Below are 72,089 nucleotides of genomic sequence, written 5' to 3'. Positions count from 1 at the left end.
AATTAGAGTTAATTATGATATATATGTTAGGTGGAGGATAGAATGGTGGTTCGAGTATGAGACATACTCGCTTTACTTACGAGGTGAGTCTTCTCACTATACTTACATGGGTGGTAATTCTGTATGACCGAAGGTTCTTATATGCTTTTATTGAGTTACGTGATATTATGCATTTGTCTTTGTGATTTATACGATATATTATTCTGTGCTTTATTGGATAGGACCAGAGGGTCCAACCCGAGTTGTGAGACCAGAGGGTCCTCACTGAGATACATGGACTGGGTTTGAGGAACTCACTAAGCTTTGTTTTGAAAGTGTTGTGTGATATGTGTTTTAGGTACTTCTCAGGATCACGGGAAGGCGTCGGCTTGATTGTACACACCTGTTCGAGATTATGTTGAGGATTCTGGGATATTATCAGTTGTTTTGTTGATTTGTGTTTTTGATATTTGGATACATTGTGGTTTTTGAGAAAACGTGATATTGAGTTTTATGTGAGTTAGAAATGATTTTTTTTTTGAAATTTTATGGTGTTACGAGTTGGTATCAGTGCCTTCATTTGAGGGATTCGAATGTACTTTGGGGTATGTCTGGACTCAAACTGAGGATTTGAGAAAATTTTCCTAAAACGAAATGATTTTTTTAAAATGAGTAAGAGTTTTAAAGAGAAAACAGGACGGAGCAGTGTGTACAATCAGCCAGAGCCCGAACGGTGATTTCCCAAAATACCATAACTTGTTTATATTATGAGATACTTATGAGATATTAGAACTTCATGCTAGAGGATAGGCTAGGTATTTTAGAAATTAGGGCTAGAGTTGCCTGATTTAGGATGCCTTTGCCTAGAGTATGCTATCGATTCATCTTATTTGTTATATGCTATGTGTGTGTACTGGGTAGGGAGAATCATAACAAGAATCTTTTAGAGAGAGTTCAGGAGTAATCTAGGAGAGATGCCTGGATGATCAGTGAGGAGTCTACCGAGAGAGTAGTTTGATATCCATGAGGGATAGAGTACTGTGAATTAGGATCCTAGGAGGAGGATTTGGGACGACTACAGGTTGGTGTGGAAGGTAGCATTAGGCCCGTACTACTGAAAGCATCGGATCTGTATGTAACCCAAGTAAGAACCTTAGGATGCTAAGGAGCATGTAGGGGTGGGTAATAGAGTGTGTAAGTGTTTGAGCTAGTCTCTGATGATTTTGTGTTTACATTTCAGAGACACTATTGTGATTACTCGCAACAACCCTAGGAGCAGTGATACCAATAACGAGGAGATTCGCAGGATCATTTATGAAGAGGTGGCTGCAGCTATCAGAGAGGCCATACCAGAGATGTTCGGGTCTATTAAGACCACACTTATTGCGACTTCTGATGACTGATACACTGCTCTCACCGAGGTTGCTGCTGCTGCAGCCACCGTAGATCTAGTTGCTGCGAGGCCACATAGAGGTGACTCGTTGTTGTTCCGTGATTTTCAGCAACACGAAGCAACAAGATTTTGATGGGATGCAGGATCCGATCGCCTCCATGAGATGGATCTCCGACATTGAGGGATGTTTCTATACTTCTTCATGTCCAGAGCATTTGAGAGTTCGATTCGCAATGAACCAGCTTCGCTTGGGAGCGAAGGACTGGTAGAAGATTGTGACGACTGATTTTACCCCTACAGAGCATGCTAAAGTGACTTGGAAGAGGTTCACCAACTTATTCAGGGATAATTATGTTCCCCAGCTGGAATAGGAACGTTTGGTACAAGAGTTTCTATCTCTCAAGCAGAAGACATAGTTAGTGACATAGATTATGAGGATGTTTCATGATAGTGCATTGTTCTACTCTAAGCACGTGTCTACTGACCAGGCACATGTGAGCCGATACTTGAGCATACTGAGACGGGATATATGGGAGTTTGTGGAGTACTCTTTGTATCAGACATTGGCTGAGCTGCAGACCAATGCTAGGAGGAGGGAGATTGAGCTAGAGTTTCAGACTAGAGAGGAGGAGGAGTGTCAAGGTAAATACAGGAGACCAGTATAGTCACAGCCGGCGACCAAGTGGGCTAAGCCCGCGGATAGGAGAGTTAGGAGCCAGAAGGGCCGCAATTGTGGCAAGTGCGGAAAAGAGTCACGAGGGATCTTGCCGATCAGGGATTTGCTTCAAATGTGGCATGTAGGGGCACATAGAGAAGGACTGCCCAAAGGGACTTGCAGTTTGCTTTCATTGCAACCAGACCGGCCATCAGAAGGTCGAATGTCCTTAGCTCACTCAGGGATTATTCCAAACTTCTACTCCTGCTGCTTTGCGTGTTACTGATGGTCGGTCGGTGAAGCTGTGGCTCCAAGGGCTCATGGGAGAGCTTTCCTGTTGACTGCGAAGGAAGTCCGCACAACACTTGATGTCGTTGTTGGTACTTTTCTTGCAAGTTCTGTGCCTGCTTTGGTGTTATTTGACTCGGGTGCGAGTAGATCTTTCATGTCCTTATCCTTTAATCGTCATATTAGCGGTAGACGCGAGGCGTTGAGTCAACCAATGAGGGTTTCTATAGCCGATGAGCATGCGGTTTTTGCCACTGTGTATTAGTGATTTTTGGTGTTGAGTTCCTGATAGATTTGGTGCTGATAGCGATGGGTGATGTCTGTATTATAGTGGGCATGGACTGGTTGAGCCAATTTGGAGTTGTGATTGACTATGAGCATCAGATGTTGACCATACCAGACCCTAGTGGGGGAATGCTTACTGTGTATGGAGAAAGGACCAGATCTGGATCAGCCTTCTACTCTGCTGCCTGGGCGAGGTAGAGTTTACAACATTGATGCATGGGCTTTTTAGCATATGTGATGGATACGAGGGTTCCCACTGAGAGGACGAATTCCATCTCTGATGTTCCGGTTGTGTGTGAGTTCCTAGATGTTTTCCCTAAGGAGTTACCGGGTGTGCCTCCTGAGAGGCAGGTGGAGTTCCGGATCGATATGATTTCGTGCGCGGCACCTATTCCAAGGTACTTTATCGCCTTGTGCCGCCCGAGATGCATGAGTTATCCTCACAGCTCCATGAGCTGCTAGGGAAGGGTTTTATTAGACTAGATGGTTCACATCAGATATGTATCGACTGTCGGGAGTTGAACAAGCTGACCGTCAAGAACCGTTATCCACTACCAAGGATCGACAATTTATTCGATCAGTTGCAGGAGGTGTCTTGGTTTTCCACGTTTGATTTGAGATCTGGGTATCATAAGATGAGATTCTGTGAGGAGGATATTTAGAAGACAACTTTCCACACTCGTTATGGGCACTACGAGTTTGTGGTGATGCCTTTCAGGCTCACCAACACACTGGTAGCGTTCATGGACCTCATGAACCGGGTGTGCCGACCCATGTTAGATAGGTCGATGATTGTGTTCATCGACGACATTTTGGTATACTCAAGGTCTAGGGAGCAGCATGAGGAGCACCTATGGGATACCTTGTCTCGTGAAGCTGAAACAAGGTCTAGATACATTGGTCCTTTCAGAGTGATCGCCAGCGTGGGTAGGGTAGCTTATCGGTAAGAGTTGCCTGCAGAGTTAAGCCAGATTCATAACACCTTCTATGTTTCCGAGCTAAGGAAATGTGTAGCCGATGAGACGGAAGTGGTCCCTTTAGAGGACATTCAGATTGACAATCGCATGAACTACATTGAGAAGCCGATAGTGATCTTGGATAGGAACGTAAAGGTCTTGAGAAACAAAGAGGTACCCGTGGTTTAGGTTCGTTGGCAGCATCATATATGGTCATAATGTTCTTGGGAGTCGGAGTTCGAGATGTGCGAGTAGTACCCTAAGTTATTTCTAGAAGATGTCTTCGAAAGCAAAGTTTGATTCTAGTGGGGGAGAATTGTAACATCTTGAGACCAGGTATATCTAAATAGCCCTTACTTTATTGTAGTTGTCAAGTTTGGCCTTTAATTGAGAAAAGGTGGTAGGTGAGTACGCGGGGCGTACATATGTGCACGCTCAGTGTACTCATGTGCGTGATTTGGACGCATAGTCCACCTAGTATGATGGGCATACCAGAGGGTATGCTGGCATAATAGGCTCATAATGAAAACCCTAAGTGTGTGGTGTCTCCCTATTTAAGGAACATGATGGCCTCATTTCTGGCCACCATTTCTAGTCATCAACTTCCCTTAAAACCATAATTTCCGTTTTCCTAGCTTGAGTGGCCATTTGAAGCTTTTGGGGTGTTCTTTGTGGGATTCTTTGAGTGAAGAAGGAGCTTTGAAGAGAATAGAGTTCGAGCCAAGCTTTGGATCAGAGTTTCTGTGTAGTTGGTGCATCATTTGGAGGTATCAAGCTCAAAGCTTTCTCATTGTTTTGATTTGTACATATTGTGGTTCATTTTATGGTTTATGTCCCAAAGCTTGAATCTTTATGAGTTTGTTGAACTCCAGAGCCTAATACATGTCCCTTTAAGTGTGTCTAGTGGAGTGGATTCTTAAAAGTTGGATCTTGGATCTCAAGATCTCCCCATGCATGATATATGAGAAATTTTGTGAGTAAGGAGTGACAGTTTATGGATTTTAGTCTTTCTCGGCCATGCAAAGGCTTAAAGTCACAAACTTTAAGGAGTATTAGCCTTTAGTGAGTCTAGATCTGAGATTATAGCGATAGTCTTAATGGATTAAGACCAAGAGAGTGGGAAAAGTGAGTCTCGGACGTACGTTGAGCTTACTCCCAGATACGCACAGCATAGCGTCAAAGTTTCCCGATGCCTGCATGGCGAAGTAGTATGCCAACATAAAAGGGTTGTATGCACAGCGTACTTGGTTTCTGTCGAATTTTGTTGACTTCGAAGGTTTTGTCAAACTATGGACTTGAGAGGGCATAGGAGGGTAAAATGGTCTTTTATCCTTCTGAGAATTAGTAGTGGGTTTAGCCTAACATGTTTGAGGGTCATTTATAAATTAAAGTTAATTTCGATATATATGTTATGCGGAGGCTAGACCAGTGGTACGAGTACGAGACATACTTGCTTTACTTATGAGTTGAGTCTTCTCACTATACTTAGCTGAGTGATAATTCTGTGTGACCGGAGGGTCTAATATGCTTATGCTAAGTTACGTGATATTATGCTATTGTCTATATGATTTATGTGGTATATTATTATGTGTTTTATTGGTTAGGACCGAAGGTTCCAACCCAAGTTGTGAGACTGGAGGTTCCTCACTGAGACACATGGACCGGAGGGTCTTTATGAGATATAGCCAGTCGAGGCTAATTATTTGCGTGTGGTATTTTGGGGAAGTCACTAAGCTTCGTGCTTACCGTGTTGTGTGATATGTGTTTCAGGTACTTCTCAGGATCATGGGATGGCACTGACTTGATTGTACACACCTGTTCGACATTATGTTGAGGATTCTGGGATATTATTAGTTGTTTTGTTGATATGTGTTTTTGATATTGGATACATTATGGTATTTGAGAAAACGTGATATTGAGTTTTATGTGATTTAAAAATGAAAAAATTGTTTGAAAATTTACGGTGTTATATGCTTCATGTCTGACCACCGTCTATACATAGTGGTTGAAAAGTATTGTTTAACACTTATAAAACAATATCGCTCGAAAATAGTCGCAATAAATATTTGACTAAAATCTAGTGGTAATGATACTTTGTTTCGTCAAAGGAAAATAGAATTGTTAATCATCACTTTAACAAGTGAGTGCATAGTCCCTTTCATGAACATGATTTTAATACAAGTATTGATTAAAGTATTAAATATATGTTTGTGTGTGAAATATTTTTTATTGCCTGAAATACGTGTTAAGAGCATATCTGATAATATTTGATAATTTAGGGTACAGAATAAACCTAAATTAATTGAAATGAATATCTAGTAGTATCTCCTTATGATTACAAGTGAGATACGGAGGATCGAACTTTAAATTTTTCATTGATTATGAGAGCATGGATTAGACATAGTCATTTGTCCTTAGTCTGAGAGTATGGAGAGGACATAGTTATTTGTCATTAATTCGGGAGCATGGATTCGACATAGTTAATTGTCCCTAGTCCGAGAGTATAGAATGGGCATAGCTATTTATCCGAGAGCATGGATTAGACATACTTGATCCGTGTCACACCCCGAAACCCAGGGCGGAAATGTTCTGGGGCGGAGGTGACTTCATGTTAAGTATCACAACCAATGTACATAGTAAGCGAAGTAAACAAACATTACATTACATATTAGAATTTACATTTGTTTGAACGTAAAAAGTTACAAGTGTTATACATATGTATATATATTCAAAAGTAAAGACGTGTCTTCTACGCACTCCGTCTTCGCCAAAAAGAATCGTTGGGTACCTATCTAATGCGGACCTGAGAATACAAGCAGTTTGAAAATCAACATAAAGCTGGTGAGCTCATAAGTAGTTTTGTTTTCTGAAAATGTACAAGTTTCCTTTCGGTTTTTCAAAAAAGTTACGAATCCAAGAAAATCCCATATTTTCTTATATGTAAAGCTTGGTTAAATGTTTTGTTACACAAATCTGCTTATGAACAACTGTTATCCCAGGAAAATCTCATATTTTCCTAAAAGTTGGTTACCGAACTGAAATGTAATGTAAAAGATGTAATCTGAAAACCTGGTTATCCTTATGAAGTGTATTACTTTTATCATGTATATAAAACTAATAAGTATAAAGTAAACTAGTTACTAACCCATTATTACTAACAAGTAAATCTATGTTATCCAAATTGCGAGTTCCATAACCATACGATAGACTAGATATGGCAATAAGTAGTCCACATCACTTTATGACTTTCGTCACCCTTGAACCTTTCGGTTCGGCTGTAGCTAGCAGCCAGGTGTGGGGTAGTCAGCCCCGTATAGATCTATACACTCAAGTCACGCTCCCTATATAAGAGATTCTGGTTTCAGAAGCGGTCCTCCACTCGCGTATCACTGTGGAGTGTTCCCGAGGACGTGTCTCCAATTTATAGGAATAACAAATTTACTAGTAATAATACAGAAAGATCCTGTTACAAACGATGATCCTCTACTCGCGTATCTCTGTGGAGTGTTACTGAGGACAAAACAATGTACTAAGTTCATGTTCAAAGATCAAAGGTTATGCTTTTAACTGTTCTAATGCAGAAAACCATTTGTAAAATATAAAACATAACATTTTATAATGTTTTTCACAAATGATACGATAAAGTGTTCTACAAACTCAAACGGTTGTTTGTTACGATTGTCAGTGTTGAAAGCGTATGAAATATGAAATATAACAGACATAAAACAAGTTTTGAGTACAATTATTCCTTGTACTTTCCTTATATTCCCCCCCCCCTGAAAACATTGAAAAACACTGAAAAAGGGTAGGGGTATGAACTCACCAGGCGAGAAAACGTGATAGTTTGGATGCTAAGTGTCGGCTCGGGGCTTGATAACGTGCGAGGTTCCTATGTAATATGAAATGCAATAGAAATGCACCTAATTATCCTTTAAATCACTAATTAGATATGATTTTACACTCCAAGACGCGAAAACACTTCAAATCAAGTGTTTGGAGTGACCCGGGTGACATCTACGGATGTATAGGGCTTAGATAATGAGTTTGCTCTTCGAGAGTAAACTCCTTAGGGGATTTACGGCCTTAGGAACATGTCCATATGAGTTCACGACCGTGAACTCATGGATGATAGTTTTAAGGTGCTAAATGGTCAAATATCACTTGGGGAATGTTCGTATGATTTAATCTAAGGCATAAGAATGAATTAAACTGCCAAAGGTATTACCAAATGGAGTTTATGGCTATAAACTAGGATTTTACGGATGTAAGATCCTATATATCCATTCCTTTCATGATTTGGTGGCCCTAGATCAATTACATGTGATTCAAACTAATTTTACAAGCCTTAGATTGGATTTAGGGCATCATTTGACTTTTGTATGTGAGCTTACGGCCCAGGAACCCATTCTTGGGGGGTTTACGGCCGTGAACTCCTTAAAGGAAGGTTTTCATCATGTTTAAGGCCCCTAATTCGATTGTGGTTGATTCTAGACTTTAATCCAAGGCTATTGATGTGTTTAAGTGGCATTTAAACACTTGAAATTGAGTTTACTAACCATGATAATGAGTTTACGGCCCAATCATGTTCTTGGGCAGTAAACTCATGTTTACTCCCCAAAAGTTAAGTTCGAGGTGTTCTAAGTCCGTTCCATTAAGCCATTTAGCCATATCTAAGCTCCAAATGTGGTTTGGAAGTGTTTTAAGGCTCAAAAACCCCATCTATGTGTGTTCATGGCCCAAGAGTGTTCCAGGGCCGTAAACACATGAATATGGTCCTTTTTCATAGATAAAACACGAATTTGAAGGCTAAGTATGTTAATCTATGAGTTAGGGTAGTTACCTTGATGATTTGGAGCCTTAATTTGATGATTTTGGACCCAATGCTTGGATTTGAGGAGAGAGGTTAGAGAGAGAGTAGTGAGAGAGTACAAAAGCTTCTAAATGATGTCTTTTGGGCTATAAATATGCTCTATGTTCGGGACATGGTGGAATTCTACCCGATATCGACGTTAGACGTGGCTTTTGGTCGCACCCGATTAAGTTGCCGGAACCCAATATTGTCGATTCTAAAATTTTTCCGATTACTAAAATGGGGTGTTATTATGAGTTCTAAACGCGTTAGGACACCCATTAAGTCATAATTGCAATCTCAAATTTATGACTTAATTTAATAATGTAAACAAAAACGAATTTGAAAACGACGAATTTATTAACGAAAAGGGTTACAAATGATGAAACAAACTTCGGGTTGTCACATTATACCCCCGTTAAAGGGAATTTCGTCCTGAAATTCAGAATTAAGATACAAATCATGGATCTGGAAAGAGATGTGGATACTTCTGTTTCATCGAGTCTTCACGCTCCCAAGTGAATTCTGGTCCCCGCTTGGCATTCCAGCGAACCTTCACTATTGGGATGCGGCTTTGCTTTGTACGTTTGATCTGTCGATCCATGATTTCGATCGGTTCCTCCACGAAGTTCAAGTGTTCGTTGATATCGATTTCGTCCAAAGGAATCACAAGGGTATCATCGGATAAACACTTTTTAAGGTTCGAGACGTGAATGACGGGGTGGATGTTACTAAGCTCTTGAGGTAATTGGAGTTTATAGGCTACAGGACCAATCCTGGCGAGGATCTCAAAAGGTCCAATGTACTTTGGGTTAAGTTTCCCACGCTTTCCGAAGCGTACCATGCCTTTCCAAGGCGAGACCTTCAACAAAACATGGTCTCCAACTTCGAACTCCAGAGGTTTCCGTCGTACATTGGCATAACTCTTCTGTCGATCTCGTGAGGCTTTCAGTCATTCTTGAATCTAGATGACTTTCTCTGTGGTTTCGCGGATGATTTCAAGACCAGTGAGAGTACTGTCGGGGAATCGACTCTTAGCTAGTTGTGTGTCTCCTACCTCGGCCCTACACAGAGGGGATTTGCACTTGCGACCGTAAAGGGCCTCGAATGGGACAACCTTGATACTGGTTTGGTAACTGTTGTTATACGAGAACTCTATCAAAGGCAAATGTGTGTCCCACGACTTTCCGAAATCGATGACACATGCTCTCAGCATGTCTTCCAGGGTTTGAATAGTTCTCTCACTCTGTCTGTCGGTCTGAGGATGATAAGCTGTACTCATATCCAGCTTAGTTGCAAGAGCTTTCTGAAGGGACTGCCAAAACCTTGAGGTAAACCTGCTATCTCGATCAGAGATAATGGACGTAGGTACACCGTGCAGTCGGACTACCTCTTGGATATAGATTCACGTGAGTCTTCCCATCTTGAATGATTCTTTGATCGGAATGAAGTGAGCGGATTTTGTCAAACGATCGACAAATACCCAAATGGTATCGTACCCACTCAGAGATTTGGGTAACTTGGTGATGAAATCCATGGTAATCATCTCCCATTTCCACTCGGGTATTTCGGGCTGCTGGAGCAGACCCGAGGGTTTCTGATACTCAAATTTTACCTTGGCGCAAGTCAGACACTTGCCCACAAAAGTAGCAATCTCGGCTTTCATGTTTGGCCACCAATATTGCCTCTTGAGATCTAGGTACATCTTATCCGAACCCGGGTGAACAGAGTATCTAGGCTTGTGTGGTTCCTCCATGAAAACATCCCTGAATCCTCTGAACATTGGAGTCCAAATTCGGTCCATGAAACAGTAGACTCCGTCACCTCTGATCTCAAGTTTCTTATTCATTCCCGTCAAGTCTTCGTTTGACACGTTCTCTAGTTTGAGGGCTTCTAACTGGGCGTCCCGTATTTGCATGGATAAATAGGAATGCATAGTCATCGTTTGTGTCTTCACTTTGCGGTTTGAACTTTCTTTTCGGCTAAGGGCATCTGCCACCACATTAGCCTTGCAAGGATGGTAGCGGATTTCACACTCGTAATCGCTGAGCAGCTCTACCCATCGTCGTTGCCTCATGTTTAAGTCCTTCTAATTGAAGATGTGCTGCAGGCTCTTATGGTCAGTGAAGATCGTACACTTGGTTCCATAAAGATAATGTCTCCAAATTTTCAGTGCAAAGACTAAGGATCCTAGTTCCAAGTCATGAGTGGTATAGTTGACCTCGTGTGCGTTCAGCTGTCTTGAGGCATATGCAATCACTTTTCCCTTTGCATAAGCACACAGCCTAAGCCCTGGTTAGACGCATCACAATAAACAACGAAGTCCTCTGTTCCTTCGGGCATGGACAGGACCGGTGCACTGCACAAGGCTTGCTTTAACGTTTGGAATGTGTTTTCTTGCTTTTCACTCCAACAAAAGGGTACACCTTTCTGTGTCAGAGTGGTTAGAGGTTTGGCGATTCTGGAAAATTTTTGGATAAATCTCCGATAACAGCCGGCTAGACCCAATAATTGACGGATTTCTGTGGGTGTCTTCGGTGCCGACCAATTCTCTATTTCTTTGATCTCGGATGGATCCACGTGAATACCCTCTTCTCTTACCACGTGACCGAGGAAAGTTATCTTCCGAACCCAGAAATCACAGCTGGAAAATTTCGCGTACAGCTTTTCGGATCTAAGGGTTTCCAGCACTGACCTCAAGTGTTGCTTGTGATCTTCTTCACTTTTGGAGTAGACAAGTATGTCGTCAATGAACACGATGACGAACTTGTCTAAGAAGGGACGACACACCCGGTTCATCAGGTCCATGAACACAGCCAGTGCATTGGTTAGACCGAAGGGCATCACTACGAACTCCTAGTGTCCATATCGAGTCCTGAAAGTTGTTTTGGAAACATCACTTTCATGAACTTGTAGCTGATGGTACCCTGACCCAAGGTCTATCTTTAAGAAGTAGCTAGCTCCCTGAAGTTGATCGAAGAGGTCATCCATTCGCGGAAGGGGATATCAGTTCTTGACGGTTAACTTATTCAATTCACAGTAGTTGATGCACATTCGGAAGGATCCATCTTTCTTCTTCACGAACAAAATCGGAGCTCCCCAGGGTGAGGAACTCGGTCTGATGAACCCTTTGTTGAGTAAATCGTTGAGTTGGCTGGATAACTCCTACATTTCTATTGGAGCTAAGCGATATGGAGACTTGGCTACGGGGGTAGCTCTAGGGATTAGGTCGATGCGAAATTCAACTTGACGTTCAGGAGGAATTCCCGGGAGCTCTTCGGGAAACACGTCAGGAAAGTTGCAGACTTCGGGGATGCTCGCGAGGTCTTTAGCTTCCTGTTTCTCATTAATGACATGGGCTAGGAATGCTTGGCACTCCTTCCGCAGAAGCTTTTGAGCTTTGATGCCGGAAATGATACGAAGATTGGAACTAAGCTTATCGGTATAGTTCATGAGAGTCTGACCGGAGGGGAGGTTGAGACGGATGACTTTTTCGTAACAAAGGATATCAGCATGATTGGGGCTCAACCAATCCATGCCAATGATGACATCAAAGCTCTTTATGGAGACTGGCATAAGATCAATGGGAAAATAATGGTCGTTTAGGGTAAGGATACAACCTATGAAGATCTTGCTAGCATTTTTTTTCTCACCGTTAGCCATTTCGACGGTAAATGTTGCGGTTAATGGTTGGGGATTATGTTTAAGGTTATGCTTGAACAAATGACTAACAAAACTTCTTTCGGCACCCGAATCGAAAAGAATACAAGCATAAGAGTTCTTGAGAAGGAATGTACCCAAAACAATGATGGGGTCGGCGACTGCCTCTTCTCGTCCCATGGATAGGACTCTCCCGGTGTTATCAGATGTCGCCTTTTTGGGACAGTTTCTCTTGAAATGCCCGACTTCTCCACAATTGTAGCAGGCCTGACCAACACCTGCTCCAGAAGATTGATTGGCTGATTGGGCTGGTGCTTTTGCAGAATCGAATCGTATGCCCCATTTTACCACAGTTGGTGCATGAAAGTTCATGGCAGGGGCCGGGGTTATGGTGGTATTTACACTTGTCGGATTGGGGAAGGTTACCAGCATACCTACTAGTAGGTGTTTGAGCTGTGGATCCCACGGCAGAAGCAGCAGCAGTAGGGATAGTAGCAGCATGGACTGCTACAGTCTGTTGTTTCTTTGAGGATCCTTGAGAAGGCTGACTTTTTTTTTCTTCCAAAACTTTCTTTTCTCACCACTCCTCTTAGTCGGTTCAGGAGTAGTGGTTGCTTCCTCGTGGTCGTCACTATGGTCAATCAGAGTCTAGGCTAAGCTTTTGGCACTGTCATATGTATCTGGCCTCACAGATAAGACATTTCTTTTGGTTGGTTGGGTCAGCCCCCAGATAAATCTCTCGATCTTTTTACTCTCCAGGGTAACCAATCCCAGACAGAGTAGCTCTAGGTCATCGAATCTAGAAGTGTAGGCGGCGATATCGGAACCTTTCATCTTCAGGTTCCAGAGCTCATGCTCCAGCTTTTGTATTTCGCCCCGAGGGCAGTACTCAGCTAGAAGAAGTTCCTTTAAGGCCTCCCAACCCATGGCATTAGCTACCGGTAGAGTTAAGGATTTGACTCGGCTGTTCCACCAAGTCAAGGCTTTATCAGTGAAGGTACAAGCGGCGAACTTCAATTTATCAGATTCCGAACAGGCACAAATTTCAAAGATAGATTCGATTTTCTCGAACCATCGGGTGAGGGAAATGACACCTCCAGTGCCATCGAAGGATCTGGGTTTCGCGTTCATGAAATCTTTATAGGAACACTCCTTTCGGTGTCCTTGGCTACCTTCCTGGTTTTGGGGCTGGGGACCACCTCCTGAACCACAGGGGTTCATTCGCAACATGGCGGCTGCTACTGTGGCAGTAATAGCTGCCTGGAACATTACAGGATCAAATTGAGGAGGAGGTGGTGGCGGAGGAGGATTGTTGTTCTTTGAGCTGGGTCTCTTTCTTGGAGGCATGTTGATCTATAAAGATCATGAATGAGAGGATGGTAAGTCCTCTGAATTGAATCAAGAGATATGACAGATATTGAATTCTATTAAGCGATAAAGCATGAATGAGTTATCAAAGCAGATAAATTATCGCTAAACGAATGATCGAGGAGCAACGTTAAAATGAGGATTTCTATAATGAAGCTGGCACTAGAAATACTCCCATAGTATTTCATGATTTACTGAGATGAAGGCTCGTTGTTTTTGGGTATTGGATAAGTTTTAGGCATGCTGAACGCTACAGTCACTCCCAAGCACATGTTGGACGTGTCTCGAATGAATATAGTTGGCCAGGCTATATTGATCCTAGACACGACTAAATAATTGCTTAGGTTTAACCGAATCGTACAACACCCATTTACTTATGTTTTGCTCTACTTGTAGTTATGGATTTTGACAGTTAGGTATACTTATATGCTTTTTGAAAATACTCATATTTTAGAGTATAATTTTAGTTCAGAGCACCTAGGCCCCTTAGTGTTTATAGTCTTATACCATGTAAGGTTTGGTATACTTAGTTCACTATAAACAAGGGCTCTGATACCAATCTGTCACACCCCGAAACCCAGAGTAGAAATATTCCGAGGCAGAGGTGACTTCATGTTAAGTATCACAACCAATGTGCATAGTAAGCGAAGTAAACAAACATTACATTACATATTAGAATTTACATTTGTTTGAAAGTAAAAAGTTACAAGTGTTATACATATGTATATATATTCAAAAGTAAAAACGTGTCTTCTACGCAGTCCGTCTTCGCCAAAAAGAATCGTTGGGTGCCTGTCTAATGCGGACCTGAGAATACAAGCAGTTTGAAAATCAGCATAAAGCTGGTGAGTTCATAAGCGGTTTTGTTTTCTGAAAATGTACAAGTTTCCTTTCGGTGTTTGAAAAAGTTACGAATTTAAGAAAATCCTATATTTTCTTATATGTAAATTTTGGTTATCTATTTTGTTACATAGATCTGGTTATGAACAACTGTTATCCTAGGAAAATCCCATATTTTCCTAAAAGTTGGTTACCGAACTGAAATGTAATGTAAAAGATGTAATCTGAAAACCTGGCTATCCTTGTGAAGTGTATTAGTTTTATCATGTATATAAAACTAATAAGTATAAAGTAAACTAGTTACTAACCCATTATTACTAACAAGTAAATCTCTTTAATCCAAATTGCGAGTTCCATAACCATACGATAGACTAGATATGGCAATAAGTAGTCCACATCACTTTATGAATTTCGTCACCCTTGAACCTTTCGGTTCGGCTGTAGCTAGCAACCAGGTGTGGGGTAGTCAGCCCTGTATAGATCTATACACTTAAGTCACGCTCCCTATCTAAGACATTCTGGTTACAGAAGCGGTCCTCCACTCGCGTATATCTGTGGAGTGTTCCCAAGGACGTGTCTCCAATTTATAGGAATAACAAATTTACTAGTAATAATACAGAAAGATCCTGTTGCAAACGATGATCCTCCACTCGCATATCTCTGTAGAGTGTTATCGAGGACAAAAAAATGTACTAACTTCATGTTCAAAGTTCAAAGGTTATGCTTTTAACTGTTATAATGTGGAAAACCATTTGTGAAATATAAAACATAACATTTTATAACGTTTTTCACAAATGATACGATAAAGTGTTCTGCAAATTCAAACGGTTGTTTGTTACGATTGTCAGTGTTAAAAGCATATGAAATATGAAACATAACACACATCAAACAAGTTTTGAGTACAAGTATTCCTTGTACTTTGCTTGTATTCCCCCCTGAAAACATTGAAAAACAATGAAAAAGGGTAGGGGTATGAACTAACCAGGCGAGAAAACGTGACGGTTTGGATGCTAAGTGTCGGTTCGGGGCTTGATAACGCGCGAGGTTCCTATGTAATATGAAATGATATACAATGCGCCTAATTAGACTTTAAATCACTAATTAGATAAGATTTTACACTCCAAGACGCGAAAACACTTCAAATCAAGTGTTTGGAGTGACCCGGGTGACATCTACGGACGTATAGGGCTTAGATAATGAGTTTGCTCTTCAAGAGTATACTCCTTACGGGATTTACGGCCCTAGGACCATGTCCATATGAGTTCACGACCGTGAACTCATGGATGATGGTTTTTAAGGTGCTAAATGATCAAATATCACTTGGGGAATGTTGGTATGATTTAATCTAAGGCATACGAATGAGTTAAACCACCAAAGGTATTACCAAATGGATTTTATGGCTGTAAACTAGGATTTTACGGCTGTAAGCTCCTATATATCCATTCCTTTCATGATTTGGTGGCCCTAGATCAATTACATGTGATTCAAACTAATTTTACAAGCCTTAGATTGGATTTAGGGCATCATTTGACTTTTGTATGTGAGTTTACGGCCCAGGAACCCATTCTTGGGGGGTTTACGGCCATGAACTCCTTAAGGGAAGGTCTTCATCATGTTTAAGGCTCCTAATTCGATTGTGGTTGATTCTAGACTTTAATCAAAGGCTATTGATGTGTTTAAGTGGCATTTAAACACTTAAAATTGAGTTTACTACCCATGATAATGAGTTTATGGTCCAGTCATGTTCTTGGGCAGTAAACTCATGTTTACTCCCCAAAAGTTAAGTTCGAGGTGTTCTAAGTCCGTTCCATTAAGCCATTTAGCCATATCTAAGCTCCAAATGTGGTTTGGAAGTGTTTTAAGGCTCAAAAACCCCATCTATGTGTGTTCATGGCCCAAGAGTGTTCCAGGGCCGTAAACACATGAATATGGTCCTTTTTCATAGATAAAACACGAATTTGAAGGCTAGGGATGTTAATCTATGAGTTAGGGTAGTTACCTTGATGATTTGGAGCCTTAATTTGATGATTTTGGACCAAATGCTTGGATTTGAGGAGAGAGGTTAGAGAGAGAGTAGTGAGAGAGTACAAAAGCTTCTAAATGATGTCTTTTGGGCTATAAATATGCTCTATGTTCGGGACATGGTGGAATTCTACCTGATACCGACGTTAGACGTGGCTTTTGGTCGCACCCGATTAAGTTGTCGGAACCCAATATGGTCGATTCTAAAATTTTTCCGATTACTAAAATGGGGTGTTATTATGAGTTCTAAACGCGTTAGGACACCCATTAAGTCATAACTGCAATCTCAAATTTATGACTTAATTTAATAATGTAAACAGAAACGAATTTGAAAATGACGAAATTATTAACGGAAAGGGTTACAAATGATGAAACGAACTTTGGGTTGTCACAATCCGGGAGTACAGATTTGGCGAAGAGGTTAATTTTAGATCTGAGAGTATGGATAGCGTTGTTGTGAGGATCGATGGGGTGAGGTCAAATTGCTTATATGAGGTGAAATTGTATATATTGTGAGTCCTGAAACACACACAAAGACACATACAGATATATATATATATATATATATATATATATATATATATATATATATATATATATATATATATATATATATATATATATATATATATATGATACAACATTGTGGGATTTAAATCGCTATGTACTCACCAACCCACTTAATTTATTTGTATCACAGGTATCAATACGAAACTACATGACATTGAGATATTAAAGGAGATGTAAATCACTAGTGTAAATGAATGTAAGGTCTGTTCATGCTTATGTTTCCGTATTGACAATGACATCCCAAAGTTTTAATATAAATGAAATACGATTCTTTGAAATGCTTTGATAATATTATTATCCAGTTTTTCTGGGAAAAATTCCGCAATACTACTTTTCAAAAGGGATACTCTTATTTTTAAATAATCATAAATGAAAAATTTAAAATGACTATGAATTTTGGGAGGTCACAGGGTTGGCATCGATTGTATGAGCGCGCTGAAGTAGCTCATACACATATTTCTACCGAGAAAGAAACATGCCATTATTGGATCTAGTTACAAAAATGCCCAGAAAGTAGTTCAGGTCACCAAGAGCTGTCATGGAAAATTCATTCTTGAGAGAGGAGATGGGCTGGCATAAAAGCATAGAACTTGAATCTGTCAAGATAATGTCATTGACATATAGTAGTAAGTAAGCGAAGTCTTTGCCCCACTGTAAATGCATAATGAAGAATCTAAATTGATGTGCTTGAAAATAAGTCTCATGGCCTGAGAGGCGAAACGCTGAAAGAAGGCTAGAGGAGCCTGCTTGAGGCCATATAAAGACTTTTAAAGCTTTTAGACATGGCCTAGTTTGGAAGGGTCAACAAAACCGAGGGGTTGGTGCATATCGACAGTCTCAGATAGATGGCCATGGAGAGACACATTTTTCATATCGAGTTGGTGAATGGGCAAATGTCGGGAGACAGTAAGACTGAGAATCGTCCGTATGGTGGCCGGTTGAAAGACTGGACTAAATGTTTCTTCGCAATTGTTAACCTGTCGTTGAATTTTACCATTAGCAATGAGTCGTTCCTTGTACCAGATAAGAGAACCATAAACATTAATTTTTTTGTTTAAATAGCCACATTGAGTGAAAAATATTAACCCAAAGAGGGCGTGGAACTAGTCCCCAAGTCCCGTTTTTAATAAGAGCCCCATATTCATCAAGCATAGCAGACTTTCATTTTGGATCACAAAGAGCTTGAATGTGAGTTTTAGGCATGGGAGAAAGAGAGGATTTGTGAAGATTTAAGCGAGTAATTGGTATAACAATGCCACTATGACATCCAGGGTGCATATGGTTATACAAAGGGGTTGTTGGGGTGTTGGTGTCTGAGGTGGAAGGATTGTATGTCGTAGTGGGAAACTGGTGGTTGTTGTCGGTTGCCAAGGAAACTGCGGAGGCTGCAGCAGAAGAGGGGGAGGGGCGGTTGGTTGACTTGCATCGGAGAGGAGGGAGTTGGGGAAGGTGGTGTTTATGGTGGTGAGGAGGGTGGGAAGATAGTGAATTGGCCATGAGAAACTTGGAGGCAATGTAGTTTAGGTGCTCGTATGGGTTAAGAAAGTCATAAGATGGTGGTGAGTTGGGTGTCATTGAGGAAAAAAGAAAAACATGTTCATAAAAAATAACATGTGTTAAGATGATTATCTTTTTGGAGTGAAAGCTAAGGCAACAAAATCCATGATGATTGTCGGGATAACCAAGAAAAACGCAAGTGGTAGATCAAGGAGCAAGTTTGTGAGGTGGGTGCAAATGCGGGTAGCATAAGCATTCAAATATGCGAAGATGATCATATGTTGGTTACTTTTGGTAAAGTTGGAAGCAAGGGTATTATTTTTGGATGGATTTGGAAGAAAGGTAGTTGAGGAGGTGAGTGGCCATATGAAGAATTTCAACCCAATACGTGGAAGGAAGGTGAGATTGGAGAAGAAGAGAGCGAATAAGGTTATTGATTGTCCAAAGAATTCGTTCATATTTTCCATTTTATTGGGATGTTTTTGGACACAAAAAATGTATGAGGATGCCATTTGTGTCAAAAATGGTTTGTAGGGCGTTGTTGTCAAATCACCCCCGTGATCACATTGGAAAGCTTTAATGTCTTTTTTTAATATAGTTTTGACAAGTTTTTGAAAATGTAAGATTTTTTATATAGTGTCGCTTTTAAGTTTAAAGGGGTAGACCTATAAGAAATGGGAATAATGATCTTAGAAAATGGCATAGTATCTAAGACCACATATGTTGGGTAAAGGAAATGTCCAAATGTCAGAATAAATCGAATCAAACGGGGAGTTCATGACTTTATTACAGCCATAAAATGGAAGATTGACATGTGTGCCTAACTGACAAGCATTATGAATAACATCAGAAGATGTTTTATTACATGAAATGGGATTATTAGAAAGCAAATGACGAAACACTTCGTTCTCAAGATACCCGAGCCGTTGGTGCCATGTTGTAGGATTGAAAGAAGAAAATGTTGGATATAGTGTCTAAGTCCATAACTATATTTGGTATGTACTTAACCTGACCCGGCATGGTCCATTTGGGTTGCACTTCACCCGAACAATTTATGGATAATCTTTGGAGAATAGTATAAGTTATGGTTTATTAATATATTATAAGTTCTAATATATTAATATAAGATCATATTATTTAATTAGTATTGATCTATAATTAATGTAGGATTAATTTAGAGATCAAAAGTATTACTAATTAAATATGGGCTCTTATATTTATATAGTGTGGGCTAATGCTTATTTGGAATGGGCTAGGCTTGCATGGAAAGTCCATGGATACTCCATGGAGCTTTAACCCATGTATCTCATGGAAATGAAGAGACATGTGTATTAGGGTTTACATGGATGTAACCCTAATCCACCACACTATATAAAGGAGGCTTTGGTTCTTGAAATCACACTAGTTGAGGTGAGTAAAGCAAGAGGGCCGATTTCAAGATAGTTGTGACTATTCTCTTAAAGTTCCAAGTTTGTGGTGATTTGTGATTTTCATTTGAGGCATCCACACTATTGGTGTTTGGCTCTAAAACTCCAAGCAATCAACTACAACTACAAGGTAAGTATTTCTACTAGCTTTATTTGATTCATGTTCCCCATGCCATGATAGATAGGATATGAACCTTGGAAAAATAATTATTTGCATGTATCTTAGACAAACATAGATCCAAGGTTTATTAGGGTTGCATGTACACTTAGGAAGTGTTAGATTGCTCAAAACCCATCAGTGGTATCAGAGCTTAGGCTTGTTTGTTTGATACTTGATGCAAAATATTAGAAAAAAGTTGAAATCTTGCTGTCTGCCTGATGAACTCGCTGAGTCCATGCGGGGACTCACCGAGTTAATGTGTATCTTCATCCTACTCACCGTTTAGGTTCGGTCACTCGATGAGTAGGAGCCTCAGAATGCAGATTTTTGACTTTGGCTGCTAGAAATGGACTAGAAACATTACCCTAAACTGTTTTGGTGTTATAAAACATGTTTTAGATGGTGTAATGTTTATGCTAATCCATTTACAATGGCTATAATCAAGAATTACAAGTTTTATGAGTAATTTATGACTCTTGAAATGTTCATATTCATGTTCTTGAACTTATGCAGATTAGATGATCATAGGAATTGTTTGTAACCTACTTGGTAGTTTAATTCTTGATCATAATGTGTTTTAATGGAGTCAATAACTTGTCCTCAAGTTATGGAAAACAAGAGTCACACTTGAATTAAAACCATTAAAAGAACACAGGAGTTAGAAAAATGAAAAGTCTTCATTTTAATACTCAATTAACTTCGTAAGTTATAAGAAATGAAAAGTTTTTAAAGTTTACAAAACTTGCCCTCAAGTTTTGGAACAAGTAAAGTCATATTAAAACTTTAGTTCCAACCCTTAGAATTTTAAAAGTTAAAATTCAACCCTTATACTTATAATATTATAAGTTAATAATATATATATATATATATATATATATATATATATATATATATATATATATATATATATATATATATATATATATAAGATCAAATTCGTCTTACCGCTAGTACGCCTCATTCACGAAGCCAGTCTATAAGGTGGGTATAAGGTTGTTGCCTATAAAATGGCAACTTAATGGGTGTCCACTCTCACCCACCGCTTGATTGACTGGTGGAGGGTCGTTAGCCGAACGGGTAGGACAAGGACTTATAAATTCTCATTAAAAGTATAATGATAATACTAAAGTAACTAAACTTTATTGAATTCCCAATCTTAGTTATTTTAGGAAAATGTGAATAAGGTGCTAATCCATGAAATTACACTTTATACTTTGTTTAAAGTGTGTGGTTAACCGGCACACTAACTTGAACTTAACAAGGTAGGTAAAGGGTGACTTAATGTTTATCATTGTATCGATGGAGCATGTGTGGTTAACCGACACATCGATTGAGGGGTAATACATTAAGGGTACCAAGTAATTTGCATGGTTACTTCACACCTTGTTTTGTGATCCTCGGCATCCCAGTCACAAAACTTGAAGGGCACACTCGAGATTGAAACATGCCATTGAAGAAAGTTCAATGAATCTAAAAGAATCTAGGAGTTTCTAAACCAATTAAAACCTAATTGAAATTTCGTTTTTTTTCATGGTGGAAATTGGTGAATCGTCATTCACCTACCTTCAAATATCTTATAGCTTAGATTACGGCATCCCTCTTCTAAGTTATAAAATATTGTGTTGGGTCCTAGCCCTAATTCTACATTTGGGTGTTTTATTAAGTACTTTCTCTAAATCTAATCTAATCTATTCCCTCTTCCTTTTAGATGTCTTCCAATAACAATGCTTCTGGCTGTAACCCTACTAGCTCTTTCTCTCTCATGAATATTTGTGGGAGAGTCATCTTCGATGCATCCAACTTTATTGATTGGATCAGGAACGTCATGATGGTCACTCGGTATGAGAACAAATAATATGTTCTCAACAAGGAGCTAAAGGTACCCGAGCCGACTGCTACTCCTGAAGAGCTTGCTGATTATGAGGTACATGAAAGGGATTCTACAAAAGTAGCATGCATCATGATGGCCACCATGACAGCCGAGCTCCAAAAGTCCTATGAGCACTATTATCCTTTTGAGATGCACCAGAATTTGATAGACCGTTGCCATCAAAGTGCTCGTAAAGAGCGATATGAAATAATCTCCTCCATGATAACAACCCGAATGAAGGATGGTGAACCCATCACGGGCCACAAGCAGAAAATGCAAAGGTATGTGGACCGTTTACTGAAGCTGAATGATAACTTCCCTGAGGAGTTAGTAACATACATCATTTTGCACTCCTTACCATCGTGTTATGATCAATTCCGCATGACATATCACATGAACAAGGAAGAAGTTACCCTCAGTAAACTTCAGGGAATATTGAAGACCGCAGAAAGTGGTCTAAAGGGTAAATCGGTTGTTACTACTCCTACTCCTACTCTAACTGCGGCCAGTGTCTTGGCAATCGGGCACGACAAAGGGAAGAAGAGAAAGAACCCTTTTAAGGGTACCAAGGGTAGACCCTTGAAGGCTCCTCTTCAAGCAAAACCAAGACAGGTTTTGTCACTCCTTCTGCTAACCCTAATGAGGTTGAATGCTTCTATTGTCATGAAAAGTCGCACTGGAAGCGAAACAGCCCAAAGTACCAGCAAGATGTGAAGGATGGGAAAGTAAAACCCAAACATGCAGGTATATACACTATATTGTCTGATAAGTCACCTCATTCTAAGTCTTGGTTCCTTGACACAGGTTGTGGTATTCACATATGTTGTGATTTGCAAGGACTAAGAAGAAGTGAGAATGTGGAGCAGGGAAAGATAAACTTGATCATGGGAAACAGGAAAGCTTCACCTGTCACCAAGATAGGAGTTTATTCCTTAGTGCTAAATAATGGCTTTACGTTAGATTTGAATAAGTGTTATTATTCGCCAGAAATGGAAAGAAATGTTATTTCCTTTCATGCATTGTATAAACAAGGTTTTACCTTTTATTTTGATAATAATAATGGTAGTATTGATGCTTTCTTTAATAATGTTCGTGATTTTAAAGCATTACCTTGTGATGGCATGTATGAAACTGTATCTGTTGTAGATAATCTAGGAAATAATGTATTGTATATTGACTCTTCCACTAGCTTAGATAAAGCATCTTTATGGCATTGTCATCTTGGACATGTAAGCAAGAAACACATAGGACAACTCCAAAAGGATGGAGTCTTGGAGTCATTTGACCTAAAGTCAGATGATAGTTGTGAATCTTGTTTGCTTGGTAAAATGACAAAGTCACCTTTTACTAGCACTTGTGCTAGGGGTGAAGGTTTGTTGGACCTCATACACACGGATGTGTGTGGACCCTTCAGAACCGCCACAAGGAATGCTAATCGGTTTTATGTGACTTTTACTGATGATTTTAGTAGATATGGATATGTTTACTTAATCAAGCATAAGTCGGAAACCTTTGAGAAATTCAAAGAGTTTAAGCAAGAAGTGGAGAATCAGTTGGGCAGGAACATTAAGATGCTTCGATCCGATCATTGTGGTGAGTATCTTAGTACCGAGTTCCTTCACTATCTTAAGGAATGTGGGATTATCTCACAATTGACACCTCCTAGGACACTAAAGTTGAATGGTGTAGCTGAGCGGCGCAATCGGACCTTGTTGGACATTGTTCGTTCCATGATGAGTCGAGCTTCGCTACCAATCTCATTTTACGGGTATGCCTTAGAGACTGCCGCCCATATCCTTAATCTAGTCCCTACAAAGAAGGTTGACAAAACACCTCACGAGATGTGGACTAGAAAATTTTCCAATCTAGACCACATCAAGATTTGGGGTTGTAAGGCTTTCGTGAGACGCGAGACTCATGATAAGCTCGAACCCCGAAGCAAAAGGTGTACTTTCATTGACTATCCACAAAAATCCTTTGGCTACATCTGTCACACCCCAAAACCAAGAACGGCGGAAACGTTCTGGGGCGGACGACGTCATGTAAAGTATCACAACACAGTAAATATATAATTTTAATACAAGCGTGTTCTGTACAGTTTTTTGACACCAAAAATATAAGGTAAATCAAAATAATAATATGATGAGTCTTGAATGCGCTCCATCATCTCAAAAGCTGGCATCGGTACCTGTCTACTGATGACCTGAGAATACAAGTTATTTTGAAAGAGTTTATCAGCATTAAGCTGGTGAGTTCATAAGTGTTTTAGTGTCGGTGTTTGTTATTGAAAACGTTTGGACCTGTCGCAAGTATAAGTTGTAAAATATATGTAAGTGTTTGTAAAAGTTTGAATCTCTCAGAAAAACCTATATTTTCTATTAAAGTAGCCTTCTACCAAGGCTTAACTGTTTTGTATGCTTGTTTGATGTAACAGTGTGAAATTTTCCAAGTGTAACTATCTTTTAACAAAATATAGTTTGTACATTAAAGTTTAAGTGAGGTTATCACTAAAAATGTAATGGGTAAATCATTGTAGTACTGTAGTTTTGTATTATAGGAACTACTGCTGTACTAACTACCTTAAACCGGATTTATATTAAGGTATAATGTGATAATTGCACCATACTATCGACTGATAACAACGACATAACGAATGGTCGTAATAACGGAATGACGTTTGGCACCCGCAGACCTGTAGGTCCGGCTGTAGCTAGCAGCAAGGTGTAGGATAGTCAATCCAGTATAGATCTATACGCAAACTCAACGCTCTCCCTTCAAGAGAATTCTGGCTGCAACTCGGGCCATGACATTTAAGGCATGCTCCAATACAGTGGATCACAATTGTCAATGTATTAATGTAAGGGTAATGTTTCTCGTTCTAGTATAGTTGTATATGTTCTCATAGTATAGTTGTATATATGTTCTCATAGTATAGTTGTATATGTTCTCATTGTATAGGTGTATATGTTCTCATGAATGAACTGACTCATTGATCTAGCAGTTGTAATAGTATGATCCTGCGTTACCCCGATGGTAACTTTCTAATGGGGTGTCTAGTACGTATGAATATGGAAGTACTTTTATGTCTATATATGTATATTTGATATATAATTAATATTGAAACGACCTTAGGATGGTCACCCGAAATTCCACCAGACCACATCCAAATCGAGGAAAATGAAATAGGGCAGGTGGCTTTCCTAAGCCCTTTAAACATTATTTATACATCTATACATATATGGGCATGCAATTTATAAGTAGTAAAACAAATTTTAAATTAAAAGCATTTGATGAGTAAAAGAGTTTGTAAAACATTTTGAAGTAAAACAGTTTGATGAACAGTTTGAACAGTGATAAAATCATTGGTTTCCTAGTTATTAATCACATGTGATTAATGTAATCACATGCGATTGAAGCAATAACTATAAGTATTTAACTTGTATCCCCCCCATAAATTATTTAAACATTTAAAATCATATCAAAGGTTGATTAAAGGGGTAAGAACTCACTTGATTGATTGAAGAAAGGGAGATGGAAAACCGGGCAGAGTTTCGTCTCGGGAAACGGATTTTTCTCGGGATTCTCGGGAATCTTGGGAGTAAAATCGACCCTCAGGACTTGAGCAAAAAGACCAGAGCTTCGGGTTTGAACGTGCACGGAAATTGAGGCAAGATTGTGAGAGAAAGGAGAGAAATGAGCAAAATTTCTGGAAAGCCTCGCATCCCTTTTATAGAGGTGCTGAACCGCCTCGTTAGGCTGGGTGTACGAGGGTACGCAGCGCGTATGAGACGTCATTGCTGACGCACTTCGGATGGGACGGCGGGTCGGACGGGCGGGTCGGAAGCTTCGCATAGGGCGACGTGGACGATCCGAGGCCCTTGATCTGAGTACGCGGGGTGTACGAAGGTACGCAGGGCGTACTCCGGTCCTATCCGATGACTCCCCTTCGGATAATAACGGGAGTTTATAATTAAATTTATATTTAATTTTAATAAACTTCAAAAATTCATATCTCCTTCATACGAACTCCGTTTTTGACGTTCTATATATCCACGCGAAGGTGAGACCAAGATCTACAACTTTCGTTTAGACTCGGTTGGCAAATTCCGAAATTATTTTTATTATTTATTTATTAAAATGACGTGATTAAGAAATTTCTTCAAATATTCATAACTTCCTCATCCGAAGTCAGATTTGGATGTTCTTTTTATGTACGCTCATTGTTCGAGGTAATCTATAACTTTCATTTAGATACTTAAAGCTAAAAACTATTGTATTGAAATTTCGCATTTTTCGTTTAATCGCTGTTGCCGGTTTTGCTGAGAATCTTCGGTTGGTCATAACTTCTTCGTTATAACTCGGATTTTAGGGTTCTTTATATGTACGAAAACCTTGGTACGATTCCTACTACTTTATTTAACCCAAATAAGATTATAGGAAAATTATATTTTGACCTAGATTTGATTGGTTTTACATTACATTGTCTCGAAATATCGGGTTGTCACATCATCCCCCGGTTAGAAGGAATTTCGTCCCGAAATTAGAATTTAAGCAAGTAAGAAATTACAAATAACTAAGCAAAAAGGTGAGGGTATTTCAGTTTCATCTGATCCTCACGTTCCCAAGTGAATTCCGGTCCTTGCTTGGCGTTCCAGCAAATCTTCACGATAGGGATACGGCTTTGCTTTGTCTGCTTGACCTCACGGTCCATGATCTCTACAGGTTCTTCCACAAAGTTGAGGCTCTCGTTGATCTCGATCTCGTCGAGTGGGATTACAAGAGTCTCATCGGATAGACACTTTTTCAAGTTAGATACGTGGAATGTAGAATGTACGTTACGAAGTGCGTCTGGTAGGTCGAGTTTGTAAGCTACGGGGCCGACTCTTGCAAGAATCTCGAAAGGCCCTATATACCTCGGATTAAGCTTCCCACGCTTGCCGAAGCGTATCAAACCCTTCCAGGGTGAGACTTTGAGAAGGACTCGATCTCCCACCTGAAATTCCAAAGGTTTTCTTCGTTTATCAGCGTAGCTCTTCTGTCGGTCTCTAGAGGCTTTCAATCGTTCACGGATCTGAACGATTTTCTCTGTTGTTTCCCGAATGATCTCCGGACCGGTGAGAGTACTGTTGGAAGCTTGCCCCTGGCTAATTGGGTATCACCCACCTCAGCCCAACACGGAGGGGATCTGCACCTTCGGCCGTAGAGAGCTTCAAATGGAGCAGCCTTGATGCTCGTGTGATAACTGTTGTTATAGGAAAACTCGACAAGGGGTAAATGAGTATCCCATGCCTTCCCAAAGTCAATCACGCAGGCTCGCAACATATCTTCCAGTGTTTGGATGGTCCTCTCACTCTGTCCGTCGGTCTGAGGATGGTAGGCTGTGCTCATGTCCAGCCTTGTTCCTAGGGAATGTTGTAATGATTGCCAAAATCTTGAGGTGAACCTACTATCTCTATCGGAGATAATGGACATAGGTACACCATGTAGCCGTACGATTTCCCTAATGTATGTTCTCGTAAGTTTCTCCATCTTGTCGGTTTCTTTGATAGGCAGGAAGTGTGCAGACTTGGTCAATCTATCAACGATGACCCATATGGTGTCAAGTTCACCCGTTGTCTTGGGCAACTTGGTTATGAAATCCATAGTGATCCGCTCCCACTTCCATTCCAGGATCTCTGGTTGTTGCAATAAACCAGAGGGCTTCTGGTACTCGACCTTAACCTTTGCGCAAGGAAGGCATTTACTTACGAAGGTAGCAATCTCTGCTTTCATATTAGGCCACCAGTATAGCTTTTTAAGATCCAGATACATCTTATCTGAACCTGGGTGGATGGAATACCGAGTGTTGTGCGCCTCGGTCATGACCAAGTCTCGGAAACCACCGTGTTTCGGTGTCCAGATCCGGTTCATGAAATACAAGGCTCCGTCACCCTTGGATTCTAAATTCTTGTCCATTCCTCTAAGGGATTCATTCGTCACATTTTCAGATTTCATGGCTTCAAGTTGAGCCTCCTGAATTTGCCTAGACAAGTGTGAATGGATGGTTATTGACAATGACTTGACTTTGCGACCAGAATATTCCTTCCGGCTTAGGGCGTCTGCTACTACGTTGGCTTTACCCGGATGATAACGAATATCGCATTCGTAATCACTGAGTAGCTCGACCCACCGTCGTTGTCTCATGTTGAGCTCCTTTTGATCGAAAATGTTTTGTAAACTCTTGTGGTCGGTAAAGATAGTGCTCTTCGTTCCATACAAGTAATGTCTCCAGATCTTCAGAGCAAACACTACTGCTCCTAGTTCAAGATCGTGGGTCGTGTAGTTAACCTCATGTGTCTTCAATTGTCTCGAGGCGTAGGCGATGACCCTACCTCGCTGCATCAGGACACATCCGAGCCCTTGATTCGATGCATCGCAATAGACTACGAAGTCTTCTATTCCTTCGGGAAGGGATAGTATTGGTGCGGTGCACAAGGCTCGTTTGAGTGTTTGGAACGCTCTTTCTTGTTTCTCTTCCCAGTCAAAGGCCACGCCTTTCTGGGTTAGGGTTGTAAGAGGTTTCGCTATTCGAGAGAAGTTCTGAATGAATCTGCGGTAGTAGCCAGCGAGACCTAGAAATTGACGAATTTCTGTAGGCGTCTTAGGTGCTGACCAGTTCTGAATGGCTTTAATTTTGGATGGGTCAACGTGGATTCCCTCCTCGCTTACCACGTGTCCTAAGAATTCGACTCTCCGGATCCAAAATTCACATTTCGAGAACTTCGCATAAAGCTTCTCTTTTCGTAATGTCTCTAGAACTTGTCGCAGGTGATCGCCATGCTCTTTCTTACTTCGGGAGTAGATCAGGATGTCGTCAATGAAAATGATGACGAACTGATCCAAGTAAGGTCGGCATAATCTACTCATCAGATCCATGAAGACCGCGGGCGCATTGGTCAATCCGAATGGCATCACCACGAACTCGTAATGTCCGTAACGAGTTCGGAAGGCTGTCTTCGGCACATCCTCCTCTAGCATTCGTAACTGGTGATATCCGGATCTCAGATCAATCTTAGAAAAATGGTTTGCCCCTTGCAGTTGGTCGAATAGATCATCTATGTGAGGCAGAGGGTAACGATTCTTGACTGTCAGTTTGTTGAGTTCTCTGTAGTCAATACACATACGGAATGATCCGTCTTTCTTCTTAACGAACAAGACCGGTGCTCCCCAAGGTGAGAAACTCGGTCTTATAAAGCCCTTGCTGAGCAGTTCGTTAAGTTGACCAGAGAGTTCCTGCATCTCAGCTGGTGCTAAGCGGTAGGGCGACTTGGCTACTGGGGTAGCTCCTGGGACTAAGTCGATTCTGAACTCGACCTGTCGTTGCGGAGGTAACCCGGGTAGTTCTTCTGGGAAAATGTCGGGGAAGTCGCTCACTACAGGGATGTTCTTTAGTTCTTTCGTTTCGAGGCTCGTGTCGACGACGTGAGCAAGGAAAGCATGGTATTCCTTACGCAGATATTTCTGTGCTTGAATACTTGATATGATGCGAAGACTTGCACCGGGTTTGTCGCCGTAGACTATAAGAGTTTCGTTAGACGGAAGGTTTAGACGGACTGCTTTCTCGAAGCACATGATGTCGGCACGATGAAGGCTTAACCAATCCATGCCAATGATAACGTCGAAACTTTTTATTGAGACCGGCATGAGGTCGATTGGAAATGAATGGTTATCTAGAGTTAGGGTACAACCTAAATATATGCTACTCGTACTTTCATTTTTTCCATTAGCCATTTCTACTGTGAATAGTTCTTTGAGTGCGTGCGGTGGTTGATTAAGCATGCGAGCAAATTTATGGTTTACGAAGCTTCGCTCCGCTCCACTATCGAACAGAATGCATGCATAGGAGTTATCGAGGAGGAACGTACCAGTCACCACTGTCAGGTCAACAACTGCTTCCCCGTGGCCTATATCTAGTACCCTCCCTGCTCCTCCAGCATTCCTCGCTTTGGGGCAGTCCCTCTTAAAGTGGCCTGCTTCGCCACATCCATAGCAGGTTGGGCTCGCGCCAGAGCCAGGGACTTGGTTGATAGGTTGTGCCGGGAACTTATAGAAATGGACAGTGTGTCCTTTCCTGTTGCAGTTAGAGCACTGCATTTCACGGCAGGGGCCGTTGTGGTGGTAGTTGCATTTGTTGCACTTGGGCGAACTTCTAGCATACCGACTCATTGGAGCAGTAGTAGCAGCAGTAGGGGTTATTGCGGCATGAATTGCCACCATTTGCTGCTTTTTAGCAGCCTGCTGCTTTTTCTTTTCATCCCAGAATTTCCGCTTAGTATCAGCGGGTTTGGGGGGTTCCGGGATGGCTAGGGTGGTTGTGGTTGCAGGGGTTTTGACTCCATGGTCAATGAGTCATTGTGCCAATCGTTTGGCACTGTCGAAGGTAGCGGGGTTTGATGCTAGAACACTCCCCTGATACGGAGGCACTAGCCCCCATATGTACCTCTCGATCTTCTTCCCCTCGGTGGGAACCATATTGGGGCAGAGGACACCAGCTCGCTGAATCGGGCAGTATAAGCGACCACGTTGGTGCCCTTCATCGTCAGGTTCCAAAGTTCCTGCTCCAATTTCTGGATCTCGCCCCTCGGGCAGTATTCCTCAGTCATGAGGTCTTTCATTGTTTCCCAGCCTATGTCGTTGGCTACAACGAGAGCTAGTGCCTTAACATGGTCGTTCCACCATGTCAGGGCCTTTCCTTCAAAGGTGCATGCGGCGTACTTGACTTTACTCGCCGCAGGGCATGAACATATTTCGAAGACTGATTCAGTCTTCTCGAGCCATTGCGAGAGGGCAATGACTCCGCCGGTGCCGTAAAAAGGCTTCGGTTTGCAATTTGTGAAATCCTTGTATGAGCACTCTCTCGAGCGCACAGGGGTTTCAACCGGGGTTGATTCCACAGGGGTTCCACCTCTGCTGGCATCAGAAGAGTGATACTGAGCCATGGCAGTTGCCACTGCTGCAGCTACGGCAGCATTCAGGGATACAGTATCGATGACTGGAGGCGGAGGAGGTGGTGGTGCAGGATTATTCCTGGGAGATTTGCGAGGAGGCATCTTTCAGCTACAAGTTTATAAAGATAAGAAAAAAAAATGGTAAGAATCAATTTGTAAGCAACGTGAGAGTGACACATGGACTAACTAACTATAGCCCAACAGTTGAAAGAGTGTTTGATATCACAATAAGAAATATTAGTAGGAAAGCACAAGTGTATAGATTTTCCCACAGATAGATAGATCTCAATAATACTGGTATTACTGATGTAATAAGTTCAGGGAAAAATCGACCTAACAGTAGGTCTTACATCATACCATATAGAAAAGTTTGACAGTTCTTAGATTCCTAATTTGAGTACTGAAAGTTAGGAATATTTTACAGACAAGTGCTACTTAGAGCACAGATGTTAAAGGCTAAGACAGAGATGCACTAGACATCGTCTAACGGCGATGGGAAATCCCCGGGTGAGCCCTGAGGTCGGACACTTGACGAAACACCTCTTGAAGGTGTCGATCCCGAGTCCTCTTACGAGCTCGAAGTTTCAAGATTTCAGCTCGTGAGGCAGCTAGCTGCTGCTGCTGCAGGGTTTCATTGGTTCACCGGGTCCGTTCCATGTCTTCTTCAAGACGGCGGATGCGGACTGTGTTGACACCTGAGTCGGCATCAATCTCTATGACTCGGTCGATGGCTGCTCGACCTTGCTCGACATTACGAGCTATTCTGCCGATAAAGACAGGCAGAGCTCGATCAGTAGAGCCACCATCGCTGACGTTGTAAAAGCTTCGGTCCCCTAAGTATGGTAAGGGTTGACCCTGTTCATCACTCTAGCGATTCAAGTTGATTGCCCACAAGGGAGTAGGACCTGGAAAAGCTGGTCGAGGGTTGCTATTCGGGGCTTGACCTACGAGCGGTAGGTTGTTGACTTCAGGCTCGGAGTCGGATCCATCAGAAAAGCCTTCTGCGAGGTGATCATCCAAAGGGATTGGATGCTCAACCTCGGGCTCTTCATCGATCCACCCGGTATTGCCTTTATTTGGAAAGTACGGGTTGCCGTGATGGAACCTAACCATTAGATCTACGCGAGAAGGGAGGTATGAGAATGTAGTATACGTGTAACTAATAGTACAAAATACACCTATAATATTTTTAGTTTAAGTTCTACTGATCTTCTTGTAGTATTGTTGGTAAGTTTTTAGACTTGTTAACATATCACAACCATTCTAGGGCATATTCTAATCACTCCTAGGACCAGCATAGTTGATCAGGCTATGCTATTCCCAGGACTGACCATACATCCCCGAGCTCACTTGTGATATTTAACAATCGTAATACTTTTGTTCTTGTCATTGTGACACTGATTTTAGTATGAATGTAGACTAATATACTTAATTACATATTTTATTATTTAAATTATAGACTCTGGGTCAGAGTGCTTTAATCCCTTTTTTGGTTTATAGTTTAGTATATCTTTTATGGGTTGATATACTTGATTCACTATAAACAATGCTCTGATACCAATCTGTCACACCCCAAAACCAAGAACGGCGGAAACGTTCTAGGGCGGAGGACGTCATGTAAAGTATCACAACACAGTAATTGAAAATAGCAAACAACGTCATCCATTGCATTAAATATATAATTTTAATACAAGCGTGTTCTGTACAGTTTTTAGACACCAAAAATATAAGGTAAATCAAAATAATAATATGATGAGTCTTGAATGCGCTCCATCATCTCAAAAGCTGGCATCGGTACCTGTCTACTGATGACCTGAGAATACAAGTTATTTTGAAAGAGTTTATCAGCACTAAGCTGGTGAGTTCATAAGTGTTTTTAGTGTCGGTGTTTGTTATTGAAAACGTTTGGACCTGTCGCAAGTATAAGTTGTAAAATATATGTAAGTGTTTGTAAAAGTTTGAATCTCTTAGAAAAACCTATATTTTCTATTAAAGTAGCCTTCTACCAAGGCTTAACTGTTTTGTATGCTTGTTTGATGTAACAGTGTGAAATTTCCCAAGTGTAACTATCTTTTAACAAAATATAGTTTGTACATTAAAGTTTAAGTGAGGTTATCACTAAAAATGTAATGGGTAAATCATTGTAGTACTGTAGTTTTGTATTATAGGAACTACTGCTGTACTAACTACCTTAAACCGGATTTATATTAAGGTATAATGTGATAATTGCACCATACTATCGACTGATAACAACGACATAAAGAACGGTCGTAATAACGGAATGACGTTTGGCACCCGCAGACCTGCAGGTCCGGCTGTAGCTAGCAGCAAGGTGTAGGATAGTCAATCCAGTATAGATCTATACGCAAACTCAACGCTCTCCCTTCAAGAGAATTCTGGCTGCAACTCGGGCCATGACATTTAAGGCATGCTCCAATACAGTGGATCACAATTGTCAATGTATTAATGTAAGGGTAATGTTTCTCGTTCTAGTATAGTTGTATATGTTCTCATAGTATAGTTGTATATATGTTCTCATAGTATAGTTGTATATGTTCTCATTGTATAGGTGTATATGTTCTCATGAATGAACTGACTCATTGATCTAGCAGTTGTAATAGTATGATCCTGCGTTACCCCGATGGTAACTTTCTAATGGGGTGTCTAGTACGTATGAATATGGAAGTACTTTTATGTCTATATATGTATATTTGATATATAATTAATATTGAAACGACCTTAGGATGGTCACCCGAAATTCCACCAGACCACATCCAAATCGAGGAAAAGGAAATAGGGCAGGTGGCTTTCCTAAGCCCTTTAAACATTATTGATACATCTATACATATATGGGCACGCAATTTATAAGTAGTAAAACAAATTTTAAATTAAAAGCATTTGATGAGTAAAAGAGTTTGTAAAACATATTGAAGTAAAACAGTTTGATGAACAGTTTGAACAGTGATAAAATCATTGGTTTCCTAGTTATTAATCACATGTGATTAATGCAATCACATGCGATTGAAGCAATAACTATAAGTATTTAACTTGTATCCCCCCATAAAGTATTTAAACATTTAAAATCATATCAAAGGTTGATTAAAGGGGTAAGAACTCACTTGATTGATTGAAGAAAGGGAGATGGAAAACCGGGCAGAGTTTCGTCTCGGGAAACGGATTTTTCTCGGGATTCTCGGGAATCTTGGGAGTAAAATCGACCCTCAGGACTTGAGCAAAAAGACCAGAGCTTCGGGTTTGAACGTGCACGGAAATTGAGGCAAGATCGTGAGAGAAAGGAGAGAAATGAGAAAAATTTCTGGAAAGCCTCGCATCCCTTTTATAGAGGTGCTGAACCGCCTCGGTACGCTGGGCGTACGAGGGTACGCAACGCGTACGAGACGTCATCGCTTACGCACTTCGGATGGGACGTCGGGTCGGACGGGCAGCGGGTCGGACGGGCGGGTCGGAAGCTTCGCATAGGGCGACGTGGACGATCCGAGGCCCTTGATCTGAGTACGCGGGGCATACGAAGGTACGCAGGGCGTACTACGGTCCTATCCGATGACTCCCCTTCGGATAATACCGGGAGTTTATAATTAAACTTATATTTAATTTAAATAAACTTCAAAATTTCATATCTCCTTCATACGAACTCCGGTTTTGACGTTCTTTATATCCACGCGAAGGTGAGACCAAGATCTACAACTTTTGTTTAGACTCCGTTGGCAAATTCCGAAATTATTTTTATTATTTATTCATTAAAATGACGTGATTAAGGAATTTCTTCAAAAATTCATAACTTCCTCATCCGAAGTCAGATTTGGACGTTCTTTTTATGTACGCTCATTGTTTGAGGTTATCAATAACTTTCATTTAGATACTTAAAGCTAAAAACTATTGTATTGAAATTTCGCGTTTTTCGTTTAATCGCTGTTGCCGGTTTTGCCGAGAATCTTCGGTTGGTCATAACTTCTTCGTTATAACTCGGATTTTAGGGTTCCTTATATGTACGAAAACCTTGATACGATTCCTACTACTTTATCTAACCCAAATAAGATTTTAGGAAAATTATATTTTGACCTAGATTTGATTGGTTTTACATTACATTGTCTCGAAATATCGGGTTGTCACAACATCTTCTACAGACCTAGTGATAATGTGGTCTTTGTAGCAGGAAGAGGATTCTTTCGAAAGAGAGAGTTCATGGGTCAAGGAGATAGTGGGAGGCAAAATTGACCTTGAGGAACTTCAAGAGTCAAGTAACGAAGGAACCTCAAACCCTAGCCTCCAACCTGAGGAGGAAACTCATGTTGAGCCAACTGAAGAATCTCTACCTCTGAGGCATTCCACTAGAGTTAGGAATGCACCTGAGCATTATTATGGTTTCCATATTACTGCAGAAGGTGAGACACTTATCATTGATAACACACTGGTAAATCTGGATGAGCCTAATAGCTACACGGAAGCCATGGTAGGCCCTGAGGCTGCTAAATGGAAACAGGCTATGGATACAGAGATACCGTCCATGTATGACAATCAATTTTGGAACTTGGTTGACAATGTACCTGATCGTAAGATAGTTGGGTGCAAATGGATCTTCAAGAAGAAGACCGACATGGATTGTAATGTACACACTTATAAGGCATGACTGGTTGCAAAGGGTTATTCTCAAACTCCGGGAGTTGATTATGATGAGACCTTTTCACCATTGGCCAAGATTAAGTCTATTAGGGTTCTGTTACCCATTGCTTCATTTCATGACTATGAAATATGGCAAATGGATGTCAAAACCGCCTTCCTTAATGGAAAGTTGGCTGAAGATGTTTAGATGGTTCAACCAGAGGGTTTTCTAAGTACAGAGTACCCCAATAGAGTGTGTAAACTCGAGAAATCTATTTATGGATTGAAACGGGTACCTCGCAGATGGAATCTTTGCTTTGATGAGAAAGTCAAAGAATTTGGCTTTTCAAGGAGTGAAGATGAATCTTGTGTCTATATCAAGGCTAGTGGGAGCATAGTCAGCTTTTTGGTACTGTATGTTGATGACATACTACTCAGAGGAAATGACATCCTAACCCTACAGGAAGTAAAGTCCTGGCTTGGGAAGTGTTTCGCTATGAAGGACCTTGGTGAAGTTGCCTATATCCTAGGGATAAGGATTTTGAGAAACAGGAGTAAAAGACTAATTTGACTTAGTCAAAGCACCTATGTGTACAAAGTGTTGAAAAGATTCAACATGCATAACTCCAAGAAAAGTAAGTTACCCATTTAGAGTAACGCTAGATTGAGTAAGACACAAAGCCCTAGTACAGAGGCTGAGATAGCAGAAATGAGTCGACTACCTTATGCTTCAGCTGTAGGATCGATCATGTATGCTATAACGTGTACTCGACCTGATGTAGCCTTTGCTTTGAGCATGGTTAGCAGGTATCAGGGGACCCCTAGCAAGGCACACTGGACTGCGGTAAAGAATATCCTCAGGTACCTGCGAAGGACTAAGGACTGGGTCCTTACCCTTGGTGGGAGTGATGACTTGAGAGTTGTAGGGTACAATGATGCTAGCTTTCAGACTGACAATGATAATTTCTGCTCTCAGTCGGGCTGGGTCTTTATCCTAAACGGAGGGGCAATTACTTGGAAAAGTTCCAAGCAGGAGATAGTGGCTGATTCCACTTGTGAATCAGAGTATATAGCAGCAAGCTAGGCTGTAAAGGAGGCTATATGGTTAAAGAACTTCATTGGAGACCTTGGATTTGTACCAGCTATAAAGGAGCCAATGGAGATTTTCTGTGACAACAATAGTGCGGTTAACTTAGACAAGGAACCAAGAGATCATGGGAGATCCAGACACATTGACAGAAAATATCACCTCATTAGACATCGAATAGAAGAAGGAATCCTCATGGCAAAGAGGGTATCATCAGATGAGAACCCAGCAGATCCCCTCACGAAGGGACTTACTCGGGCTAAGCATCTCCAGCACGCTCGTAGCATAGAGCTGAAGGATGATATTAGCTTTAGTAGTTAGATAATCTCGAAATTTGTAACACATAATTGGCATTTGATGATAAATAAAAGTTGTTATTTATGAGTAAAGTGTTGCTATCACTTGTCAAGTGTTTACTATATTTCTTTTGCATGTTTTGACTTCCAGAGTAATTATGTTTGGTATATCATATTATTCAAACCTCCACAGTCGGTCATATGTCGGAAGTAGGTATGAATCAAGACTGTCATGATTGGTTGCAGAGGTCTAAAGTGTTGGACATGGCTACAACAATCATGAGTGCTCATAAGTTCTGAGCATTGGACTCAACCCACGCTCACTGGAATCACTTCATGGAATTTATCTCGAGTGATCGTGAGACGGTAATATCATATAAGTCTTCAAACCTAGAGATATGAATTGTTGCCTATGAGTTGGTTATGAATTGATTGTACGAAAACGCATTGGTAATCGATGTTATAAAACGTACCTTTGTGTGTAATTCAACAAGTAGTAGAGCAAACATATGAGTTGAAGTTTATCTGTTCCTTCTTGGATTAGAAGCGATATCTGGGCCCCTCGATGATTTTGGTTTAACCTTTGTACCGGGCCCGGTCAGAACTAAATTGATGTGTTCAGTTAAGTTCTATGTCAAACAAATCGTAATTCGGGAAAAAAATGCTGGACAATAAGTAAGACCATGTTCCATGTATTTGTCCGGCTGATATCTAGAACAGTGGATTATATGATCACTTATCTAAAATGGCGCATTCTAGTTCAACAGAGTTTAAAGAGCTACGATTGCTGATCGGTTCCTGAAGTCATACTTGCAACTATAGTTATTAGACTTATCCAAGTGGGAGACTGTTGGATATAGTGTCTATGTCCATAACTATATTTGGTATGTACTTGACCCGACCTGGCATGGTCCATTTGGGTTGCACTTCACCCGAACAATTTATGGATAATCTTTGGAGAATAGTATAAGTTATGGTTTATTAATATATTATAAGTTCTAATATATTAATATAAGATCATATTATTTAATTAGTATTGATATATAATTAATGTAGGATTAATTTAGAGATCAAAAGTATTACTAATTAAATATGGGCTCCTATATTTATATAGTGTGGGCTAATGCTTATTTGGAATGGGCTAGGCTTGCATGGAAAGTCCATGGAGCTTTAACCCATGGATCTCATGGAAATGAAGAGACATGGGTATTAGGGTTTACATGGATGTAACCCTAATCCACCACACTATATAAAGGAGGCTTTGGTTCTTGAAATCACACTAGTTGAGGTGAGTAAAGCAAGAGGGCCGATTTCAAGATAGTTGTGAGTATTCTCTCAAAGTTCCAAGTTTGTGGTGATTTGTGATTTCCATTTGAGGCATCCACACTATTGGTGCTAGGCTCTAAAACTCCAAGCAATCAACTACAAGTACAAGGTAAGTATTTCTACTAGCTTTATTTGATTCAAGTTCCCCATGCCATGCTAGATAGGATATGAACCTTGGAAAAATAATTATTTGCATGTATCTTAGACAAACATAGATCTAAGGTTTATTAGGGTTGCATGTACACTTAGGAAGTGTTAAAATGCTCAAAACCTTTCTGAAAACGCTTGTGGAAGAGATTGAAGGTCGTGAATCGCTTAAAGGTCCCTGGTGTTGTCACTGCGGAGAAGAATTTGGTGTGTTCGAAGGTCCTTCAAATTTAAACCAAATGTATCAAATTCAATAGAAAAGTTATTATCGGTAGTGAATTTACCAACAAAAATTATGTTTTTGATTATATTTGGAATGAAAAGAATATTATGAAGACAGAGAGGACGATGGGGAGTAAGAGAATGCTATGTCCCGTGTTGGTGACTGGTACGAGCGAACTGTTACCTACAAGAATTGACGAAAAAGTCTTTTTATTGAAAACATTTTGAAGGTTACCTGTCCCTGTGGAGAGGTGATTTGTTGCACCAGATTCCGTGAACCAGGCAGAGTTAATCGGGTCCTAAAGAATCATGGTCTGAAAGGCCTTGGGAATCAAAGTTGCTTGATCAGAAGCATTTGTGAGTGCTATGGCATGAAAAGTAGCAGGCTATTGGGCTTGTTGTTGCCATTGATTTTAAGAGCCTGCACCAGAATAGGCCCAAGGTACTGAATCCATCTGATGTTGGGCCCAAGGAGCTTGTTGTTTGAAGTTGTGCGAGGTAGATGAAGATTGGATCCATTGTGCTGGAGGAGTCAACGTAGATGGAACAATCCACATTTTCCTTGGGGAAAATTTCATCATATACGAATAAAGACTTTCACCGCATGTACCTTGAAATTATCATCGATCATCACCCCACCATGTCGACGATCACCCTACTGTCTGCGATCATCATGTTGCCGTTAATCCTGAATCCAGCGGTCACCTTACAGAGTTGTCTTGATTTTGGCATTCACCATGGGATTGTTGGAAGGACGAGAAGAGTTCCCTAAGCCGGTAAAAAGAATCTTTAGGGCTAAAGCATTATCTCGATGAACTCCATGTTGTGGTTAAATCCGGGAGAGACAAAGCTCTTCATGACAAGCATCGAGTGTGCTTTCAAAAACAACTGAAGATGGTTTTGATGGCAGATGATTCCAACCAACTGATCAAAATTTTCACCGAGACCATTGACCATGTAAGTTAAAAGATTTTCTCTAGTACTGGTTGATCCATATTGTCGAGGAGATCGGCAATGACCTTGATTCATTAACAGTAAGCATTGACTGTTATGTCACCGATTGTTGATATGGGCTTATTTAGTCATAGAAATCATTCGTTATCTTATTAATTATTGTTGATATTGTATCATTTAATGGACAAAAGGTACTTAATTAGCTTAATATTTGAATTTCAGCAATAAAAGACATGCTCGAGTGAAAAGGAAGAGGATTTGAGTGATTGGAAGCTTGGAGATTGAAGACTGAAGAAAGAAGGATGTTGCTGGACAGTTTGACCCATCGTCAGTGTTTTGGCCATATCTCAGGAACCGTAACTCCGATTGATGAGATTCAAAATGTTCTTAAAACTAGACACAATTTCGGACGACTTTCATGTTTTGAGAAAATGTTGATTCCAAGTAAACTCGACGAGTTTTTACCAAAAACTCGACGAGTTGGTTGGAATATTCTCGATTTAAGGATGCCTTGCCGTACACGTTGTATACGCGGATTATCGAAAAAACTCGACGATTTTTTGGTGAAAACTCGTCGAGTTGACGCTGTTTTCAGAATTTATATATAGAAACTCTTCTCATTCGAACCCTAACTTTTTGTGGAGGCTAGCTGCGACTTTTGAAGACCAGAAGGGTTCTTGGAGGTGCTATTTTCGAGATTGCAACATAAGAGACAATTTAGAAGAGAATCAAAGGCAAATAATCATTCTTCTTTTCTTAATCTTTGTTTTGAACCATGTTTGAATCATTAGATTTTGATTTTAGATTATTACTTGTTGTAGATATGAGCTAAAAGCTTTTTACTTCTATTTGGATGAGATAATCTTATGAACATGGTTTGATTGAGTGGTTGGATTAATATTAATTTAGTTATTCATCTTGTTAAGCTTGTTAAAGATCCTCATGTATTGATGATAAATGTTTTCTGTTATTAAGTAAGTTATTGAGTTGCATGAACATCTTCTTGATTACTTGATTCATATAGTTTTGTGAATACAAGATTGTATGCCTAGGAATAGTGAACATGAAACTAGGGTTAACTAGAAAATATGTAAATCAATGTGTGAGCATGTGTGATGAACAACCACATATGAGTTGATTGAATTGAACAAATTTGATTAGCTATTATTACAAGTCTTACTTGATATGAACTGAACACTAAGAAACTTGTTAGTTTAATCAACTGGCCATTGTTTGAATTAACTTGTCTACTAAAGGATTGGTAATAGTGAACATGAACCCAATCACATTAGGAATCGGTAACCATTGACATATTAATCCATTGCACTTGCCACGAAATCAACCATAGGAATAAGTGAATCGAATCTGAACAGAAGTCTCTTTTATCATTGAATCTAGTTGTCCTTTCTTGTTCTTCTTAGTTGTTAATTGTCTTTGTTTGAAAGTCAATTGATTGATTAAGTTTCTTGTCTTGCAAAACTAGAGAAACCCCCTCTTTTATTAATTGTTTTTAATTAGGTAATACCAGTACTTAATTTGATTGTTACCGTTCCCTGTGTTCGATACCCTACTTGCTTAAACTATACTATTAATCGGTAGGTTCACTGCCTTTCGTGTGTTTAATTTGTGTTTGAAGTAATATGATTAAAACTAGTTTGTTTTACACACATCAAGTTTTTGGCGCCGTTGCCGGGGAACGGTTCTAAATAGTTAATTTTATTTGCTAATTGTTATCATATATTTTTATTTTTTATTTTAATTTTTTTAATTTTTTTATATATAGTTTAATTTTTATTTTTAATTTTATTATGTATTTTCCAAATCTCGATGCTTTTGATGCTTTTCTTGAGGAAGTAGTGCAGGAAATTGAGCAAGAGGATGAGGAGTATGACTCAGATGATGATTGTAAGAAATTTGGAAGATGGTTAGATAACATCTTGCCCAACGAACAAGAGTAATTTGAGTTACAAGAACTAGAGTTAAAAGATGAAGAATTTAATTCAGAAAGAGATTTGAAGGAGCTGGAAAGATTGCTAGCAGAAGGGTCAGATGAAGAACACGAACAAGCTGAGTTGCAGGAACCAAGCCGTGGTTTGACCATTATCACGACATGGCCCCCTATTTTCCCAGATTGTGTTTCAAAGCATGGGGTGACGACTCCAACTTTGGAGAAAGTTCTGAAACACGATCCATTTCTGATTAGTATCCAACCGGTCCCAACCCTTATCAAGATTCTTGGGTTTTATATATTCAAGCTCGTTTGGCCAATTATAGAAGCAAAGAGCCAAATTTAACAAATTGGTCCACCAAAGAAGATATTCAATGAAAGGGATGGATTGGCATTGAGTTTATTGGAATTTTATTAAGTTGAGAGTCCAGCTAAAGACTCGCACAAAAAGAATCGCTTGCGGGAGGCAACCTGTCATTAGAGTTTGCTTTTCTTTTTCTTTCTAAACTTCTAGTATTTAGGGGTAATTTAGGATTTTTTTTAGATGTTTTTCTTATTATTATTACTTGGTATTTGTTTTTGATCTTGCAGAAGTTAGGGTGAGAGTTGATGAATTAATTAAAAGCACGAGAGAAATAAAGTGAGGGGTCGAGTCTAGACGAGAAGATTTGAAGATTTGAGTGATGGTATGAGTCTGATGCTTAAAATGGTTAAAAGGAGTCTCGTCACTGAAGAGTATAAGGAGATCATTTTCCGAACATTTCCAAGATCTTTTTCCTCTATATTTTGGAGCATAACCACATGAGAATTGACACCCAAGACATGGATGAGCTGTTCCCATGTCTAAAGTCAGCTGAAGATGGAGCTAAATTGAAGAATATCAATCTCGCAACTTCTATCCCAGGGGAGTCTGTTCCAATTCTCTCTTTACTTTTGTGTTCTTTAATTGTTTTAACATGCAACGGGGATATTGCATAACTTAAGTGTGGGGTAGGGGGTTGATTGCATTTAGTCAAATTAGAATCCTTGCTTGGTTTGAAAAAAAAATTGCATAAAAAGTACTAGGGTTAATTTAGAAAATTATGGTAAAAGCAATTAGGATTCCATGCTAGTATCGTGTTTGATGATTTTATGAGGACCCAAATGTTTAGTTGAGCCAATATACGTTATAGTGCATTTGTGGCCCCCTTTATTCTAGTGAAATCATGGGACAAAACACAACCTCGCTTAGTTTGTGGATCGCAATATGTTTAGCATCGTGTACTTGAAATGTATCAAGGAAAGCTCAAGTAGTCATTGCACACGAGACTAATGCCTTTAACCAATAAAGGATGAAGTTAAATTCCCTTGCTTAAGCATATGTTTTTCTAGGTTTTTAGTTTTCAGTGGAAAAAGTGCGTTGAAAAAAGAAAAAAAAAAGACGAATAAAAAAAAGAGAAGAAAACAAAAGAAAAAAAAGTTGCAAAAAAAAAGAGTGGTGAAATGTTTGAATAAAGAATCTACAAAGCTATGAAGACAAAGAAGAGTATCATGAAGAAAAGCTACATAGTATAAAAGATTCAATCAAAAGTTGTATTTGTCTTTTATTTGTAATTTTCTTTTCTAGGTTATTTTATCGTATGTATGCTTGGGGATTTAACCAAAAATGACTTGAGGTTAAGAAAGTTTTCTGAGGATGGATTCGGAGGGATGCATAAAATGAGCATTGTTCAAAAGAAGTGGGCGAGTGTTTATGAGGATTGTAAGTATTTAGAATTGAGGGGGGTCCTTAGGAAAAATTTTAGACACAAATGCATGCGTTGCGGTCTTGGCATAATGGTTGGGTTCAATTGGGATTGTCTTATGTGATATTAGCGTGTTAAAATTCGGTTTTGCTTGGGGGCAAGCAAAAGTCAAGTGTGGGGTATTTTGATATGGGCTTATTTAGTCATAGAAATCATTCATTATCTTATTAATTATTGTTGATATTATATCATTTAATGGACAAAAGGTACTTAATTAGCTTAATATTTCAATTTTAGCAATAAAAGACATGCTTGGCTGAAAAGGAAGAGGATTTGAGTGATTGGAAGCTTGGAGATTGAAGACTGAAGAAAGAAGGATGTTGCTGGATAGTTTGACCCATCGTCAGTGATTTGGCCATATCTCATGAACCGTAACTCTGATTGACGAGATTCAAATTTTTTTGAAAACTAGACACAATTTCGGACGACTTTTATGTTTTGAGAAAATGTTGATTCCAAGTAAACTCGACGAGTTTTTACCAAAAACTCGACGAGTTGGTTGGAATATTCTCGATTTAAGGATGCCTTGCCGTACACGTTGTATACGCGATTTATCGAAAAAACTCGACGATTTTTTGGTGAAAACTCGTCGAGTTGACGCTGTTTTCAGAATTTATATATAGAAACTCCTCTCATTCGAACCCTAACTTTTTGTGGAGGCTAGCTGCGACTTTTGAAGACCAGAAGGGTTCTTGGAGCTGCTATTTTCGAGATTGCAACATAAGAGACAATTTAGAAGAGAATCAAAGGCAAATAATCATTCTTCTTTTCTTAATCTTTGTTTTCAACCATGTTTGAATCATTAGATTTTGATTTTAGATTATTACTTGCTGTAGATATGAGCTAAAAGCTTTTTACTTCTTTTTGGATGAGATAATCTTATGAACATGGTTTGATTGAGTGGTTGGATTAATATTAATTTGGTTATTCATCTTGTTAAGCTTGTTAAAGATCCTCATGTATTGATGATAAATGTTTTCTGTTATTAAGTAAGTTATTGAGTTGCATGAACATCTTCTTGATTACTTGATTCATATAGTTTTGTGAATACAAGATTGTATGCCTAGGAATAGTGAACATGAAACTAGGATTAACTAGAAATATGTAAATCAATGTGTGAGCATGTGTGATGAACAACCACATATAAGTTGATTGAATTGAACAAATTTGATTAGCTATTATTACAAGTCTTACTTGATATGAACTAAACACTAGCAAACTTGTTAGTTTAATCAACTGGCCATTGTTTGAATTAACTTGTCTACTAAAGGATTGGTAATAGTGAACATGATCCCAATCACATTACGAATCGGTAACCATTGACATATTAATCCATTGCACTTGCCACGAAATCAACCATAGGAATAAGTGAATCGAATCTGAATAGAAGTCTCTTTTATTATTGAATCTTGTTGTCCTTTCTTGTTCTTCTTAGTTGTTAATTGTCTTTGTTTGAAAGTTAATTGACTGATTAAGTTTCTTGTCTTGCAAAACAAGAGAAACCCCCTCTTTTATTAATTGTTTTTAATTAGGTAATACTAGTACTTAATCTGATTGTCATCGTTCCCTGTGTTCGATACCCTACTTGCTTAAACTATACTATTAATCAATAGGTTCACTGCCTTTCGTATGTTTAATTTGTGTTTGAAGTAATATGATTAAAACTAGTTTGTTTAACACACATGAATTGTGTTGGAACAGAGTTCTTGGTTGAGTTCCATGGCTCGAGTATCTCTGTTATCGTTGAAAAGATTGTTAATGCTATTCCAGATGTCGTATTTAGTCATTCCTTTATTGAAGATCATTTGAATCAAAGATTTATGAATAGTACCATACAGCCAAATCTTGACAAGCGATTCAAGTTTGGAGCAGTCGGCATATGGTTCAGCAGGTGGGGGATCAATGAGATGATGGTTGACACCGAAGGTTATATAGCAGGGTTCAAAAATATCTCTCCATGAGTGATAGTCAACTCTTCTAGATCATGAGTAATAGGAACATAGGATCGAATGTTGGTGCTTGCAATGGGCTTTTCTTTAGCATCTTTGTTTGTGGTAGTGTTCTTGTCTGTCATGATGATACAAGGGAAGATGTTAGAGCCGACTAGAATGGGGATAAAAAGGTGAATAAGGACGGTAGAAGATTGAGAGAGATTAGAGAAGAAATGTAAAGTAAAATATTCTATCGCTCTGATACCATAAAAGCGATTGTTTCCCTTGAATGATTTCATTGATATCAAACAATACATATAGAGGAGTATAATAAATGTGGGCTGAGAATACAAAAGGGCCGAATACAACAATAGGGCTAAGTTAATACAACATTGTAAAGCATTCATAACTAGTAAGTTTGTTTTCCTAAAAAAAACTTGAAATTAGTATTTATATTGTTGGTTTGCATTTTGATGGATTCTTGTACAAAGAACAACTTTTTATCTTAACAAAACATCATATTTGGTAGTGGCTTGAATGAAGGAGTGATGTTTTAGTACAAAACAACACTAATCTATGAGTAAAATTTGGACCAAGCCTTAGAAAGATAAAATTCCAAATCTAACCCTACAGTTTTTTTTTTCCGTTCAGAGTCCAACAACTTTCAACGATTGTGTCTTGGTCCTTTCGGAATACTTTCATTGTGGATCTGTCCTCCCACATAACATCTCTCAAAAAGAATATACTACCTTCCATGAATCTCAAATGGGGCTATTTTTGTTTTTTCACTTGTGTATCACCTCGAAAATCATTGGTGTTGGAAATAAGATCCACAATCATAAGAATTGCTAATATTACCATTAGTAGTATGGTCCTTTTGCATTATACACAAAAATATTTAAGCAATATTTGACAAAATAGATATAATAAGAATATGGTTTGTTAATTTATTAGAGATTAATAAATAAATAGAAACATGTAAATCCTTAAAAGTTTAAAGTGAAATATAGTTGTTTAGTTACCAATCAACTTATTTATGGAAACCATAATCTCACCAATGCATATAGGGGTGTATGGTTGACTTTTATGGGTGATGGGAACCTTTGACAAATTGTTACATCCTAACTCACTCTAACCCTCTTGTGTTTTCCATCTACATGAACCATTGACCTTACTTACACGATGCGTGCATGACAAAATACGAATCCATTTACTGTTTAAAATGTTCACAAGATTTGCAGGATCTAAGTGTTGTTGATCTATTCTTGGGTGGGGTTATGAAACATTTGTTCTTGTTTGGGCTCTTCGCAAACATACTATCAACATTAATTTGATCAAAATATTCTAAGGTGTGATTTGTAACTTTATGTTTTTCACGTCCCAAAACTCATGATATTATTTTTTATTTTTCAAAGACCATTTTCATAAACCACATGTCATACAAAACACTGTTTCCAAAACATAGTCATAAAATCAGAGTATCAAAATCTCTCAAAACGTATAACAATATGAGGATGTGTATGATCATGCCTTCGCCTAGTGCCGATCATCTAATTTACATGAAACCACAAAACCAATAACTATAAGCAAAAGCTTAGTGAGTCCCCCAAAGTACCACACACAAGCATATGTATATAATGAATGTATATTAGGACAACAACATCAGACTGGATTAACCCTGAGCCTACAAAATTGATGGGTTTTGAGCATAACAAACAATCCTATGTGTTCATGCAACCCTAATTGCTTTGATATGTGTTTTCTATACTTGAACATACAAGTATTGAACATCGAAAGGAAAACCCTAGGAGGCATATGCTATTTTCAAAATTCAGAAAACTAGAGTTGGAATACATACCTGGATTTTTATATTGTAATAACAATGGATTCCTTAAGGATCTCAAACTTTTTCAAGCTTGAGAGCAAGTGCCATAAGTGTAACACCTCTAATGGTTCCTACCCACAACAAGAAAGAGGATGACAGAGAAGAGAGGAGGAGAAGCTTGAGAAATTTGGTTATTCTTCTTAGGGTTAGAGTGGACGAAATTATGAAGGGGTGAATCCCTTTATATAGCTCAGGTAGCATAGATCCAAAGCTAGGGTTCGCTGGAGGAAACCCTAATTCCTTAGCTTAAGGCCTAAGCAGCCAATAGACTCCCCATCTAAGGCCTTGGACGAAAATTCTAGGGCCTTCCTAGAATTTCTCATCCAACCCTTCTAGAGTGGTCCAAGAGCCCAATTTCTCAACTATCAATAAAATGCTAAACAACCATTGCACTTTTAATCAATTCTTTTAATCCGAAAATTAATTTCTGATTAAATATTAATTAAATAATACGATTTCTAATTAATATATTATTTCCATTGTTACACCCCCAAACCAAGGATGGCGGAAACATCCGGGGTGGCGGACTTCATGTATAGTATCACAACAATGAGTATAATACTGCTCAAAGTAAATACAACCAATCATAAATATAATCAGAAAAGAATTACATAGTTTCAAGTATTACATATTTCAATGATTGATCACGACATGATATAAAAATAGTTGTTCGACGCCGTAGCGTTCCATCCTCAAAAGCTTGTGGTTACTTGGTTTCGTTGACTTCCTGAGAATACAAGTAGTTTTGAAAAAGTGTCAACAATTAAGTTGGTGAGTTCATAAGCTTTTGGGATAAAGAGTTTGGAAACCGTTCTTTGTAATGTGTTGTGTGTTACCAAGAAAAATCCAATATTTTCCTTACAAGAATGATGTGTAGTCTTAAATACCAAGACCGAAAGTGTACAGTAATATCCGTACTTATTGATATAAAAAGTCATTTTAAATCGACATAAAACCCTTTTTGATTTATAAAAATCCCCGTAAACTTTATGTGTTGTTAACTCCCTCTGTGAGTCGCTATAACCATACTATGACTAAATAAACCTACCACGACGTTTCTCAGGCGTCGAAAAATGTTATGACACTTGTCACCCGTAGACCTGCAAGTCCCACTGTAGCTAGCACCAAGGTGTGGGGTGTCAAACCCAATATAGATCTATACACAACTATCATGTTCTCCCTACAAGAGAATCTGGTTATAACTACCAGGAATTTTAACCCGTACTCTAGGAGTACTGAGAAGAATGTCTCACGATTTAAGTTAACAAGTTTACGTGTGGTGTGCTTGAGTGTAAAACCTTTTTATGTGAGAATAAAACCTTTCGAAATGTGTTTGTTGTATTAATGGAAACATAAACCATATCTATTATAGTTTATCAAAACGTTTAAATGGAATAGTTATAACTTTGTTTACTATGGTTAACTACTGTGTTTGTGAAGGTAAAAACCCTTTTGTTTACCGATAAGTATATATACCTTTTACTAAAGTGAAATAACATGCAATATAACAACTAATTAATTTCCATACTTATGAAGGTAAAAATCCATTTGTTTTCTGATGTATGCCAATACACCAAGACGAAATGACATGTAATGTAAAAACATATATTCACATAACGATACACACCTTCCTCAGCAAGTTACAAGGTGCAAATGAAGTTGATAACATTTTTCTAGTGTTAACATTTCTATTACTGTTCTTAGAAAATTTATAGAAAAATCATCAAAGGTCCAAATCAGAATCCATAAATTCTGCGAGTTTGGGAAATGAGTCTAGTTTGTGCATAAATTTTATTATGATTTGTAATGACCTCCAACTTGTGTGAAAAAGTCCATAATTACAGACTGGTCCGGATTTACTCTAGAAATGATAGGTAGTTTTGTAAAAATCACTATAAATTGTAGAAAAATTGTATGGATGTGTGTAAGTAGTCATTTTAAAGGTATAAACTTGAAATACCTGTACCTAATATAGTTTTGAAAACTAAAATGTTTATGTTGGCAAAAACAGTCCGTGAATGGAGTTAAACTTTTCTGAAGAAAGCTGTTGGATGAGTTTAGTTATGCTCTTGGTGTTTTAACTTGTATTTCCTCCTTAAAACTTAAGAAAAACATGAAAAGATAGGGGTATGAACTCACTTTGTGTGATTTCAGTTGATGAATGTCGAAGAAAAGAAGTGCTCCACTCAAGAACACTAAGAAGATGCCTTGATGATTCGAGAATCTAACACAAATATGAAGGAGTTTGTGTAAGAAATCTATGATTTGAGTAGAAAGGAGTGAAATAATCATATGGAGGATGATAATACTTACCAAAAGTAGAAGGAAAGCCTTGGAAATTCCTTGGAGATCTCGAAATTCAGAGAAAAGAGTTTGATCTTTTGGTGGAATGAAAGGAAATGAATGAAGTGAGGAGAGAGGTGGGTTTTTCCCGGCCTCTAGAACGTGGTTATGGCTAGAGTATGATGGAAAAAGTACAATGAAGTGTCTAGGGATGGTGGGGAGGTGTGGCTGGTCATGGAGTTGGTGTGGGGGTGGTTGCTTGTGTCATTAACTAAAGAAAAGTCAACACTCCACCTCTTGTACTTCACCCACTCTTATTAGATAAGATTTATCCCCAAAAACATGATTAATTAATAAATATGGGGCTTTATATGTTAAAATAAAATGTTGGGTGAAAATCCCGCATTAAAATAATTAAAAGTGGGGCTAAAAGGCAAAACTAGTCGAAAACCAGGTGAAATTTGCCTTCCTGCGAGACCTCTCGGTACTGAGCTGAGGTTCGGTCCCTTCTGCTGCTGGGCCGAAGGCGAAATGGAGCGAATGGGGTAGGAGGCAAAGGCGAAGGTAGGGTTCGGTGCTCAGGCGAGGTTCGGTCCGAAGGGAACTTCGGGTTCGGTCTATGCGAGACTTCGGTTCGAGATTGGGTAGTTCGCTTCTGAGAAGTTCGGCTCCTTAAGAGGGTTCGACTCTTTAACGTTGTTTTTCGCGTAGACTTCTGTTTCCAAGCTGTTTTCGACTAATTCGAGGGTCGGGATGCCCCAAGTGATTATAAAAAGTTGAGAGAGATTTGGGAGAGATTTCACATACTTGGAGAGATTTCTCATACCTAGAGAGATTTATGAGAGATTTCACATACTTGGAGAGATTTGGGAGAGATTTCACATACTTGGAGAGATTTGGGAGAGATTTCACGTACGTAGAAAGATTTTAAATGGAGAGAGATAGAGTGAAAGAGATTAGGAGAGGCTTCTTTTATGACCTTGTTGAGTGTTTGGCTCCGCAACACAAGGTCCGTAAGCCCCGTTAAGCCATGTTTAAGGATCTTACACAGTCCCGATGAGTATGCAACATTGTTTTATCGGTTTGGTTCATTACTTACCACAGTTTTAGGTTAAGGAAATCTAGATATACGAACTTTTCAATTGATGATTTCTCATTAGAATTGCGAGTTGTATAGTAATTACCTAACGTAAGCCCTAGTACACAAGGGTTAGTTGAGTCGACCGGTTTGACTTGTTGACTTTAGTTGACTTTGACTTGACCGGAAATTGACGGTTGTCACATTATCCCCCCGTTAGAGGGAATTTTGTCCCAAAATTTGCACTTTGACCAGGACTTCAAGAATTTGGAGAAAAGATGGGGGAAACTTTTCGTAGTACAAGAAATTGGTATGGCGGGGACCAATCCGCCTGATGTTAAATGACGACCTTGGAATTTCTTATTGTAACTTGAGCTAAGTCGATTTAAAGGAGTTATTGTTTTTGAAATGATAGTATATTCTATGTGTGCCTTTATGCTCTCCGCTAAAAAGTGGAGACTCTTATTCATTTCGATTTCGCTAAGTGGTAAGTGGGCATTCCAACGCTTTACTGAAGTTAATCACCCAAGATATTAACATCTCGCCCAAGCTTTGAACAGTCCCTTTTGTTATGCCCATTGGTTTGCTGTTGGTAGGCCATACTCAAGTCTAACCTAGTTCCCTGTAAAGGTTGCCAGGGCCACGAAATGAATCTACTATCTCTGTTAGAGATAACAGATATTAACAGACCCTATGGTTGCATAATCTCTTTGATGTACGTTCTAGTCGATTCCTCCATCCTGTCGGTTTCTTTGATTAGTAAGGAGTGTGCGGATTCGGCCAGTCTGTCGACGGTTACCCAAATGGTATCGAGACCATCCATTGTATTGGGTAGCTTGGTTATGAAGCCCACGGTTAGCCGCTCCCACTTCCTTTTAGGTATGACTGGTTGTTGTAGGAAACGCAAAGGCTTCCTTTATTCTACCTTCACATTGGCACAAGTCTGATACTTTCTCACATGTGTAGCAATGTCAGCTTTCCTATTTGTCCACTGATGTTACTTTTTGAGCTCCAGACACATCTTGTTCGAGCCTGGATGATGGGAGTAGCGAGTTTTTGTGTGCTTTGTTCGTGACATTATTTCTAAATCCATCAACCTCGGTGTCCAGATCTGGTTCATGGGATAACATGCCCCGCCGTCCGTGCCTTCTAGGTTCTTATGATCGGTGAAGATTGAATGCTTCGTGTCGTAGAGATGGTGCCTCTAGACCTCTAGGGCAAACACTACCACTCCTATGTCGAGGTCATGCGTTACCTAGCCAACCTCGTACGTCTTTAGCTGTCTTAAGTCATAAGTAATAACTTCTCCTCTGAGTGCTACATAGGGCCTGCAGTAGTGTTCCTCAATTGATTAGCTTGGTAGGAAGCATGTGGGTTTGGTTTACGCGACTAGACTTATTTGGATGGTAGGAAGTTCACTCGTACTCCTAGGTATCCTTGACCCGAAGTTCATGGCAGGACTTGTACCTGGTCCATCTATCATTAACTTTCGCATATAGGTCGTATGTACTCAAGGTCGGCAAGACAGTTGGATGGGTGACTCTGCCCCAAATCCACAACCAGACAAGGAACAGGAAATAGTGCGGAAGCACCCATCCAATGTCCGTAGAATCTTAATTATGCATTATCCTCGAGTATACACGTAGTAGTGGTAGACAAACCGTATTCGTCCCAAGTTTTTGTGCTTGAGCCTTATCTATTGCATGCTTGACATTCCAGGAGGGTCTTCTGGTATTACTTTTGGTAAGGTTTTGGAGGGTATAATACTCCTTTGGTGAGTGTTTTTGGGGTTTCACAGCGAGAAATGTCTTGGAGGTTCGTGTCGGATTTATGTTTATGAGAGATGAAGGTTCCGATATTCAGCTGGTTAGGTGGAGGGTCTTCTCGTAACATAGGTAATTGATAAGGTGATGACCCAAACCAATCCATATCGAATGACGACACTGGATTTTCTCGATGGCACATGTATTAAGTCGTATTGGTAATAGGTATTCGTTAGAGTGGTAGTTCATACTGTGTTTCTTTTTAGTGTTTTACCGTTTTGATTGATGTTATTGTTACTGCAATTGATTCATACCATGGTATCTCGTGCTGACAATAAGCATGATCTGATAGCTAGAGATGATACTTTATATTGTTCTCCCCGGCCGATCATTCCATAATTGATCGGTATATTCAAGTCATATGTCATTTGATATTGACGAAATCGATGAGTGAAGGGTTCTATCCAAATACCACCACTAGACTTGGAACAAAAATTAGGATGGAATTATTCGCTTTAATTATGTAGCATTTTGATTTTAATTAATCCTGATGTATACATCATTTCATCACAACCCAGCAGCAATGATCCTAAGGTCATATATGAGTGTCTTTGATTTGATTGTATGAGAGAATATTTTAACTACTTTACGAGAGGTGGTAATTTTAGGAAAACATACCAAATTCATTACAAACATATGATACTTAAATGTTTTCGTTGTTGGAAACATTACAAAAGTCCTAATAAGTTTCCTTGTTGCTTCCACTGGTTCAGTTGTCAAACTCCTCCTGCTCCCCCGTCATTCCTCTTAGTTGGGCAGTCTCTCTTGAAGGGTCCCATTTCACCACATAGGTGGCACGATTGACTTACGTTGGTATTGGTGGTTTAACTGATGTGCTGAGTCGGGCTTCTGCAGGAGCAAGTGGTATATCCTTTCCTGTTGCAGTGGATAAAGTATGGAATCCGGCAAGTTCATGTATGATGGTAGTTACACTTGTTACACTTTGGAAGTGTCCCCAAATATTGCCTGTTTGGTGCTCGAGTGACAAATGTCATGGCTGATGTCGAGGCATGGTTGTGACTGCTGTAACAATTGTAAGGGCAGCCACAGATTGCTGTCCCTTAGTGAATTCTTGGGATAGGTTGCACTTCTATCTATTCCAAACCTTCTGTTTCTTGCTCTTAGGTTTGTGGTATGAGGTATTTTCGTTGGTAGACGCCCGCTGGTGTTCTTGATTGTTATTGATGTTAGTATTTTCGATACCATTTCCGTGCCCACCGGTGTGGTTAGCGTTGAGCTATGCCATGACGGCTGCCACAGCTACCGTGACTACAACTTGAAAAGTAGCAGGGTCTATCTGTCGGGTTGGTTGGCTGGTTACCTCTTGGTGAATACATAATTTTGTTTCATGATGAAAAATGACTTCGTGAGTAGGGATAATTATCTCAAGTTCATTCTTACGATTCATATCCACATATATAAATTTTTGCACGTTGTTGTACTATTCTTAGTGTTTCTGCTAACGTTCCTGAGATGGAGTTATGGTAGTGGGTAGAAGTAGGTTTCGTACGGGAATTAAGCTTTACTCATCTTAGGATAATGTTTGCCCAAGCACACTTAACTAAGGAGTTTTGATGGAAATCCGGTGCATTAGTGCTAGTATAATCGATCCCTATAGGTCTATGAAGACGACGCCTTTCAACCAAAATGTTTAAAGGTGAGACGATAATGAGTCGTTAGAAAGTGCTATGCGTCGTGAGTTATCTAATTAAGTTTATCTTAGTTCTAAGTGTATTGTATTTCGATTCTTCTGGTGTTCTGAAGGCAATTCCTAATAAAATCTACATATAATAAACCCATGGAATTTAGTAGTTCTGTATCCAAGTGAAACCTTGAAATTTGATCCAATCTAGGTCTTTCTTACGACCATTTGATGTATGCTTAGTGGTACGATTAAGACTTAGTAGACATTTGAGTCTGATGGGTCTACCGTAAGCCCATTTTGTCAATATGATTCTAAAAATTTTGGTTGCAGAGAAATTTTTTGACCTAGATGTAGGTCTACACCAGATTATTGTAAGGAAAATTTTTGATAGCAACTAGATCTCTTGATTAGTATAACCACTTAAATCGTAGTGTCGTGCTTACACCTAGAATAGATTAGCACCAATGCATACTCATGAACTTAATTTACAAAGTCTTGTGAGCGGTATGAACTCTACTCACAACGATCCGTCCCTTGTGATGCCTGAGGCAAAGTCGATGCATCTTGCAGCTTTGCCACTCGACGCTTAGCTGCAAGCATCCTCTCTTTGAATGTCGTGTGTCAACCCTGTTACTCTCTTACCTCTGCCCCAGCGGCGATAAGGTCCTGAAAAGAGAGTTGGTCTCTGAAATAGTATTCTCTTTCCGAGTCTCGGGTACGGGAGATGGTGGGGTCCGTAGTTGCGCTCAATTTTCGAACTCGGTTTGCAGTCTCCCTGTATTAATCCCCGATGTTCGTGATCCGCTGGGTCTTTTCCAGGAGGGCTCTGTTAGTCGGTCTGCTATGGTTGAGGTCATAGCACCCTCGTTGGTCTCCACATGGTGACTTGCTGTCATTGCCGTCGACTCCAACCCTCGATCATGGTTTCCCAATGGGGCACAGGTCTGATGTAGTCGAAACGGTTCGCCGAAACCCTGGCTATGCATGGAGGGCTGATTACCTTCGGTTCCGCTTCTGATTCTTCTCATAACAATCCACCATTTCCCTGGTTGGGAATGTAGGGTTCGCCTTGTAAGTAGAATCTGGCCATGCTACACGTGCGAGAATAGGAGGGGTAGAAAGCATATATTAGTCGTATTCCTAGAAATTCTTATAGGGGTTTGATCCTCATTAGTTACTTCTATAATGACATAGTGCATACTAATTACATATAACAACATATGGTAGACCTTCGAATAAGTGATCCTACCCTAGGTCCACATCCAAACAAGGAAAAGGAATTAAGGCAATGACCATCGATTCTAAGTATATGATCTCTAAGTTATATATAACTTTAGAGTATCGACTTAGTGACTCTACACCTATTATTAAGGATCTGTTTAGTTTTCACATAACTTATGATATTACAAGATACTCCTATAGTATTTTAAATGTTATGTTTGGTTCTTAGTAACTTTCTTGTATGGGAAATTTTTAGGCTTGTTACTCACTACGACCATGCCCCGGCATACCATAGTCACACCTCGGATAAATATAGTTGATCAGGCTATACTCATCCCAAGTCTGATCACATATCCCAGGGTCTACTCGTAATGTCCAACTCCTCGTTTTACTTTTGTGCTGTCCTAGATAATGATACTATACTAGTATGTATGTATGTACTCATACTTTTAACAAGAAACTATTTCATTTCTAAAAGTATAATTATTTTGAAAACATTAAATCAGAGACTTTAGTCCCAATGTATTTATATTCTGTATATCTTATGTGGTTCGATATACTTAGTTCACTATAACAATGCTTTGATACCAATCTGTCACACCCCCAAACCAAGGATGGCGGAAACGTCCAGGGGTGGCAGACTTCATGTGCAGTATCACAACAACGAGTATAATAGTGCTCAAAGTAAATACAACCAATCAGAAATATAATCAGAAAAGAATTACATGGTTTCAAGTATTACATATTTCAATGATTGATCACGACATGATATAAAAATAGTTGTTCAACGCTGTAGCGTTCCATCCTCAAAAGCTTGGGGTTACTTGGTTTCGTTGACTTCCTAAGAATACAAGTAGTTTTGAAAAAATGTCAACAATTAAGTTGGTGAGTTCATAAGCTTTTTGGATAAAGAGTTTGGAAACCGTTCTTTGTAATGTGTTGTGTGTTACCAAGAAAAATCCAATATTTTCCTTACAAGAATGATGTGTAGTCTTAAATACCAAGACTGAAAGTGTACAGTAATATTTGTACTTATTGATATAAAAAGTGATTTTAAATCGACATAAAACCCTTTTTGATTTATAAAAATCCCCATAAACTTTATGTGTTGTTAACTCTCTATGTGAGTCGCTATAACCATACTATGACTAAATGAACCTGCCACGACGTTTCTCAGGCGTCGAAAAACGTTATGACACTTGTCACCCGTAGACCTGCAGGTCCCACTGTAGCTAGCAACAAGGTGTGGGTGTCAAACCCAATATAGATCTATACACAACTATCACGTTCTCCCTACAAGAGACTCTGGTTATAACTACCAGGAATTTTAACCTGTACTCTAGGAGTACTGAGAAGAATGTCTCACGATTTAAGTTAACTAGTTTACGTGTGGTGTGCGTGAGTGTAAAACCTTTTTTTGTGGGAATAAAACCTTCTGGAATGCGTTTGTTGTGTTAATGGAAACATAAACCATACCTATTATAGTTTATGAAAACGTTTAAATGTAATAGTTATAACTTTCTTTACTATGGTTAACTACTGTATTTGTGAAGATAAAAACCCTTTTGTTTACCGATAAGTATATATACCTTTTACTAAAGTGAAATAACACGCAATATAACAACTAATTAATTTCCGGGATGATGAATTGATAGGGTAAGATATTTTTTGAAATGTACACATTTAGTCCTTATTCTTTTTTTCTTGTAAAATAAACCATTATACTTTATTTTTTGTAACAATGTAGTCCTTGTGACCGCCATACCAGGTATACCGGTCATATACGAATTTTCTTTTAGGGAAAATGACTTGATAGGGTAACATACTTTTTGAAATGTACGCATTTAGTCCTTATTCTTTTTTTTTGTAAAATAAACCCTTATACTTTATTAATATGCACACATTAGGTCCTTTTCACCGGATTCTACAGGTTTTGCTGATGTGGAAGCATAAGTGGCACTAAATAGCAATTAATTAGCTTAGTCACTGGAGGTGGGTGATCCTCTAACAACAAGAAAAGGGGGGCGACCCTTCTCTTTCTTGTCTCTCTTCCTTCCGGTCGAACAACAACAGCTAAAAACCCTTTACATGTTATGTTTCTCCGATCTGTCTCTCTTTGCCTCCATCTTTGAGATATGTTGCTAGAAAAAGAAGAAATAATTGATGAGGGGGCTACCAGAGCAGCTCCTCACCGGCAGCTACCGTCTCTACTTCCTCCGGCCTCCCCCTTCGACCTTGTTGTTTTTGCCATCATTCCTCCTTGCTACCAGTGATGTGTAGGAACACACAAAGGAGTCGCCGGAGATCGGGGTTCTCCCTCTTTTTCATGATGAATAAAAGTAGGAAAAATCTTGTTGTAGATATGTGGATGCCACCTGGGTATTTCATTTCAACAAAATAAAAGAAAGGGAAAATGACTTGACAGGGTAAGATACATTTTGAAATGTACACATATAGTCCTTATTCTTGTTTTTTGGTAAAATAAAACCTTCCATGTCAGGAAAACCTATAGAATCCGGTGAAAAGGACCTAATGTTTACATATTAATAAAGTATAAGGGTTTATTTTACAAGAAAAATAGAATAAGGATCAAATGTGTACATTTCAAAAAGTATCTTACCCTATGAAGTCATTTTCCCTTAATTTCCATACTTGTGAAGGTAAAAATCCATTTGTTTTATGATGTATGCCAATACAGCAAGACGAAATGACATGTAATGTAAAAACATATATTCACATAACGATACACACTTTGGTCAACAAGTTACAAGGTGCAAATGAAGTTGATAGCATTTTTCTAGTGTTAACATTTCTATTACTGTTCTTAGAAAATTTATAGAAAAATCATCAAAGGTCCAAATCAGAATCCGTAAATTCTGAGAGTTTGGGAAATGAGTGTAGTTCGGTCATAAATTTTATTATGATTTTTAATGACATCCAACTTGTGTGAAAAAGTCCATAATCACAGACTGGTCCGGATTTGCTCTTGAAATGATAGGCAGTTTTGTAAAAATCACCATAAATTTTAGAAAAATCGTATGGAAGTGTGCAAGTAGTCATTTTAAAGGTATAAACCTGAAATACTTGTAACTAATACAATTTTGAAAACTAAAATGTTTAAGTTGACCAAAAGAGTCCGTGAATGGAGTTAAACATTTATGAGGAAAGCTATTGGATGAGTTTAGTTATGTTCTTGGTGTTTTAACTTGTATTCCCCCCTTAAAACTTAAGAAAAACATGAAAAGATAGGGGTATAAACTCACTTTGTCTGATTTCAGTGGATGAATGTCGAAGAAAAGAAGTGCTCCACTCAAGAACACTAAGAAGATGCCTTGATGATTCGAGAATCTAACACAAATATGAAGGATTTTGTGTAAGAAATCTATGATTTGAGTAGAGAAGAGTGAAATAATCATATGGAGGATGATAATACATAGCAAAGGTAGAAGGAAAGCCTTGGAAAATGCCTTGGAGATCTCGAAATTGAGAGAGAAGTGTTGAGAGAAAAGAGTTTGATCATTTGGTGGAATGAAAGGAAATGAATGAAGTGAGGAGAGAGCTGGGTTTTTCTCGGCCTCTAGAATGTGGTTATGGCTAGACTATGATGGAAAAAGTACAATGATGTGACTAGGGATGGTGGGGAGGTGTGGCTGGTCATGGAGTGGGTGTGGGGGTGGTTGCTTGTGTCATTAACTAAAGAAAAGTCAACACTCCACCTCTTGTACTTAACCCATACTTCTTGGATAAGATTTATCCCTAAAAACATGATTAATTAATAAATATGGGGCCTTATATGTTAAAATAAAATTTTGGGTGAAAATCCCACGTTAAAATAATTAAAAGTGGGGCCAAAAGGCAAAACTAGTCGAAAACCAGGTGAAATTTGCCTTCCTGCGAGACCTCTCGGTACTGAGCTGAGGTTCGGTCCCTTCTGCTGCTAGGCCGAAGGCGAAATGGAGCGAATGGGGTAGGAGACAAAGGCGAAGGTAGGGTTCGGTGCTCAGGCGAGGTTCGATCCGAAGGGAACTTCGGGTTCGGTCTATGCGAGACTTCGGTTCGAGATTGGGTAGTTCGCTTCTGACAAGTTCGGCTCCTTAAGAGGGTTCGACTCTTTAACGTTGTTTTTCGCGTAGACTTCTGTTTCCAAGCTGTTTTCGACTAATTTGAGGGTCGGGATGCCCCAAGTGATTATAAAAAGTTGAGAGAGATTTGGGAGATATTTCACATACTTGGAGAGATTTCTCATACCTAGAGAGATTTATGAGAGATTTCACATACTTGGAGAGATTTGGGAGAGATTTCACGTACGTAGAAAGATTTTAAATGGAGAGAGATAGAGTGAAAGAGATTAGGAGAGGCTTCTTTTATGACCTTGTTGAGTGTTTGGCTCCGCAACACAAGGTCCGTAAGCCCCGTTAAGCCATGTTTAAGGATCTTACACAGTCCCGATGAGTATGCAACATTGTTTTATCGGTTTGGTTCATTACTTACCACAGTTTTAGGTTAAGGAAATCTAGATATACGAACTTTTCAATTGATGATTTCTCATTAGAATAGCGAGTTGTATAGTAAATACCTAACGTAAGCCCTAGTACATAGGGGTTAATTGAGTCGACCGATTTGACTTGTTGACTTTAGTTGACTTTGACTTGACCGGAAATTGACGGTTGTCACATCCATAATGCATTAATAAATCGTTGATGTCAACTTATTAACCAAATAAAAATTCAACCTCTTTCTCCAAAAGTCATCATTTGCAATTGCTAGTAGGAGGGCAACCCAAAAGGATTGTGCTACTATCAATTCAAGTATATACCAATTATAGTTATAGGCTTAGACACCTAATCTAATAGTCTCCCACTTGGATAAGTCTAATAACTATAGTTGCCAGTATAACTTCAAAAACTAATTAACAAATTATAGCTGTCAAAGTCGTTGATGAACTTTGACCTAGGCAGTTATGTGTCCTAAGATAAGTGATCATATAATCGTCCATTCTGAAAGATATTATTTGTGGACAAATGATATGGAACAAAATCAATTTGATTGTGAAATACTTTGTTTCTCGATTTTTCGATTTGTAATGACAATGAACTACTAATAGAACATATCAATTTAGTCCTGGTCGGGCCCGACAATATAAGTCAACAACAAATCATCGAGGGGCCCAAGATATCGCTTTTCCCGTTAGGGACAAAGGAGCAGATAAACTTTGACTTATATTCTTGTACTGTTAATCATCAATCATGCACAACAACAAGTTTTATAACATAATGTTACTAATGCGTTTTCGAATCATCAATGCACAACCAACTCGTAAAAAACAACTTCTATTTCTCCATTTATAGATTATAAGAGACTATCATCTCATAATTACTCGTGATAAATTCCATGAAGTAATTCTCTGAGCGTGGGTTAATCTAATAGTTAAATCCCCATTTCAAAAGTACTTATGAATGTTGCAGCAAACCATTGCTATGTATAAACTCTTAGACAATCTAAAACCAAATTCATCAAAATCTTTATTCACTACTTACTACAAAAGTATGATCAACTGTGGATGTTTGAATAATCTAATCATTCGGGAAGTTAAACATGCAAACTGAAACACGTAAATACCCAATTGACAAAAGATAGTAAACAATAATCGTAAATAAATCTCCATTGTTTGTTCATGAAATGTTAATTACATTTATTTTTGTTACAAGCTTCTAAATATCTAGCCACTTATTAAAACTAATATCATTCTTCAGACCAATGCTTCTTGCATGCTGAACGTGTTTGACGCTACTCAGACCCTTTGTGAGGGGATCTGCGTGATTCTCTTCAGATGATACCCTCTTCACGATGAGCTGTACTTCTTGCACTCTATGTTTAATGGTATTTTCTATTTATATGTCTTGATCTAAAAAGGTCTTTCGGTTCCTTTGTCAAGTTAACCGCTCCTTCATTATAACAGAAAATCTCCATTAGCTCCTTTATGGATGACACAACTCCAAGATCACTGATGAAGTTCTTCAACCATATAGCCTCCTTAGATTCTTCGCTTGCAACTATGTACTCTAATTCACAAGTAGAATCAGCCACGGTCTCCTGTTTGGAACATTTCCAAGTTACTACTCCTCCAGTCAGGGTAAATATCCAACCATATTGAGAACGAAAGTTGTCTCTTTCTATCTGAAAACTGACGTTACTATACCCAGTTACTATCAAGTCATACCACCAAGCACAAGGACCCAAACCTTATTTCTTCTTAAATACTTAAGAATACTCTTGACCTCTATCCAATGAGCTTTACCCGATTTTCCCTAATATCGAGTAACCATGATCAAAGAAAAAGCCACATCAGGGCGAGTACATGTCATAGCATACATGATCAATCCAATAACGGAAGCATGTGGAACTCGACTTATTTATGCTATATCCGCATCAGTGCTCAGACTCTGAGTCTTACTCAATTTGGTATTACTCTTTATAGGCAGCTCTCATTTCTTGGAATTCTCCATTCTAAAACGTTTTAACACTTTATCTAAATACGTACTTTGAATAATTTTGTCACACCCCCAAACCAAGGATGGCGGAAACGTCCGGGGGTGGATGACTTCATGTAGAGTATCACAACAACGAGTATATAAGTTATATAAGATTTAAGTTAGATAAAACGTTGAATATAATGGGTTTGCCCTAGGTCCACAACCCAACGAGGAACAGGAGATGAGGCGGGCACCACCAATTCTAAGCCAATAAAGCCTAAATTCTTATATGACTCAAGCATATACGCTCAATGATTATAGTTGAAGTCTAACAATTCTAGATGAAATTGAGTTTTAATATCATAACAACTATTTTATGTGAACCTGGTACTTTGGAATGTACACCATTTGTAGTTAAAAACCCAGTACTTTGTATCTTTACCCCTTTTTGTATAAAACCCGGTACTTTGTATATGTACCCTATTTTGTAATTAAAAAACCGGTACTTTGTATTTGTACCCCTTTTTGTATAAAAACCCGGTACTTTGGAATGTACCCCATTTATGTGAAAACCCGGTACTTTGGAATGTACCCTATTCGTGTGAAAACCTTTTGTAATGTAATGATCATAAACTATACCTATTATAGTTTATCAAAATGTTTGAAATGTACATGCAACCTAACTATACTTATTATAGTTTAGTATGTTTATTTGTGGTGTATTTGAACCCTTTCTATGTAAGTCAAATGTATAGTACAATATAGCTATGTTTATCTTGCTTTGTTTTGTACTAATGGTTATGATGGAGGATTCTTATAAATTCAGTAAGTAATTTTCCTATTATATAAATATATCATTACAAGAAATACATGTAATATATGAAGTCATCAAAGATTTAACACTTTGCTCAACATGTTACAAAGTGTTTTGAAAGTTATAAGCTGTTAACTAAATTTAACCTTTCTGCACTGTTTTAGAAAAATCATAGAAAAATCATACGTAGTCGAAAACTAGATCCGTAAATTCTGAGAGTTCCTAAATTGTGTCTAGTTTGCTCATAATTGTTATCATAATGAAGGTTGTTAGAAAAGTTGTCCAAAACAGTCTGTGAATGGAGTTGAACTTTTCTGATGAAGGCTGTTAGAAAAGTTTAGTTACGTTCTTGGTGTTTTAACTTGTATCCCCCCCCCCTAAAAACATGAGAAAACGTGAAAATGTAAGGGCATGAACTCACCTTGATTGATTTCAGAAGATGGATGATGGAGAGAAGAAATGTTTAACTCAAGAACACTTGAAGAATCACTTGACGGTTCGAAGATCTAACAAGAATGTTATGATGTTTGTGTAAGAAACCAATGATTTGAGTAGAATGAGGTGTAATAATCACAAGGAGGATGAATTATACTTACCAAGAGAAGAATAAAGCTTGAAAATCAGCCTTAGAGTCTTGAAATATAGAGAAAAAGTTTGAGAGAAAAGTTGTGTTTGATTTTTGGTGAAATGAGAGCAAGTGAAAGAAATGAGGAGAGAGGTTGAGTGTCCAGCTCTCAAAAACGTGGGGATGGCTTGTGAGTGAGGTAAAAAGGACAAGGAAGTGACAAGGTATGGTGGGGAGGAGTGTGGGTTAGTCGTGGAGTAGGTATGGTGGTTGCTTGTGTCATAAAATAAAGGAAAGTCAACACTCCACCTCTTGTACTTCACCCACTCTTTTGGATAAGGTTTTATCCTTAAAAACGTGATAATTTAATAATTATGGGTCCTTATATGTTAAAATAAAGTTTTGGGTGAAAAATCCCTCATTAAAACAATTAAAAACGAAGCTAAAATGAAGTCGTAGTAGAAAACCGGGAAGAAAAGAACTTCCAGCGAGGCTTCTCGAAAAGGGGTCGGAGGTTCGGTCCTCCTGAGGCTGGGTGTGAGGCGAAGCGAAGCAGTACAACGAGAAGAGTAGGCTCGGTCCGAAGCAGTCAGAAGCGAACTAGACCGAAGACATCATGGAGCGAAATGGACCGAGGCGTCGGGTTCGGGTCTTGTGTGAGGTTCAGGGCCGAGAGGACCCTTCGGGTTCGGTTCAGCAGCCTTCGGGTTCGGCTCACAAGGGCTCGGTCCCTAAGAGGACTTTCGGGTCCTTAAGCCCTTTTTGTCCGTTTTTGACCCGTTTTAAGCCGTTTTTGACCCGTTTAAGGGTCGGAATGACCCGAATGACTTCAAAAAGTTACGGAAACTTTTGAGAGATATTTGGGAGAGATTTCACATTCTGGGAGAGATTTGGGAGAGATTTGACATTCTTGGAGAGATTTCTCATACAAAGCGATATTTGGGAGAGATTTCATATTCTTGGAGAGATTTGGGAGATATTTGACATTCTTGGAGAGATTTCTAAATAGAGAGAGATAGAGTGAAAATGATTGAGAGAGGTTTCATTTGTGACAAATGTGAGTGTCCGGCTTCGTAATGCAAGGTCCGTAAACCCCGTTAAGCCTTGTTTAAGGATCTTACACACTCCCGGTGAGTATGCAACATTGTTTTATCGGTTTGGTTTGCCACGTACAACAGTTTTAGGTTAAGGAGTTCTAGATGTACGCACTTTTCGATTTATGATCTCTCATTAGAATAGTGAGTTGCTTAGTAAATACATAACGTAAGCCCTAGTATACAAGGGTTAGTTGCGTTGACCGGTTTGACTTGTTGACTTTATTTGACTTTCAATTGACCAAAATTTGATGGTTATCACAAATTCCATTTACTCCTGTTTCTCAAAATCCTTATCCCTAGGATATAGAAAGCTTCTCCCAGATCCATCATAGCGAAACACTTTACAAGCCAAGATTTAACTTCTTGAAAGGTTGGAATGTCGTTTCCTATGAGAAGTATGTCATCAACAAACAACACTACGAAGGTCACTATACTCCCACTAGCTTTGACATATACACAAGATTCATCCTCACTACTAGAAAAGCCAAACTCTTTAACTTTCTTGTCAAAGCAAAGATTACTTCTACAAGAAGCTTATTTTAATCCATAGATTGATTTCTCAAGCTTACACACTCTATTAGGGTACTAAGCATCCATAAAACCCTCTGGCTGACTCATGTAAACATCCTCAGCCAACATCCCATTAAGGAATGCGGTTTTGACATCGATCTGCCAAATTTTATAGTCATGGAACACACCTATTGCTAACATTACCCTAATATATTTAAGCTTAGCTACTAGTGAGAAGGTCTCATCATAGTCAACTTCTATGGTTTGAGTAAAGCCCTTCACAACCAATCGAGCGTTGAAAGTGTGCACCTTTCCATCCATGTTTGTCTTCTTATTGAACATCCATTTGCACCAAACCTTATTACGACTTGGTACATTTTTAAGCAAATTCCAAAATTGGTTGTCATACATGGACTTGATTTTGCTGTCCATTGCCTCTTTCCATTTGGAAGACTCAGCGCCCACCATAGCTACCTTGTAGTTAGAAGGTTCATCTAAATTTACCAGTGTACTATCACTGATAAACGTATCACCATTTGTAGTAATATGGAAAGCATAAAACTCAGCTGACATTCTAACTCTAATGGAGCGTCTAAGAGGTAACGACTCATCAATTTGTTCAACTGGAATTTCTTCCGCAGGTTTAGCCATAGCATTTCCAGAGGTTCCTTCATCGTTTGACTCTTGAATTTCTTTAAGATCAATTATACTCCCACTATCCTCTTTTGGATATGAGCTCTCTCGCGAAAGACTCCCCTTCGTGTTTCAAAGACCACGTTGTCACTAGGTTAGTAGAACTAATATCCAAAGGACTTTTGTGGGAAGCCGATGAAAATATATCTCTCACTACAAGGTTCATACTTGTCGCGAGTCTCTCATCTAAACAAAGCTTGACAACCCCAAACCTTGATATGTGCCAACGAGGGAGCCTTCCATGTCCACATCTTGTGAGGTGTTTTGGCAACCTTCTTTTTTGGGACAAGATTAAGAGTGAGGGCGGAAGTCTCTAAGGAATAACCCCATAATGAGTTTGGAAGTGAAGGTCGAATCATCATGGAACAAACCATGTCCAATAAGCTTTTAATTACGCCTCTCAGCCACACCATTAAGTTGTGGTGTCCTAGGAGGTGTCAATTATGAAACTATTCCACATTCCTTGAGGTAGTCATAAAACCCGATACTAAGATACTCAAAACCTCTCCCAGATCTGAGCCTCTTCATCTTCCTGCCCAATTGATTCTAGACTTCTTGTTTGAACTCTTTGAATTTTTCAAAGGTTTCTGACTTACGCTTCATTAAGTAGATATAGTCATATCTACTATAATCATTAGTAAAAGTCACATAGAATCGATTTGGATCCCTTGTGGTGGATCTGATGGGCCCACACATATATGTCTGTATGAGATCCAACAATCCTTCACCTCTTTCAGAAGTACCAGTGAAAGGTGATTTTGTCATCTTTCGAAGTAAACAAGACTCACATGTATCATCTGGCCTTAAATCAAATGATTCCAACACACCATCCTTTTGGAGTTGGGCAATGCGTTTCTTGTTGACATGTACAACATGACAATGCCACCAACATGCTTTGTCTAAACCATTAGACGAATAAACTGAAAGAACATTATTACCTAAATTGTCTACAACCATCATAGTTTCATATACACCATCACAAGGTAATGCTTTAAAATAAAATACACCATTTTTATAAGCATAAATAGATCCTTTATGATTATCAAAAGAGTATCTCAAAACTTTTTTATATAAAGAATGAAATGAAATGATGTTTCGTGTCATCACTGACGAATATCAACATTTGTTCAAATCCAAACATAACCCATTACTAAGCACTAAGTCATAAACATCAATCTTGGTAACATGTAATGATATCCTATTGCGGATGATCAGGTTCATTATACCTTGCTTCACATCCTTACTTTTTCATAGCCCCTGCAAATCATAATAAATGTGAAAACCACATCCTGTATAAAGGATCCAAGAATTTTAATATGATGAGTTTTTAGATAAGATAGTTTAAATGCCTACCGAGGTTGGCTTCACCTTTCCATCCTTTATGTCTTGCAAGTATTTAGGGAAGATTCGTTTCGAATGTTCTTTCTCATGGTAGTAAAAGCAAGTAGCCTCTTTAGGATCAGAGGTGGGATGAGCGTCATATTTGTCTTTTCCTTTGGGATAATTGCTTGAGGACCTAGCCTTTGACATTCCCTTCCAATTATATTTGGGAGGACCCTTCCTCTTCTTCCCCTTTCCTTGCCCAATGGCCAAGACAGGATGAGTAGCAGTAGGAGTGGAGGCAATACTTTTTCCGTTCATTCCACTCTCAACAGTTCGCAGTAGGTTCTGAAGCTGAGCCAATGTGGTGTCTTTGTTGTTCAAATTATAAGACATGATAATCTAATCATAACAAATGGGCAATGAGTGCAAGACTATGTCAATAGAAAATTCCTCATCATAGTTCACATTGAGCTTCACCAGCCGTTCCACATATCGTTGCATTCATTGGAAGTGGCTATTGACGGACTCTCCATATTTCAATTTGTTGGTGACGAGGGACATTACTACCTCATACTGTTCCTGACCAGCTTGTTGGAGGTACTTTTCCACCAAGTCCTTGTTCATCTCGTATGGCCATAAATCCTCATAGAACCTTTGCAACCTAGGATTCATAGTAGCTACCCTGATGCATGCCACTTTGGTAGCGTCATTACAGTGTCTCCTATACTCAGCTAGTTCTTTAGGAGTAGCTTTTGTTTCACCAACCTTGAGAAGTTGTTTTTCGAACACATATTCTTTGTCCTCGAAGTGTTGAGCCATATTGATATTTCGCATCCAATCATTGTAATTGGTGCCATCAAATTTAACCCTCGAGCAGATGTTCAAGAGCTAGAAGTTGGAGGAGTGGTTGTTGGAGGAGGAACCATAAGCATCGTTGGGAGTTGACATCTGAAAAATAAGGACAAGTTTTAGTTAGATAAGAAGATTCCTCAATATAACACCCAAATGAAATATTAAGGCTAGGATCCAACTAGATATTTCGCATCATAGAAAAGGGATGCCATAATCTAATTGTGAAATAAATAAAGGTAGGTAAATGACGATTTACCAATTTCACCAAAAAACGAAATTTTAAATGAATTAGGTTTTAAAATGAAATTTGTAGATCTTTTGAGATTTATTGAACTATTCAATGACATGTTTAATCTCGACTATGCTCTTCCATTTGTGACTGCGATAGCAAGGATCATGAACAAGTTATGAATAACCATGCAAATTTGCTTCATACTGTCGATGTCATTTATCATCTAATCAATGTGCCGGTTAGCCACAAACGCTTCATTCATCAACGATAGTTTATGAGACACCCATTGTAACCCTTTATTAGTTCATATTAGTGTGTCAGTTAACAACACACGCTCCACTAACGACTTATATAAAACACAATGTGCAAGTTCATGGATTAGCATCAAATTCACAATTTTCCTAAAGTAACTAATATTGGGAATTTAATAAAAACATTTAGTTACTTTATTAATTCCATTATACTTATTAATGAGAATTATTTGTCATATCAAACTTGTTCGAATAACGACCCTCCACCAATGAAGGAAGCGGTGAGTGAGAGTGGACACCCATTCAACTACCATTTTATAGGCAATTTCCTTATTCCCCTTATAGATCGACTTTGTGAATGAGGCGTACTAGTGGTTCGACTAACTTGCCTTATACATATAGTAAATATTAAACTTTTAATTTTACATATAGTATAAGGTGTATTTTAAACATTTCAATATACTAGGATTTATAAAATTTTAAATTTCAATATTAAAACAATTTAATTAAATTTAAAAGAAATTGATTTAATAATTATCTATTAACTAAACCTTTAATTAACTTATTAAAAAAAATTGAGGATTATCCATTAAATTAATCAAATTAATTTAACCTAGTTCTCTCCCCCTAATTTTCAAAAATATGGGAGGGATAAATCAAATTTTATAATTATCCAAATAAATCACATAAAGAGATAATTACCAAAAATAACAAACCCTACCCATAAACCCTAATTTTCGAAAATAACATATCTTGGGGAGGAAGGCAAGGATTTCAATCCTTATATAATTTTCAAAAATCTATAGGGTTGGGAAACCCTAATTTTCTAAATTTGAAGGACAAAGGAAAGGGTTAAAACCCTTGTAAAAATTTCAAAATCTAGGGTTAGGAAACCCTAATTTGCAAAAACCCTACGTTCTTAGGGTTTAATTGCCATAAACTCTAATTTGATCAAGTTCAAGCAATTGCATCAAATTCTAAAAAAACAAGCCAAGTCTCTGATACCACAGATGGGTTTTGAGCATCACAAACAATCCTATGTGTGCATGCAACCCTAATTGCCTTGATCTATGTTTTCTATAATTGAACATACAAGTATTAAACATCAAAAGGAAAACTCTGGGAGGCATATGCTATTTTTAAAATTCATAAATCTAGGGTTGGAATATATACCTTGATTTTTATATTGTAATATCAATGGATTCCTTGAAGATCTCGAACTTTCGGAAGCTTGAGAACAAGTGCCACAATTGTAACACCTCTAATGGTTCACACCCACACCAAATAAGAGGATGAGATATGAGAGACGAGGAGAAGCTTGAGAAATTCGACTATTCTTCTTAGGGTTAGAGTGGCCAAAATTATGATGGGGTGAAGTGCTTTATATAGATCAGGTAGCTTAGAGCAGAAGCTAGGGTTTGTTGGAGGAAATCCTAATTCGTAAGCTTAAGGTCTAAGCAGCCCGTTGACTCCCTATCCAAGGTCTTGGACAAAAATTCTATGGCCACCCTAGAATTTTTCGTCCAACCTTTCTAGGGTTGTCCAAGAGCCCAGTTTCTCAACTATAAATTTTCCAATATTATGGTTTAGCATAGCTATGAAGGCCTTAGCTCCATATATCCTAGCTTTTTTACTTATTAAGACCAAAAGTCTTGGAGTATCTCATACTCACAAAGATCAAGTTTGGGACAAAAGGAGACAAATCTGATCTATACTAGATACAAAAGAATTATACATCAAGGTTGGAGGTTTTTTCCTCCAAAAGATTCACCAAGGGAAGTAGATGCTAGACAGCAAAAGGGGCACTTCATGCTTTACAATGCACTCACACACTTTAGGGCTTCGAAATGAGGAAGGGGACTGAAGATAAGAGGGTGCATGAGGCCAAAAGGTTCTTAAATAAGGTCTGTACCCAAAAATTTTAGTTTGCACCTTAGCTACGAACACCCCGTGTACTAACAGTATGCTTAACATACGTATGCAATGGCCAAATTGTTACAAAAATGCCATTGGGGACCAACCATGCAAATAAGTCTCAACTCAAGGTTCAAAAGCCAATACCTCAAAAATTTGATATTACAATTCTCCCCTACATCAACTACAATCCATCCTTGATGTCTGCTACCGTAAAAAACTCATGGTATTGCTCTTCCCTCTCCGACTCAGGCTCCCATGTGCATTTAGAACCTTTTCGATGTTACCACTGAACCTTGACTAGCGACTCTACTTTTTTAAGCAGAGCCTTCATCTTCTGATCTAATGTCGCCACCGGTCTCTCCACATAAATTAGGAGATCATCAACCTGAATGTCATCCAGAGGAACAACTACAGAATCATTGGCCACACACTTCCGAATCAAAGACTATTGGAAGGTGTTATGGATCTAGCTGAGCTTATCAAGAAAATCCAAACGGTATAAGACCTTGTTCACCCGGGAAGATATCATGAAAGAACCAATAAATGCAGGGACCAACTTATCCCACTTCCTAAATCGGATGACACCTTTCCATGTTGACACCTTTAGAAACTGGAGGTCTGAATGCCACCGATCTTCATAAGTCTTCTACTGGCTCAACATGAATCGTAACCTCTCGTGCACCTACTAAATCAACTGATTAGTCTTGAGTAATACCTTTGTACTCCCCATGACTCGATGCCCCACCTCCCCCAGCAAATCGGGGTCCTACACCTTGTTCCATATAACATCTCAAATGGTTGCTATCAAAACTGACATGATAACTATTTGTATAAGAGAACTTTTCCAATGGAAGGTAAGTATCCCAACTCCCTCCAAAGTCTAGCACACAAGCTCGGAGCATACCTTCGAGTGTCTGAATCGTCCACTCGCTTTGGTCGTGAGTCTGGGATGGTATCTTGTACTAAAATGCAGTTGAGTACTAAAATGATTGTTGTCAAGTCTTTTTGACTTTGTGCATAATCATTACAAGAGGATCAATGCATATAAGTTTAGAATTTAACAGATTTCAATAAATGACATGAATTTGGTATTCTTGTACTTGCAGTAAGGATTTGGGAGTGTGAAAAGAGAATCATTGAAGTTATGTTCAATTGATCTAGTTCACAAAGTAAAGATCATACACAAACATAGTATGCATACTTGGTGTGTGGCATGACTAGTGCTTAGAAAACATAGTGTACATGCTTGGAGCATGGGACAACTATTGTTTTAAATTCAAGAATAAAGTTGATAGCTGAAACACTATACAATGAATAATGTGTAATCATATGGTGATAAATAAAAGGTGTTTTATTTATGTTCATAGGTTTTGATACCATATTGGATTCAATTATTATTGTGTTTCATTTTGCATGTTTTGACTTCCCGAATAAACTAGGTTATTCTTCCGGAATGACTAAGTTATTCAAACCATCCACAGTCGGTCATATGTTGGAAGTAGATATGAATTCAGACTGTCATGGGTTCGCTTGTAGAGGTCTAAGGTGTTGGACAAAGGGCTACAACACTCATGAGTGCTCATAAGTTCTGAGTATTGGATTCAACCCGCGCTCATTGGATCACTTCATGGATTTTATCACGAGTGATCATGAGACGATAATATCTTATATTCTTCAAACCTAGAGATATGAGTTGTTACTATGATTTGGTTGTACATTGATTGCACGAAAACGCATTCGGTAACTCGGTGCTATAAAACGTGCCTTTGTGTATGATTCAACAAGTAGTAGAACAACCATATGAGTCGAAGTTTATCCATTCCTTTTACCTTCGGGATAAAAGTGATATCTATGGGCCCCTCGATGATTTGATGATGACAAATGGAAGTGCTCGGCCGGGCCAGGACTGATTTGATTTGTTCAACTAGTCAGTCGTCATAAATCGGAAATCGAGAAACAACAAATGGATAGAGAGAATGATTATAAACCATGTCTTAGTCCATATGATATCTAGAATGGAGGAATATATGATCCCTTATCTAATGGACAAGTCATTGACAAAGGTCAGAATTCATCTACAAGGTCAGAGTTCGACAGAAGCTTTTGAGAGCTACGATTGCCAGTTGGTTCCTGACGTCATACGCAATAATAGTTTTAGACTTATCCAAGTGGGAGACTGTTGGATTAATCTCTAAGTCCATAACTATAATTGGTAAGACTTGACTCGACCTAGCATGGTCCATTTGGGTTGCATGGCATCATGCACTTGGATAGACTATAATGAGAGAAATAAGACACTTATGGTT

Source organism: Lactuca sativa, chromosome 3 (genome assembly GCF_002870075.4).
Source record: "Lactuca sativa cultivar Salinas chromosome 3, Lsat_Salinas_v11, whole genome shotgun sequence".
NCBI lineage: Eukaryota > Viridiplantae > Streptophyta > Magnoliopsida > Asterales > Asteraceae > Lactuca > Lactuca sativa.
Note: the sequence above shows the minus strand (reverse complement) of the source record.